At 37.8% G+C, this 72,089-nt stretch overlaps 1 protein-coding gene across 1 annotated transcript; it reads right to left on the bottom strand.

Annotated features, from left to right (window-relative positions):
- Window positions 1–34,183: 34,183 nt before the first annotated feature.
- Window positions 34,184–71,644, bottom strand: SLC13A1 (solute carrier family 13 member 1; the record flags this gene model as incomplete). Its single annotated transcript, XM_081330330.1, has 15 exons — window positions 34,184–34,327; window positions 36,831–36,968; window positions 38,217–38,378; window positions 40,545–40,654; window positions 41,355–41,458; window positions 42,654–42,755; window positions 42,867–42,965; window positions 43,725–43,844; window positions 50,302–50,465; window positions 52,425–52,473; window positions 52,565–52,616; window positions 52,713–52,900; window positions 65,181–65,317; window positions 66,628–66,756; window positions 71,546–71,644. 15 exons carry the CDS (start codon window positions 71,642–71,644, stop codon window positions 34,184–34,186), a joined length of 1,797 nt encoding a protein of 598 aa, XP_081186456.1.
- Window positions 71,645–72,089: the final 445 nt, after the last annotated feature.

The raw sequence follows: 72,089 nt of genomic DNA, 5'->3' as shown, positions 1-72,089 counted from the left end.
ATTAGCAATATTTCAATAAAGTATTTCATCTGCCTAATAAATAATTTAGCACTTAAAAATGCTTGTTCAAATAATAAAAAAACTAAAGTGGTGCTTAAAACCTATAATATTTTATTATCAGGCATAACTCCTACAGAAACTATTCCAGAAACAGAGCATCTCCATACAAAAATATTTTTCAAAGATGGAAAAGAATCCTTTGGTATTTTCATTAAAGATGTACTGAATCTCTTAAAGCACAGACAGGTTAATATATCTGCAAGGCAGAAGTGTTTTTTATGTATTCAATAGATATGACTGGCATGTTTGGTTGGTCAGTAAAGGAATTTGCAATGAAATCATTTGCATACGTGATCTTATATGATTCCAATTCTTCAACTGGTTCAATTGTTTGATTCAGAGTAAATTGGGAACTAATTCAAAGTGCAGGGAGTTTGCTTCATTGCAATAACAGAAGCAAACATATGCAAACATGATGGCTTTTTTCCTTTCTTTGAAGAAAAAAACACTTATCAGTCACCAAAAATATAATATGAGCAGAAAAGCAAGATTTAGGATTTATTTTGTACTGTATATTCCTATTGTCTTTTTTAAATAGCATGTCTTCTGCCTTTTTACCAAAACTGTAGTGCTGGAATAAACAAGCAACAGCTTTAGCACTGCTTGATAGCCATAAGGAAGGGAAGGAAAAAAAGAAAAGAAAATAATGCTGAAATATGTGGATATGCACCCCACTGTTTGCCTGCGATATGTTTCATCTCAGAAATCATGCTAGTTAGGATGTAATTGGTACAAAAGAAAGATGTAATCTATTACTTTTTCGTTGTTGCTTTTTCTAATTTGGATGACATTGTCTGAATGATATTTTAGAAACAGTAACATTGGGACATGGACAGGCATGTCTTTCTGAAGATTTGCTAGCTGTTAAAACCCTTTTTTTCTGGAAATCATCACCTATTGGTGATGAGTTAGTATAGCTGTATAGCTGGTTCAGCTCTTTTCTAAAAAATGAATTAATCAGTAGTTCTGATAAAGAGCAATATGTAGCTTTTTTAAAAAAAGCAACATACTCTTTGGGACAGCAGATCATCTTATTTGTCTCTTGAGAAACCTATATGTGGGTGAAGAAGCAACAGTGAGAATTGGACATGGAACCACTGATTGGTTCAAAATTGGGAAATGAGTCCGGCAAGGTTGTACACTCTTGCCCTGCCTATTTAACTTATATCATCATGAGAAAGGCAGGGCTAGATGAATCAAAAGTTGGAATTAAGATTGCCGGGAGAAATATCAACAATCTAAGATATGCAGATGATACCACTCTAATGGCAGAAAGTGAAGAGGAACTAAAGAGCCTCTTGTTGTGGGTGAAGAAGGAGAGTGCAAAAGTTGGCTTGACATTTAACATTAAGAAAACCAAGATCATGGCATCCGGCCCTCTCAATTCCTGGCAAATAGATGGGGAAGAAATGGAGGTAGTGACAGATTTTATTTTCCTGGGCTCCAAGATCACTGCAGATGGGGACTGTAGCCAAGAAATTAAAAGATGTTTGCTCCTGGGAGGAAAGCCATGGCAAATCTAGCAAGCACACTAAAAAGCATAGACATCACCCTGCCAACAAAAGTGCGTATAGTGTAGGCTATGGTCTTCCCAGTTGCAATGTATGGCAGTGAAAGTTGGACCATAAGAAAGGCTGATCACCAAAGAACTGAGGCCTTTGAACTATGGTGCTGGAGAAGACTCCTGCGAGTCCCTTGGACTGCAAGGCGATCAAACCGGCCAGTCCTAGAGGAGATCAATCCTGACTGCTCTTTAGAAGGCCAGATCCTGAAGTTGAAACTCATACTTTGGCCACCTAATGAGAAGGGAGGACTCACTGGAGAAGAGCCTAATGCTAGGAAAGATTGAGGGCAATAGAAGAAGGGGACGACAGAGAATGAGGTGGCTGGATGGAGTCACTGAAGCAGTAGGCATGAGCTTAAATGGACTCCAGAAGATGGTAGAGGACAGGAAGGCCTGGAGGAACGTTGTCCATAGGGTCGCAATTGGTCAGACACGACTTCGCAACTAACAACAACAACAACTTCTTTGCACATAGACTGGGGTAGACTGAGGAGAAAGAATTCCTGTGTGAATCTTGGACAGCCAGTTACTGTTGAACTAGTTACTAGACAAACCAACAGTCTATCAGTTGTGGTCCTCTAAATAACATTAATGTTAATGTTTTGTACAGATATTTTGGTACAGTGAAATTTTTCTTGAATGTCACAGTATAAACAAATCAAGTTGAGTTTCATAGAAGTTTATAGGCCAAGAATTTTTAAAAAAATTAAGGCAGGGTAAACATCTTTTAATAATTGATGTTAAGATTCCTATTTATTGCTGATATGACTTCTCCAGAGACCAGTACTGGTAGTTGGAGATTCTGGAAGTAGTAGTTCAGCAACATTGAAGAACCACAGATTTCATATCATGAGATTGGGAGATCAAATCATGGAGTACTTCATGCAGATATTCTATTTCCTGGTCACCAACATGGTATTCACCTATTTCACAGACCTACTAATGTTTATTGCTTACATTCATTATTAAAAAATAAAGAGAAGCTATCATGCTGCTAAGTGAAGCACCCCCCTCAAGAACAGCCTGTATTTTCAGCAATACCTCTGGGCTTCACATAAATCTAACTGTCATTCTTAGGGGAAGAAATGGTGAGGAGCTGCAGACCATTGCTTGTTTTGCTTTCCAATACAGGAATGTTTTATGACATTCATAGCACCAATCCATGGCAATCATTTTGTGAGACTATCTAAAGCACATTCTCACATTCCAAATGTGCCTACAGGCCCCAAAAGTTTGGTATTTGCTCAATTGTATAAGCAAAACCCTAGATGAATTGCACCAAATCTATGTTTTCTTCTACATAATTAGGTATGCTGCTTAAAATGTAATTGTAGAACTTATTCTAAATGCAGTAGATTTTATACAGATAGCCTAAATTAAAACTATTTTTTTTCTTGGATGGTATCCAATAACAAAAGCAAATAAACATTTTCTCAAAATATATTTGAAAAACTGGCCAGTGAATAGAAAATATAAACAATAGAATTAATACTGTGCCCTTTTATTTTAAATGAATTATTTATGCTGAATAATTGACCACCTACTAAGGCAAGGTAGACTTGTACAATGCATTTGTATCAATACAGAAATATCTTTCAAACATCAAGGATACACACACACACACACACACACCAACACACACACACCTTCTGGCAATTAACAATGAGTCCTTTTTAAATTCTAGAAATGGAAAAAAACCCTCCCATTTTGTCTGTGGGGAATCCAAAAATATCTTTATGCAGAACATGTGAATCTCTACAAAGTCACAGAAATCTAAAGTTCACATGGATTAACATTATATTGGCAAATATGGATGTTAGGAATCCTTGTATCCTAAACCATAGGCCACGTTTTTGAAAAAGGAGGGGAAAATAATACTTTGCAATGTTCACACAAATTATAAACTACTGGTAAAGCACCCAGAAGTAGATTGTTATATTGATGGAGGTCTGAATCTCTCAAGCTAATAAGCATGTCATTTTTAATCCCACACAAAATCCTTTCAAATTGCTAAGAGTGTATAGATGATTCAGATAAATTCTAAACAGATTCTAGCAACTTTATAATGCCACTTGAAGCAAAATGGGATTCTTCCAAAAAAGCTAATTGGTGCCATTGTGAGTGATTAGAAGATGAAAGAAAAGCAAATACTTGCAGAGACTGTTAAATTCCTCCAAAGAACTTGGGAGATGGAAAGAGAGGTGAATTTCCTCTTGACTATTCTGATGTCCAACCAAGAGAGTTTCTTTTTGGCAACTTTTGTTTTTATTTCTATTAATTAGTGCTTTCAGTAAGAAGAAGGAAGTATTTATCAAAGGTGCTACATAGGGCTTGCTTTCTATATATGCAAAGCTACTACAATTTATTGTGTGAGGTAAATCTGTTCATTTGGCTAACAATGGCACAACAAACAGGAATTTAGTGCAAGTCTGTGAACAATTCTGTACAGCAGTTTAAGTTGCTGTTCTTCCATGTGATTCCAAGTTGTTTCTTCAATTGACTTCAGAAATTCCAATCCAGATTTCAGTGGATTGTCAATAGAACTAGGTTAGGACTCAGGAGAGACTAAGCTTCCATAAGATCTTATTGGTTGTTCACTTCCTTTTGGCCCTTCCCATCTGCACAATAAAGGCAAGCCTAGGGATTGTTCCTACTTGGACAGCAAAGGTGACTGGAGTGCATAACACCAGACATGTCACTAGAAGGCAAAATCATGAAACTGTGTCTCAATTAATTTGGCCATGCCATATGAGGGAATTCATTGTAGAAAGCAATTATCTTTGGAAGAGTTAGCAATAAAGGGAAACCAGGCTGCCAAAGAACATAGTGACTGGACAATATCAAAGCTGACACAAGCCAGAGCACAGAACAACTCAAAGAAATAATGCAAGGTTGGAAGACGTAGAGAGACCTGGCCCATAGAATTACCAAGAGTTGGAATGACTGGATATCATCATCATCATCATCATCATCATCATCATCAGTACTTTTTTTGTAAAAGAAAAAGGTGCCGGAACTCACACATGTCACATAACCTGCCTTGCCTACCCTACAAGGTTCCATCCAAAAAAGGTGCCGGAACTCCGTTCTGAGCGTTCTATGAGAAAAAAAGCCCTGATCATCATCATCATCATCATCATCATCGATTGTTCCATTCTCACTAGTCCTAAAACCTTTCCTTTGCTTTCCCAGAAGTTTCCCATGCCACTTCCTTTGACACTAACAGAGTCTCTTTTTTTCTCTCCTTCAGATTTACTCATTGCTCTGATCCTATAATATAAAACAACATGGCAAAAGTTGTTCTTTTATGCTTACATTTCAGTTCCATAGAAACCAAATATCAACAATCTTATGATGCAACTTAAGGATGTTTTAAAAATAAATGGAAAAGAACTTGTTAAAGACTGTATGATAAAATGGGCTCAGAATATTCAAGAAGTTATTACAATGGACACGTGGGAAAAGATCTGGGTGAGGAACGTAAAATTTACGCAAGCCCAAAACCTAAGAGAGAACTTTTATAAAATGTTTTATAGATGGCATTGAGATCCTAAAAAGCTTGCAAGTATGTATCCGAACTATCAACCTAAATGTTGGAGATGTGGTGGCGAAGATGCAACGTATTTTCATATATGGTAGACCTGCAAAAAGGTTAAGGCTTTTTGGATAAAAATTTGGTGGAATATGCAGAAGATCTTCAAGCAAAGGATAAAGTTTTGTCCGCAATTGTTTTTATTGGGCATAATTACAGATGCTACTGTTGTGGACATTAAGTTGATGTTGAATTTAATCACAGCAGCAAGACTCTTAATAGGTCAATATTGGAAAAAGGAGGAACTGCCGACTATAGAAGAATGGACTCTAAAGGTTTCTGACCTGGCGGAAATGGCAAAGATTTTGGCTTATTTGAAAGATCATTCGCAAGAACGTTATATTATGGAGTGGAAAAAGTGGATTGATTATATCCAGAACAAATATGGGACTAAAAAGTTTCACCTAGCATTTGAATAAGTTTTCTTTTCTTTTTTCCCCTTTTTTATGTAATATTAGTATTGCTTGTAGTCATTTCATATGAGCTAGAGTGTGATAGACTTAATAGTTTATTGTTGTTAGCATATGGATGTTTATGATTGTTCTTTGTTTTTATACCTTGTACTTAGCTCTGGGAAGTTGGGGGGGAGGGGGGAATGGGGGGGAGGGATAGGGAGGGTTAGGTAGGGGTGGGTGGAGGGAGGGGGGATTGTTAAAGATAAAATGAATTGTAAAACTTTTCAATAAAAAAAATAAAAAAATAAATGGAAAAGAAACTTTAGACAACTGTGGGGAGGAGTGGGAAAGCAGGGTGTGTGTGCTTCAGCTAGTTTGTGCAGAAACAGTAAGGATGCCTTCTTGGATGCTGTTAGGGTCTAGTGAACATATATATTTTTAGTTGAAGACAGGTAACCAGCTTCATTGGTTCAAGCGCAGGAAAATTAAAAACAGCAATTGCTGGCTAGCAAAAAATATAGGAACCACACAACACAACTGGCTGCTGGAAGAAACGGTGTGCCTGCATTGCAGCCAATCAGAACTCAGGTCACTGCTAGAATTGAATAAAGCACTGGAGATTGCCCTCTCTGAAGGGTTTAAGATGATTAGTCTCAGAAAATAGCAGTTTTGAACTGAAGCTGAAAGGTGCATTTTCAGTGGTTTGGGGTGGGAAAAGGACAACATCATCTATTCCAACACTGTTCAGTAACTTGTATTGGCAATGGACCAAGCAGAAAGTGTGAATCTTCTCTGTTATTATGACAACAGAGGATGTGTGGGAATAACCTGAGAGATAATAAAGATCATAGGATGCTTATCCTAGCTTTTGTTCAATATGGCACACTCCAGATATGCTGGAGTTAAAAATGTATTTTATATTTTCAAAAATGGGAACTGGTGGCAACAATATTTCTTTCCAATGACCCTTTGGGGTCTGAGAAACCCTCAAAGACATTTCACACTACTGTTATAAACCAAGATATATGACTGCCAGCAACTCCCACATTCTACTACAATTGTAAAGACTTGTTCTCTGTACTCTCCCTTTTCTTGCTTTAATTATTCTCTCTTACCTAAACCAGTGATAGTATTTCCAAATTCAAGGCAACTTGAAATAATCACACATGACTTTTACCATCGTATGCATGAAAAGACAAATATAACTAATTTTCTAACTGGTTCTAATTCTGAGATCATGTCCTGTTCCAGCCTATGACCGGCCCTGTTGGAATGTCAGGGACAACCCCTTTCTATAAACAATAGGATGGAACTAATCCAACCAAATTTATTTGCAAAAGCTACAGTAAACGAAAAAGTTCAAACAAAAGTTAAACAAATACAGACCAAGACTTTATCAGAAACTCTTCAAACGGTTGCCTTCAGCAACCAGCACCTCCCACACATTCCCCTTTTAAACAGCAGTCTCAAGCCGTGGCTTCTCATTGCCTTCTCTTGAGTTGCCTCATTGCTTTCTTTTGCTCAGTTCTGCTAGATTGCCTCCTGCTCCTAGTGTCCCTGAACAGAGCCAGCTGTGGATCATCTTCTTCCAAACTTTCATGCTCACACAGCTGGGTCTGAGGAGGAACAAGATGGGAGGGACCTGGCTGAGAGTTCTGTGGTGCATCAGAACCTTCCTCTGACCCCAAAGGCTCTCCAAACCCCTCCTCCTCCTCCTCTTCAGAATTGTCCGACTCAGCTGCCGAAACCACAGGCTGACGCTGAATCATAACAGATCACTTCTAATCTCAGAGACCTTTCATGTAATTTAAGGTAAAAGGTAAGGTAAAGGTTCCCTCGCACATGCATACTAGTCATTTCCGACTCTAGGGGCCGGTGCTCATCTCCGTTTCAAAGCCGAAAAGCCAGCGCTTGTCCGAGGACTTCTCCGTGGTCATGTGGACGGCATGACTAGACACCAAAGGCACACGGAACGCTGTTACCTTCCCACCGTATTTTTCTACTTGCATTTTTACATGCTTTCGAACTGCTAGGTTGGCAGAAGCTGGGACAAGTAACAAGCTACGCGGCACTCGGGATTTGACCCGCCAAACTGCTGACCTTCTGATCAACAAGTTTAGCATCCTAACCCACTGAGCCACCATGTCCCTTTCATGTAATTTAGGAGTCTCGAAATCTCAGGATTTGGTGATCAAGATTCTCCACTACACATTCTGAAAACATGGAGACAAAGTGAGGGCAGTTGTCTCATTTTCCTGAAACTTTGGTAGCCAGCCATTGGTTTCTATGTGCCTGAAGATAACCTAATTGCAGATTTTAGTTGGTTCAGCATAAAATGCAGACATGTCAAACTTGTGACGTCACATGACATCACGCAACGTATCAGGACATTTTTGCCATTGCCGGCAATGGGGTGCGTGTGGCTTACAGATGACTCGTCCGGCCCGTGGGCCGGCAGTTTGACACCCCTGATCTAGAGTATGCATTTCTTTTTCTGTCCAGCATGACTAACATTTGTAAAGTATCCTGGCACTAGAAAGAATCTGATGTGATTTTGGGTACCCACAGTAAATCATGTCTGAAGAATCTTAGAAAAGAACCAAAATCTGGAGGATTAAATTTATGTAAACAAAGGCTTCATGCTGTTAAATAAAGTTTGTTTGTTCCACAAGGCAGCTCCTGTGGAGTTATGTTAGCATTCCCAGTAGAAAAGAGTGCATCGCACCAAAAAATAACCCAAATGTGAAGAACTAAAGGGAAAGAAACATAAAATGGCCCAGTTAAATCCTCTAGAGGAGTTGATCCTTAAAGAGAAGGGAACACAAGTAGGTGGAAACAAATATTTCAGAGACATAATATTTCAAGTGCAATAGCTAATAATATAGTTAGTTAAGAACAGTTTCTGCTTATCAGAGTTTCATTTTATGGCAAGCAAAGTAAGAGCAATAATGATTTGTGTGTGTGTGTGTGTGTGTGTGTGTGTGTAAAATTTTCAGTGCCTTGGGTTATTTATAAAAAAATAATAAAGGCATGATAAATAAAACACTGCACAGGGCACCCCTTAGGGTGTCCATTATTTGCATATCAATAATAAAGAATCCGTGATCTCAGATAACAGAGCGCCAAGCTCTTTCTTACATGAAAAGTGTTTTCAGCATTTTGACAATAGTTTGGTAAAGGGAATTCTGCTGAGATACATTCAGCATAAAAAACTCCTAAGACCAAATCCTTAACCCTTGACTTCTCAGGACCCTTACAAGTTTTAAGTGTTCTTCCACAGGGCTTCATAAAACAAACACAACAAAAACTTTAATTTCATCCCTACAAAAGAAAAAGTAAGAATAACGCAAGTGGCCAAGTTCAAATATAGCATTAAGCTGTGATCTCTTTAAACATTTGGTGATTAAGTCAGCATGAGGTATGACTCTAAGAACATGGACTCTTCTTTTTTTAAAGGATCACAGGAGGGACTAAAAGATATTTCCACTGCCCTCCAAATCAATATTTAGAACCATTTTCAGAATAAAAGAAAACTACAAATTAGTATTGCATATTTAAACCAAGCAGAAAGATTTCATCTGTCTTCTTGAAATAAAGAATATGCCACAGAAATACTTACTATGGAAACAAATCAATCTTTACAGGAAGCATCTTCGTAAGCTTTTCTACCATCAAGATGGTGACAGTGTGTACAGTGGTGGGATTCAGCCAGTTTGCACCACTTCAGCAGAACCGGTAGCTATTTTTTTGTTGCCCAGGCCCAGAACGGACCTCTGGAAGCAGCATCCACACAGAGAAGCAGTTGTTCACATATTTGAATCCCACCACTGAGTATATATCAGTTTTCTATCCCAATCTAAAGATGAATGCCTGTAGAGCTGTGTCCTATTTTGTGCAGATCTACAGCCAGGGCAGATGTCAAGTAAAATAGATATGAGTGAATATGAGACAGCAGTAAACACTCAAAAACAACCAGAATCAAGGTCTGGGTGTTGCTAACAAAGAATTAAGGGAGACTGATATGCATTTCAAACTTATTAGTTTTCATCAGTCAGCCATAACCCAGCCATAACCTTCTGAGATTCGAACCTGGGCTGATTACACATTAGGCAGTTGTTTTCACCTCTAAGCCACAGGATCTCTCTCGCTCTGTTAGCTGAGAAGCAAGGGGAGATATATGTCAAATGCTTGTTAAATATTTTTAGATTACCTTGCTAGGCCCCAAACATGGGACAAATCTTTTATTTCCTGTGTCAGCCTATCCTGAAGGCCATCAACAGGCAGTAGTCACACCGGTGACAGCTCATATTTGTGTAAATTTTAAATTGCTAACAAAGAATTAAGGGAGACTGGTATGCATTTCAAACTTATTAGTTTTCATCAGTCAGCCATACCCTTCTGAGATTCGAACCTGAATTTTCCTAAAAATTCAGAGACCAAGGATTTTAATATTCAAGATTTCCAATAAAATATTTGATGGAGTGGATTAAAGAGAACTAACAAATGTTTTAGGGAAGGTTGGATTACTTGCAATTCTGGTTGGGAATTCAAGATATTGTACATATACAGGATTTCTAATCAGAGAAGGAATTATTTAAAATAACAAAGTTAATAATAAAAGTAAAACTCAGTTTCAAGGAAATGACAAGAGTCTCTTAACAATGGCTGGGTATTGGAAGTTTGGGAAGAAAAGCTATTTTGACCCTGTTATTTTTAAACCCTCGTAACCTACAATTGAACCATCTGTGAAATATCTGACAAGCCATGGTAGTACATACTCCTCCCCCTCCCAAACTGAAATATTAATTCTATTGAGATGTTATTGATGCTCCATTTTTTTGCAATATTTCCAAAATATAAAGGTCAATTAAATAGGTGGTGAAGAAAAACAAACCTTTGCTAACTTTCCAGTGCCCTGCTCTGCTGCCCCAGTGGTGGTGGTGGCGGTGTGTTCCAGTTACAAACACAAGAAGTGTAGGCCAAGAGTTTATATTCCCAGCAGGATAACTGAAGGCATTAAGGTTGTCCTAGTTGAAGCAAGCAGGCATCTATTCTTGGCAACAGCAAAATAGGACAATACTGGAGTTGGATGATCCCTTTACTGACCCCAGTCAAGGCATAATTGCACACTGGGTGGAAGAATGTAATGGTAAACACTCCTATTTTTCACCAAGAAGCCACATAGATAGATGGTGTGAACCAATAGATGATATACTGCCAGATGATGGACCCCTTATGTCAGATACTACTGAAAAAGACTGAGGATCTTTTCAAATACTAATGGTGTTTATGACAAAGCTAGATTAAACTCTTCAGGATGCCTAGTTGCTGATGTTACTATACAGAAAAAGGAAACCTAAAGCTGCCAAGGCAGAAATATATGGGAACTTGGAACACATGAAGCACAAATATGGAAAAGTTCAATGTAATAAAAAATGAATCAATTACACAATGACATCTTAGGCAACAACAAATTGAAATGAAGTGAAAGTGGACACTTTCAAGTTAGAAGGTCATGCTGTTACTATTCAGACATGAAAAAGAAAGAAGGAATGCCCTTGCTTTTATAATCAGGAAGGATTCAGCAAAAATAATATTGGTTACAATGCAGACAATACCTGAATAGTATCAACTGGATTTTGGGGATAATCCTTTGATACGGCATTCATGTTCCAACCACTGATGCAGAAGATGAGAGGTTGATGAATTTATAGCCAAGTTCAATCTGAAATCAACAAAACATCAAAACAAGATGTGATATTTGTGATTGGTGCTTGGAAACAATAATGAGGAAAATGCAGTTGGACTGTGTGGCTTAGGAAACAGAAATGAAGCAGGAAAACAACTTATATTCTGTCACTCTAATGATTTATAGTTTTTAAACAACCACAATGGTGACTATATACATGGATATCACCTAATGGAGTTCACAGAAATCAAACTTTATATTTCGTGCTACAAGGATGTGGGGGAGGTTAGTTACAGCTAGCAAAAACTGACTATGTAACAGATCATGTACTGCTCAAATGCAAGTTCCACATTAAGCGAGAGTAGAAGAAGAAAGCCAATGAATTTACACAATGTGATCTTAGAGATATACTCACCATTTAGAAAAGTTTCAGGAATACTTTTGAAGTCTTGAACCTCATAGATTGGGAACCAGAAGAAGAATGGAATGAACTCAGAAAAGTTATTAAGGCTGAATGGGAAGAGACTGCCAAAGACCAAGAAACTGAAGGAAGCAAACTGAATATTACAAGACACAGTGGAAATTCCCAAGAAAAGAACAGAAGCCGAACCTAAGAAAGAAAAGGATCTCAGAAGAAATATAATAAATGATTTTAGGGAGCTGTGAGAAGAGAAAGAGTATTACAACAAAATCTGTAAAGTCATTGAAGATGGAAACAGATACTGAAAAACAAGAAAAGTCTTCCAAACGTTTTCTGAAGAAAGTTCTAACCTTGAATTGACGCCAATGGATAGATATTAACCAATTTGAAGAAGAGTGAAAAAGAAATGTAAACAATCAATTGAAATCTTGTATTGACAACATCTGACTTCACATTGTCTTTTTTGTGTGTGGTGGGGCTCATGTAAAGATCCTGCTGTCTTAAGAAGCCCATAATGCTGGGAAAGGTGGAAAGAAGAATAAGACCACATTCAGTGATGAATGGATTGAGTTACAATTGCAAATGGAAGCTCTGAAAAGCCAGGCCAGGGACAAATCAATATTAAAGATTCATATTTCCGCCGTGATCTGAAAACTTACCTATTTGAACAAGCCGGCCTGGTCTAATGGGTTTGGGGTATTTTATTTAGTATTTTTAATTATTTATTGCAATGGGTTAGTTCTATTTAATCTTATTTTTAACTTTTGTATATTGTATTTTTATTGTATTTTTATTGCCCTGTACACCACCCTGAGTCCTTCGGGAGAAGGGCAGTATAGAAATTAAATAAAATAAATAAATAAATATTTGCCTTCTCTCAGTCTGTTTTTCTTGTAAATCTTGGTGATCTCTGCCTTTTATTGTAATAGGTCAAAGAAATCACACAGATTGAAATAATCAGCTCCTAAAGCAAAATGGTATGAAACACGGTATTAAATCTGTGATATAATTTGGCCTCGTGTCTTGGAAAAATGAAGAGATAGGCACTTCTGACTAGAAATGAGTGCAAGGACTACAAGTTGCAACACAGTGTAAACAATGGCCAAATGATTGTAGATGCTAAGATAGATATGGGCATCCAGTTTTTCTTTAAAATTTCTGTTCATGCTCAGATTGACAATATAGGGAAACAAGACACTTGTTTTATTTTAACCATAAAAATATTTTTGAAATAAAAAACTGAGTAATACTTCAAGTTGTAGTACTTCATTTCTTGTTCAATCATAAAATCACCTAACCGATTGAGACACTGAAGGGTATTTAGCAAAGAGGAGTCCTGCTCCAGAAAACTCTTTCATCAAGGTAAAATGCAAGTTGTTGAAACAAAGCATAAGGCAAATTGCATTTCAGGACCACAATGAGCCCATATTTAGTTGAATTACACATTTATTTATTTGATTTGATTATATATATCCAGATTTATTATTTTTACAAATAACTCAAGGCAGTGAACATATCCATATCCTTTGTCTTCCTAGTTTCCTCACAACAACAATCCTGTGAGTTGAGTTGCACTGAGAGAGAATGACTGGCCTAAGGTCACCCAGCTAGCTTTCATGGCTAAGGTGGAACTTGAACTCTTAGTCTCTTGCTTTCTAGCTTGGTGCCTTAACCACTAGACCAAACTGGTTCTCTTTTCCATTGTACTGAACTGAGTAAAAAGTTAGGTATGCCATGAAATGCATTTGGTTCTACATTGTAACTCTAGGCTTGTGAATTTAACTAGTATAAATTATTAAAATTAAATTAAAAATCCAATTATACAAATAAAAATATTTTGACTTTTTTTCTAAAACTTTTTTATTACTGTAGTGGAGTCCATCTCTGTGATCCAAATAGACCTAAGATATTGCTCTTTGGTTCCAAAAATTGATCTAGAAAAGAACTGATTTTTTTTCCTTGACCATTCTTTTCAATTGCATTGGTTTAATTTATGCATTCTGAACTCACTTATCTCCTTAGTTGCAAAGCTGCTAAGAGAAATGCTTAGGAATTATCACAATGCATCTAGGATGCTCATTTTTAAAAAATCACATCAGATTATTTTGCTTTTAATCCATAAAGTATTTTTAGTTCATGACCTTTGAGACTCATGTGCCCAGATATAGATGAATGTAGGTGCATGAATTGTTTTGCTCACATCCTGGTGTTATGTCTGATCACATCATCCATGGTGGGAACAACAGCCAATTGTGCCATTTCTAAAGAAGGGGGTTATTTTTGCCATACTTCTGAGATATGCTATTTCTATGATTAATAACAGCTGGGAAAAGCTAGGTATGAATCAGCCCCCTCTCTGTGTCCTGTTGTTTGGCTATGTGAAAAAGAAAAAAGATTCATTACAGCAAAGGAGAAAAATGTATTTTTCAGAAACATTTCTAGGAATGATTTACAAACATCTTAGAGCTGGCCTGTTGGATAGGCAATAACTTAAGTCAGAACTGTCTGAAGTTAATATTGGTTAAGAATGCTTTGGCAGAGAAAGGGAAAGGGGCCTAGTGTGACTTTGGACATGATGATGTACAACTCTTGTCAAACTGAACCATCATGAACACTAGCATAGGATGATGGGTGCTGTAGTCAAGCAGTCCTTGGTATAGAATTGGGATAGGCTCCCTTCATTTTTTACAGATGTGCCAATGATCAGTCACTGTAATAAGCAGGCATAAGAACTGGCATTCAAGCACTGTCATTCATGCATTTTCTTTTTTTTTTATATCCCAGTTGTCCTTCAAGCAATTTGAGGACATAGTTGTAACATTTCACAACTATACTCATGAAACAACTGTGGGGAATAAGCTAGGCTAAACGTAACCTATTAATAAACTATTCATTGCTTAAATCTGGCTTACTGAAGGAAGGGCAACTTAACTCAAAAGCTGTACTAAGCATTTTGAGTGGGATGGATGGGCTGCAAGTTGGAAGAACCATTATCATATATATGGGCAAAAGTAGATTGTTTTTGCTGGGTGGGGGATAGCTGATTTTGTCTTTTTAACTGTGAGGTGTGTGTCTTAGAACTTATTTTTTCCTCTGTTCTCCACCTGAAAGGGCTGGAAATTGTGCTGTAAATTTTTGTCAATCCTGGGGAGAATTATAGATCATAAAAATGGAATTTGAGTGATAGGAGGCTGCCCATTATAGCTTAGTGAATAAGCCACAATTGACTTAAATTCAGAAAACACATTAAGTCATATACTAGAGTTTATAAACTATAATATTTGGTTCTGTACAAATGCTAAACCCAAACAAACCACATAGTGATTTTGAATATCATACTCACTGATCTCCAGGCCTGGATTGATCACTCATATTAAGCCATGGTATGGTTCATTTGATTTTGGCATAGCCTGTATTGGATGAACTCAACCAAACTGTAGTTTATAGAATGTGGCAAACAGTTCATTACTTCACCTGATGAGTAAGTTTTGTTTCCAAACAGAATGTGAATGAGATGCTCTTATGACCAGCCAAATGTTAGGCTACAGTTTGGCCCACAGATGCTGCATGAGGCTGATCATCAATAATCCTTCAAATGTGTTAACTTATGAAAAACATCAAGTATACTGTATGTATTCAGTCTTAATTCTCAGAATTTATTTTGAGGCACCACCAGAACCAAACAATCATAAATATCATTTCAGATCCAAGTATCAATTTGGCATCTGAGTATAGTTCCCCTTTCTCATATATTGGTAGCTATTATTGGCCTTGCCTTCATTTATAGCAGGCATGTCAAATTTCTGGCCCACGGGCCAGATGCATCACACCGAAACCGCGCCCACCCCATTGCCGGCAATGGGGAAAAAGTCACAATACGTTGCACAGCATCACGTGACATTGCGAGTTTGACATACCTGATTTGTAGCAACAAATTCCTATAGGTCTATGTGGTGAGCATGCTGATTCTATAATTAAAATTGCATGCTACAAAGCCAACTGTCAGCGGAAGCTGAATTCCCTCCTACAGTTGCATTATGTCAGTTCATGGAAATTTATTTATTTATTTAGAAAAGGAAATGTCACTGCTTTCTCAGAAATAAAAGGTAGAATTCTAAGATATGTTGCATGATAGACTACATCAGGGAAAGATGGCATGGTGAAAAAGGGCACATTTTATATCTGACAAGAACTGAAGTCTGAGGCATAGAAAAAACAATGCAGACCAGGTGAGGACCTTCCCAAAGTTAGAAAAAGCTAATTAGAAGGTCCATATGTTTGGTGGAGTCCTATCAGGGAAAGAAACTATCCTTTTATCAATAAAATCAGCCACAAAGCACTAAGGAGATATTACTTCATAAGTCATCTGATCTGATTCGCAAGGGTAGAATATATAGACAGTTCTGGAAATTTATTTAACAGCAAAGAATATGATAGTATGTAGCTCAGCAAAGCTGACTTTTTGTCAGGAAGTAAAAAAAGAGAAATTTGTTATATGGAACATTACTTGCAGGTATTGGTTACATGTATGTAACAGCGTTCCGTGCGCCTTTGGCGTCTAGTCATGCCGGCCACATGACCACGGAGACGTCCTCGGACAAGCGCTGGCTCCTCGGCTTTGAAACGGAGATGAGCATCGGCCCCTAGAGTCGGAAACGACTAGCACGCATGTGCGGGGGAACCTTTACCTTTACCTTTATATGTAAGTTCTATTAATAGAAAAATAATGCACATAATATGTGAAAATCCATTAATTAGAACCTAAGCAAAAAAAAGAGAAGCAAGATGGGTTGATTGTGCTTCATCCTTAAGTATTATATGAGAGCTGTTTTGTCTCTTTTTTGCTGGTGGTTGGCTAATTTCACACGTAGATAGAAAAAGCAGTTCACAGCATACCAGTAGTTGTCAACCATGGGAATTGGCAGATATACACAGTGTTTCTATATCTCTATGGCTGACACTTCTGAAGCTACAACTAGGTTGCTATTATTATTGGATTATATCAGCAGTTCTACTTCCTCACTGTTTAAAAAAGTAATGTAATTTATTTTAATTTAATACTAAATAAATAGTGTTTAAAATACTATTTTCCCTTTAATTTGGTATTTTCAAATTGCAAAAATTGGGCATGAGGGACTTAATAAAAACTGAATTCTTCCAGAATGATTTTGATCATTGGTGAGGTCTAAAAAGCCAAAATTAAAACCTTCTTGGTTAATGTTTTGAGTAGAGGCATTCATTTTTTTTAAAAAAATGTTTGTCTCTTCTTTACAACATATTTCAAACCTTTGAGGAAAACAAAATAGATCTTAGCAATAATTCCTGAATGGTTAATAGTTTTATAGATTCTAGAATCAGAAATAAAATCTGATTTCTATCATCCCTACATTGTACTGTCAGTGTTTCTGGCCCTACTAAAAAGAAAATAAGTGATTTTAAAATATGTTTTGATTAGAGATTGATATACCCCAAATGAAGCCAATTTTGTTTCAGATATATGTATGACTAAATACAGTACAGAATTCTTCAACTACAGAATTGATCCATAATTCTGTAGTTTAGTCCCATTTATTTACTTTAAATGCACTCAATGGATCAAATATGCTAGAAATCGTATCTCAATATATGGATAAAAATAGAAAGGATGAAAGGATGAAAGAGATTGCTATGCAATTAGGATGGACCAGCATATAGATATTTATGAACAGAAAAAGGGACCACGTATTATATAATCTAATTGTGGGCTATTGCTATAATATAATGCAAGCCATAGGATAGGATTGCAATATGCAAGCGTATTATAATTATCAAGGACTCTAAAAAGTACCATTGTATTCTGTAGTTCGAACATTTAAGGTTTCAAGTTGATACTATGAAATCAGCATTACATCAGAGGATAAAGCAAAGGTAGAAACAAACCTAATACAATCAAATTTGGCATCATTCAAAATGTATCAAATTATATGGGAAGCATCCTATTTCTGTTTTCAACTGTCTAATTTATAAGCTGTAAAAGCTGGAGCATTATACAGCTATGGGGCTCAGGAAAACTGAAATATGGAGGCAGCAATCTACCAATATTAGGAAAAGCAGCCACCAAATTTGTCCTGTCTTTTTTCACTTTTTAATATAAATTTTCTTGATTGAGGAAAACCAATTCATCCAGAAGATAGCAGCAACTTTGTTTTTTAAAGTCATTTGATTTATAGGTCTGTAGTAAGGCCCTCTTGTTTTGAGGTACCTCCCAGTCAAAAGTTTTAATGCAAGATAAATCAACAATGATATTCAATGTATGTAATTACAGATTGGGTGTAGTGATTAAGGCATCAAGCTAGAAACTGGGTCACCTTGAGTTCCTCTCTTGCCTTAGACGCAAAGCCAACTGGGTGGCCTTGGGCCAGTCACTTGCTCAATCCTATGAAGAAAGCAATGGCAAACCACTTCTAAAATCCTGGCCAAAAATGCAGTGATATATCAGGGCAGATGCCAAGAGTCAAGACTGACTCAGAGGCACCAAAATAAATGAATAAAAATCCAGATTTAACTCCTGCCATCTGTCTCTCTCCCTTTGCCAAGTTAAGGGTCCTGATGGGAGCACAAATTATTACTGGAATATTGGAAAATAACACTGATATATAAGATTGGGAGAATCCCAGGATCCATTGCACAGTAGTGAGAGAAAGTGATGAGCCAAGCTTTTTCCAACCTCTTTATCATTTCCCCACTTGATTTCTTTCATAGTTTTTTTTAAAAAAATAGTAAATCAAATATTTATATACTGTCTTTCATAGCTGAATATGAAGAGGTTGCAAATCTGAAGGGAACACTCAAAAATTAGCTGATGGATTGAGGCACCCAGCTCACTATTGTTGCAGCCTTATGCATGTCCCACTGTGTTTAATAGTTCTTACTCCTCAGTCAGTACATTTAAAAATGCTATCAATGTAGTAATCAATTATTATCCCGCTTAGCACAGCTTTTTCCCCTATTTAATTAATTTTATTTTTTTTAATTTTAATTCCATTTATATCCCGCCCTTCTCCGAAGACTCAGGGCGGCTTACAAGCTTAGCAGTAGCCTTCATTCTATGTTATATGCCTGCTTATTAGGGCTTTCACACACACACCCCAAGCGGCATTATTACAAAGTCAGCTTAATTGCCCCCAACAATCTGGGTCCTCATCTTACCTACCTTGGAAGGATGGAAGGCTGAGTCAACCTTGAGCCTGGTGGGATGCGAACCTGCACTAATTGCAGGCAGCTGGTGTTACTTAAGGAGGCATTAGCCCACTGCTCCACCAAGGCTCTTAGTTCTAAGAAGTAGAAATGCATTCTTTCCTTCTGTGGTAAAGTATGACCCGTCCAACATATTTATATATTTTTAAAAAAAACAAACATGTTTTTTAAAATAAATCTAATTTCCTAAACTTGCTATGATTTTTCCCCTTTAAATATAGTTAGTGCCATTTTTAGTCTCTTCAATACCTACTTCAGAAGAGATTGCATTAGATAGATGGGGTTGCAGGGACAAGGGTCAGTATCTGATCAAATGTGGAGAAAGAAAATCTGTATTTGCTTGAATGCAAGTCAAACTTTCCAAATTAACTGAAACCTTGCTTTATAATGTATCTGCTTATATTTAAACTAAGAAGGGTACAAGCCTCCTGGAGGAAATCTTGATAAATGCAACTTAGAGTGGGCAAGACTATAAATGTACATTGAAATTAGGACCTATATTAATACGTTGGATTTAATAATCATATGGATGAGAGAAGAGGACAGACAATAACCTGGGAATGAGGGAGGGGTCCCTTTTGATGGCCATGTATACTAGTTGAGAGAAATAGTTATATAAAAGAATAATAAAATTTGAAATCATGCAGAAAAAAAATACAGTATTTCCTTACATATTTCACAGGACTTTCTCTTGACTACAAGATCAAGAATAGAATGTTGCTTCGAATAGTCCTATATAGTCCTGATATACCCCTTTCCATCCCTGAATACATACTATGCTGTTGTTCCTGGGAGGTCAGTTGGGTGGCTTCCTGAGCATTCAGACGGGAGAATCTATGAGCTAAATGGACATGGATTTAATTCCAAATATAGATAGTCCTCGACTTACAACACAATCTTGGGTGAAAGTGACCATGTCATAACTGGAATTTAATAAAATGCAAACACTAGCAACAGAAAACAACCCAACCAGTGTCTTAAGCTTCTTTGGCTGCACAAAGATCTCTCTGACAAACTGAAAAACAAAAAGGACAAATACAAAACATGGAAAGAGGGTTACATAACTAAGACAACCAGAACATGCAAAGATAAAGTCAGGAAAGCAAAGGCTCAGAACGAACAAAGACTTGCAACAGAAATCAAGGATAATAAAAAAAAGTTTCTTCCAATATATTTACTGTTAGATACTGGTTTTGTTGCCTGATTGATGAGACGAGGCGAGTGAGTTCAGCAAAGATCATTGTTTATTTGGTTGCAGGAACTGAACTGAGAAACAGGGCTACGAATGCAGGAATTTATACCCTGGCCTCTAGTTGGCAGCCAATAGGTTTAAAGCAACCTATTGCCGCCCTAGAGGCAGCCAATGGTGGTGTTGTCTGAGGAGCTGGGAGCTGTTAGCCAGCTTCCCTGCTTAAGCAACCTTCCAGCAAAAACAGTCCAACCTACCAAAACCAGTGCCATAAAAAACAGAATAGAAACGCAAGTTAAGATAGGCAAGAAAGTGGTAAGTGAGCACCTGTCCAGCCTAGATGAGTTCAAATCACCAGGACCAGATGGATTAGACCTCAAAGTTCTCAAGGAACTGGCAGACGTGATCTCAGAACCACTGAACTATATTTTTCAAAGATCTTGGAGCACTGGGGGACTACCAGAGGACTGGAAGACAGCTGGTGTAGTTCCCATCTTCAAAAAAGGGAAAAAAATAGATCCAGGAAACTACAGACCTATCAGCCTGACCTCAATACCTGGGAAGATTCTGGAAAAGATAATCAAACAACAAATCAGCGAACACCTTGATGCAAACAAAGTCATCACTAAAAGTCAATATGGGTTTCTCAAAAACAGATTATGCCAGACAAATCTTATTGCATTCTTTGACCAAGTGACAACATTAGTGGACCAGAGGAATGCTGTAGATATAATTTACTTGGACTTCAGTAAGGCATTTGATAAAGTAGATCACAACCTACTACTTGATAAGATAGAAAAATGTGGGTTAGTAGCATCACCACCAGGTGGATTCGTACCTGGCTGACAGGCCGTACTCAGCATGTGGTCCTCAGTGGAACCCCATCTACATGGAAGGAAGTGTGTAGTGGGGTGCCTCAGGGCTCTGTTCTGGGCCCAGTGCTCTTCGACATCTTCATCAACGATTTGGATGAGAGGATAGATGGGGAACTCATCAAATTTGCAGACGACACCAAGCTGGCAGGAATAGCCAATACTCCAGAAGATATACTTAAAATACAGGAGGATCTGGACAGACTCAAATACTGGGTGCTATCTAACAAAATGAAATTCAATGGTGAAAAAAGTAAGGTTCTATACTTAGGCAGGAAAAATCAAATGCACAGGTATAGTATAGGTGGTATCTTGCTCAATAGTAGTAACTGTGAGAGGGATCTCAGAGTCCTAGTGGACAATCACTTAAATATGAGCCAGCAGTGTGCTGCAGCTGCCAAAAAAGCCAACACAGTGCTAGGCTGCATTAACAGAGGGATAGAATCAAGATCACGTGAAGTACTAATACCACTTTACAATGCCTTGGTAAGGCCACACCTGGAATACTGCATCCAATTTTGGTCACCACGATGTAAAAAAGATGTTGAGACTCTAGAAAGGGTACAGAGAAGGGGAACAAAGATGATTAGGGGACTGGAGGCTAAAACATATAGGGAACGGTTGCTGGAATTGGGTATGTGTAGTTTAACGAAGAGAAGAGTGAGGGGTGACATGATAGCAGTGTTCCAATATCTCAGTGGCTGCCACAAAGAAGAGGGAGTCAAGCTATTCTCCAAAACACCTGAAAGCAGGACAAGAAGCAATGGATGGAAACTAGTCAAGGAGAGAAGCAACCTAGAACTAAGGAGAAACTTCCTGACAGTTAGAACAATTAAACAGTGGAACAACCCGCCTCCAGAAGTGGTGAATGCTCCAACACTGGAAGTTTTTAAGAGGAGACTGGACAGCCATTTGCCTGAAATGTTGTTTTTTTTTATTGAAAAGTTTTTCAATACAGTTTATCTTTAACAATCCCTCCCCCCCACCCCCCACCCAACCCTTCCTAGCCCTCCCTAACCCTCCCCCTCCCCTTCCCCCCTCCCCCCTCCCCGACTTCCCAGAGCTAAATACAAGGTATAAAGGTAAAAACAATCATAAACAACCATATGCTAACAACAATAAACTATTAAGTCTATCGCACTCTAGCTCATATGAAATGACTACAAGCAATACTAATATCACATAAAGAAAAGAAAAAAGAAAAAAACTTATTCAAATGCTAAATGAAACTTTTTAGTCCCATATTTGTTCTGGAGATTTCCCTGAAATGTTATAGGGTTTCGTCCCTGAGCAGGGGGTTGGACTAGATGACCTCCAAGGTCCCTTCCAACTTATTATTATTATTATTATTATTATTATTATTATTATTATTATTATTATTATTATTATTATTATTATTATTATTATTATTATTATTATTATTATTATTATTATTATTATCCCCACGTGATATACTTAAGTCAAACAAAGCCCAATACATTACACCCCTCCTCCCTAGAATGTACACACATTATAACAACAAAGGAATGATTACAGCAATTACAAGTTTTACAAAGATACAGCAATAGTATGCACGTACACATTATCGCACTTGCTAATACAGAGGCTCTCCTGTCTAGCAGTAATTCAATGACACATACAACATTAAAGCTCAGTTATTTTGAAACAAAATCTTGTAGATACGCAGGAGGCTTGAGAACCCTCATGAAATGCCTGGGAGAGCCAGGCACTCCCCGGTCTACCAGCTTGCCCACCAGGCTGGGTAGACCAGGGTCCATAAGTTCAAGCGAGTCTGGCTGACTCGGAATTCTCTGGCTGGCCATTTTGGGTTGGCCCACCCCAGAGTCCAATTGTTCTGCAGAGTTAGCACAGTGGCTGTAGTGTTCTGGTTGGCTTTCTCTGTCAGGGGCCCCATGTTGCACTCCTGGGCCTTGCCCCCCCTACGACCACCTCCCCGTTGCTCTGACTACTTGGGACCTCAGTGCATATGGATTGGTCAGCCTGGCTTCCGGTTTGCAGTCCGTGGATGGGACCTGGGACAAAGTCCTCGCTTTGTGGCCGTTCTGGAAAACGCTTTCTAAGCTGATCAATATGGCGATGAATGACTCACCCGCCCTCTAGGCCCACTTCGTATGAGAGAGGGCCCGACATTTTGGTGATTTTCCCTGGCACCCACAAGTTCCCATGCCCATAGTTCCGGGCCCACACCCTGTCGCCCACTTGCAGCCCCCTTGGGGGTTTTGGGCTAGAGGCCTCAGCTGCCACCTGGCCTGGGTGCAACCTGTCCAGTTTCATGATTAGTCGCCTCCCCTAGCACAGCTCTGCTGGGCTTTTGCCCATCGCTGTGCACTATGTGGAAAGTTGGCAGAGCAAAAAGTTGGCCAGTCTGTGGTGCCAGTCCCCAGTCACTATGTGTTTCAATGACTCTTTCGTGGTGCGCACCTTTCGTTCGGTTTGACCATTACTAGATGGGTAAAGTGGAGCCGATGTTGCATGCCTAATGAGGTTTCCTCTCAGGAAAGCCTGAAATTCTGCCGCAGTAAATTGGGACCCGTTATCGGACACTACGACGTCCGGTAGCCCGTGCGTTGCAAAGAGTTTCCTAAGCACCTGGATGGTCCTAGCAGTAGTCATATTTGCGATTGGTATAACTTCCAGCCATTTAGAGTGGCTGTCGACTACTATAAGAAAGAGCTGTCCCTGAAAGGGCCCTGCAAAGTCTATGTGAATCCTCGACCAGGGTGTGTGTGTCTCCTCCCACCTGTGGACGGGAGCGTGCGGCATTTCAGGCCTAGACTGCTGGCATGTGTAACACCCATGTACTTGAGCCTCAGTGGTTTTATCTAATCCTGGCCACCATAAATAGCTTCTTGCCAAAGCTTTTATGCGAACAATACCCGCATGACCTTCATGAAGTGATTGCAATACCCTGTCCCTTAATGAGGTGGGAACAATGACCCTGTTCCCCCAAAGAATATAACCCTTATGAGCTGAGAGCTCATGTCTCCTTGTGAAGTAGCTCTGGAACTCAGGACCTTGGCTTTTCTCTAGCCACCCCGTGTGGACCCAAGAAAGCACTCTGCTTAGGGTCTTGTCTGCTGCCGTTTCTGCAGCTATCTCCCCCGTGTGGAGGGGAAACTCCGACAAGTCCTGAATGGACAAAACGTGGGCTGCTGGGGTCGGATCTGGCTCGATTTGAGGCAGTGGAAGCCTGCTCAGGCCATCTGCATGGCCCATATTCTTGCCAGGTTTGTGAATTAGCTTAAAGCTGTAAGCCGATAAAAAAATGGACCATCTTAGCATTCTAGGGGATGAGATGTGGGGTGTCTGTCTGTCTGTAGTGAATAACCTCAATAGCGGTTTATGGACTGTGAAGACCGTGAAGTCCCTGCTGTATAAGTAATTGTGGAATTTTTTTACTCCAGCTACTATGGCCAATGCCTCCTTGTCAATTTGTGCATAATTACGCTCTGCAGAGGACAGTGTCCTGGAATAAAAAGCAATCGGAACTTGAGTTCCATCACTCTCCAAGTGACTTAGGACAGCCCCCACCCCGTATGGGGATGCATCACACGCTAGGCATACAGGCATTGATTCCTTGAAATGAATGATAATTGAACTAACAGATAGTAGAGACTTCAATTCCTGAAAACTTCTTTCGTGAACACTAATCCACTTCCACGCAGTATTTTTGTCCAAGAGCCGGTGTAACGGCTCTGCCACTGTGGCCTTGTTAGGAAGGAATGCATGGTAAAAATTTAGGAGGCGTAGGAATGCCTGAAGCTCTCCCTTCATTTTGGGGCTGGGTGCCATCTGAATGGCCTTCACTTTTGACTCAGGTCGATGCCATTAGCAGCTATACGGAAACCCAAGAACTCAGTTGAAGGGAGTCCAATGCTACACTTATTCTTTTTAAGCTTGAGGCCTGCTTTCTGCAGCCTTTGAAGGACAGCTCTGAGCCTCCTTGCTAACAACTCAGTGGACTCACTGGCGATAAGCACATCATCAAAATAGGGGTAAACCCCCAGAATGCCCTTGAGCATCCGCTCCATAACGCCTTGAAAAATGCCAGGGGATACGCTGACCCCAAATTGCAGGCATTTTACTTTAAACGCTCCCCTGTGGGTTACAATTGTCTGTGCCATGGCTGTGCCCTCGTCAACAGGAAGCTGTTGGTAGGCCTGAGCCAAATCTATTTTTGCAAAAATTGTACCACCTTGCAAGGACGCCAGGATGTGGCTTACTACTGGTACTGGGTATGCATGCTGTTTGAGTGCACAATTAATTGTGCATTTGTAATTGGCACAGATTTGGACCTCCCCATTGGCTTTTAGTGGCGTTACGATTGGGGTCTCCCATTCACCCCCATCTACTGGCTGCAGTACTCCCTGTTCTACAAGTTTATCTAACTCAGCGTCTATTTTGTGTTTAAGAGCAAATGGTACCCTATGAGGTTTAATCCTGACCGGCACTACAGTAGGATCTAGTTCAAATGTTATTGGCAGGCCCGTATACATCCCCAGAGCTGAGCGAAACACATCTGCGAATTCTTTGCTAGACTCACGACTTGTGTCTGGTTGATTCTGATTACTTGGATGCCTAGTGCATCAAACCAGTCGAGCCCAATCAGGCTTGTTCGCTGACCCCCTACTACGACAACGTCCAGGTGCCCAGAAAACCCCTTAAATTTAACAGCTAGTGTGGCCTCACCCTTGACTGTGACTCTAGCATTCTGGAAGTCAGTTAGTATAATGTCAGATGGCCTCAGCTTGGCCCATCTCTTGCTGCGATTGCAGACTAAATTAAATGTCTCAAGTGAAATAATGGAAACAGCTGAGTCCGTGTCCAGCTCCCTCTTGCAAGGGACCCCTTGTAGTTCCACCTGAAGTCTAAACTTTGGCTTAATAGGGCGGCGAGCTCCCATGCAGCAAATGCTTCTGTGGCTGGAGCAAAACCCTACGCTATACTGGCCCGGGGCCCCGGTATCTCCTAATCGGAATGTCCGACTGGCAATTCGAATGCTGGTCCCTCTGGCGACCTCTGCAGATGGACGCAATGTGGCTGGTCTTCCCACAGGCCAGGCATGTGGCTGTCCAGAACCTACAGTCTATGCATGGTGGCGGCCGCCACACCCTGGGCACCTAAGGAACGGATCTGCCTTGTAAGTCGCTCCTTGTTGCTTGTCGCTGTGTCGCTGTGACGCTGTTGGTTGTTGTGTCTTTGTAGCTTGTCAACTTCTGTGTTGTCTTTGGGGTCTTCCACATGTTCAGCATCCTCGTGGTGGATGGCTTCCTCAGGCTGTGCTGTTTTGGCAGGCCTCATGGCTCGTACGGCCCCGCTGGTGGCTTTGTCTGCCATGATCTCTTTCAGCACATCTGGGAACATCAGAGTCTCTTTGGCGAAGAGTTTTTGCTGTAACTCTCGATTCTGGAGACAGCACCGGTTATTTTTCAGGGAATCATGGAGCATACACTCAAGGGTATTCAGGGCGTCTGCCCTTATTTTGATGATGTTCTTATTGCAGGGGAATCCCCAGAAGTGTTGGCCAGTAGGCTCAGGGCTGTTTTGCAGAGGCTTCGTGAAGCAGGCCTCAAATAAAAAAAGAACAAGTATAGTATTGGGGTTTCTTCAACAGAATTCCTGGGTTTCTGAATTGCTGCTAACAGCATTCACGCACTGATTCTAAAGTGAAGGCCATCAAAATGGCTCCTAGGCCCAAATCAAAAGGAGAGCTACAAGCATTCTTGGGTCTCCTAAACGTCTATCACACATTTCTACCTCATAAGGCTGCAATAGCAGAGCCCCTCCACAGGCTTCTTGATAAGAAAGCTCCATGGAAATGGACTAACTTACATGAAAAAAGTTTCCAGGAATTAAAAGCACTATTGTCAGAAAAGTCCACTGTAACTCATTACATAGAGTCTAAACCTGTATGTCTTGCATGCGATGCTTCTCCCTATGGGGTGGGGGCAGTTTTAAGTCACACAGAAAAAAATGGGAAACAGGTTCCTATAGCATTTTACTCAAGGACATTGTCTTCTGCTGAGTGCAACTATGCTCAGATTGACAAAGAGGCCCTAGCCATCGTTGCTGGAATAAAAAAATTCCATGACTATTTATATGGCAGGGATTTTACAGTCTACACTGACCACAAACCTCTGTTGGGACTTTTTACAATGGACAAACAACCCCCCCCCCCACATACTATCTCCAAGAATGTTGAGATGGTCTATTTTCCTATCTGCATACAATTTTAAATTAATTCACAAACCGGGCAAGGAAATGGGCCATGCTGATGGCATCAGCAGACTACCACTGCCACTAATAGATCCAGATCCGGCTCCTGCTGCTAGAATATTGTCCATACAGGACATACCTGATTTTCCCCTCCATGCAGGGGACATTGATGCTGAAACTGCCACAGATAAAATACTTAGTAGAGTGTTGTCATGGGTATACACGGGCTGGTTGGAAAAAAGTCCAGGCTCGGAATTTCAAAGCTATTTTGTCAGGAGGCATGAGTTATCTGCACATAAAGGGTGCATTTTATGGGGAAACAGAGTCATAACTCCCACTTCCCTAAGAGACAGGGTTTTACAATCATTACATGAAGGCCATCCAGGCATTGTCAGAATGAAAGCTTTAGCTAGAAGCTACCTCTTGTGGCCTGGCCTTGATAAGGACATTGAGGCTCAAGTCCATGGTTGTTATACATGCCAGCAATCTAGGCCTAAAATGCCACAGGCTCCAGTTCACAGGTGGAAGGAAATGCACACTCCCTGGTGTAGGGTTCATATAGACTACACTGGGCCCTTTCAGGGACAGCTCTTCCTGATAGTAGTGGATAGCCACTCCAAATGGCTGGAAGTAATTCCAGTTCCTAACATGACTACTGCTAGGTCCATCCAGGTGCTGAGAAAACTTTTTGCCACACATGGGTTGCCAGATGTCTTAATGCCCAATTCACTGCTGCTGAATTTCAGGCCTTTCTTAGAGCTAATCTCATCAGACATGCAACATCTGCGCCTTTTCATCCATCTTCTAATGGTCAAGCTGCACGCATGGTGAGGACAATGAAGGGAGCACTCAAGTGCATTGTTACAGGTGACTGGCATCGCAGATTGGCAGATTTTCTACTCTGCCAGCATTCTACGCCCTGCACTGCTACAGGCAAAAGTCCTGCAGAACTACATTGGGGGAGGCATTTGATCACTAAACTGGACAGGTTGCATCCAGATAGAGTGGCAGCAGAAGCCTCTCGACCAAAACCCCTGAGGGGGCTGCACATGGGCGATTGGGTTTGGGCCAGGAACTATGGTCATGGGAATCTGTGGGTTCCTGGTCAAATCACCAAGGCATCCGGATTCCTATCTTATGAAGTGGGGTTGGAGGGAGGGCGAGTTGTCAGACGACACATTGATCAGCTCAGGAAACGGTTTCCAGAATGGCCACTAAGTGAGGACTGCATCATAAGTCCCTCCCAAGGTCCTCAAACTTGCGGCCAAGCCAGCCCTCACATGGACTACCAGGACTTTTCCTTCTTAACTGAGGTGGAACCAGAGGGAGAACTGGGGAGCTCTGGAGTGCAACAAGGATCCCCTGAAGGAGCAAACCAACCGAACTTCAGCAACCGCTGTGCCTACTCTGCTGAACAGTCTGACTCTGGGGTGGGCCAACCTGGAGAGGCCAGCCAGAGTGCATTGAATCCCCTTGAGTCAGGAGCACAAAGGGAGACAAGTCTACCCAGCCCACTGGGTAAGCTGGTAGACCACAAGTGATGGGAACTCCGAGACGTTCCTCTAGGGCACACAAGCCTCCTTCATATCTTGCAGATTACGTTGTAAAATAAAGAGCTATATATTGTTGTAAATCCTGTTGCCACTAGATTACAGAAACTAGTGCTATGATGTAACTGTCTAATAGTGCAAATTGTGAAGCCTGTTAATTGAGATGTTGTTTAATCTCATTGTAACCTACATTGTTTTTTTATTATTTTTATTATTATTATTATCACTTTTACTTTAGTGTGTTGGATAATGAATCTTGACAATTGTTGAGACTAATTGGTGTTATTATGGTCTGATCTAAGAGGGGTACTGGGCTCTTTTGAAATACCCCGTGGTTTGCTGGAGCAGCTAACGGCTCTCCAGCATCCCAGACGACAAGTCTCCTGTGCTGCAATTGGCTATCTCCAGGTGGCAATGGTTGATTCAAATCTATTGGCTGCCGCCTAGGGGCTAGACTATATATTGTGGCTAGTTGCAGGCATTTCCCCAGTACAGTTCCAGCATGAAATAAACAATGAGTTACCCTGTACTCTGTTCAGCGTCTTCATTCCTGCGCCAAAGAACCCGCTATTTAACACCTTCATTAATTAAATCCAAGGAAATTTACTTGCTAAATACCTTAGTTTTGCATACTGTGTTTAATTGAAAGCTACTATCACTGCCAATAAAGATAGAGATTTGAACTTCTGAATTAGCCAGTCTTCCCATATTATCTCAAGACACTTGAGAAATACTATTACCTCTACCTTGGGTCTCAGAGTTTATGGCAGCACAAAGCAGGAGCTGCTATACAAAACCTGATATTTTCCTAAGGACATTGTAATTGGCAAACATTTTTGTCTTTTTTATTCTTTGGTTAGGATATTTAGAAATAATGTGCCAGTCCCTCTGTTAGACTTCAGCAGCTAGGAGGTGGGCAAAGTAAACTCATTAATCTATTTAAATATTAAAACTTTTTGAGCCAATTTTCTCCATTGTTTGTGAGCAGGTTGTGTTAATTCTGTAGCTTATAATTTATGAATTTAGAGTACAAGTTTACCTTTTTTAAAGAAACAAATCCATGAATTGGTGAAAGAGGAGTAGCTATTCCCCTCTAAGCAACAAAATGAATCAGGCATAAATTGGCTGTGTGGATGTCACCTTTTATTTAAATTCCTTTTAGACTCACTCCTAACCATATGTATGTGTACATTCAAGAGAACAGAAGTTATGACTAAGACCATAAATCTTCCTCACAACCAACAATAAATTAAAACCAAACATCTCCAGGGTATTTAAAATTGCATCTCTGCACTTAATACTCCAATCACCTGTAAGAAATATGCTCAAAAGGAATGGAGGTGTGAAATCTAGCAGAATTTATTCTCCAGGCTTTACAATAGATTAATTTTTGTTATTAGAATTGCTGCTCAAGTATGTTTGCTGACCTTTCTCTTTTTGGGCCACAATGCTGCATATCAATACCACTTTATTGGCTTCCAGATTAAATTATAATATTACAGAACAAAGGGACTGGATCTCGTAATTTAATGGAGTCCTCTATTTATACAATATAAATATTTATTCCACATGGGCGAGGGATAAAAATTAAAAAGGGTCCTACAGACTTAAGTTAAGCCCCATTTTCTGCTGGGTTGAGTCAGAGGCCAAGGGAAATATCAAGTACCTCATTTGTGGACATATACATATATACCTCTACTCTTTCAGAACATCTTACTCTTCAATATATTGGCACGATAGAAGTCACCAATTTAGTCAGGTAGTAAATCTAAATAAGAGTTCTAATGTGCAAACAAATCTTAGATTTTTGAATGTGACATTTTCACAAACTGCTTAAAAGGTGCCTGGATAGACATTCTTCTTATTAAAATATAAGTAGTGAGAAAACTGTTCTACACATTTCCAAGTAAGTATGTGGGTTGCAGACACTTCAGTCTATCTGTCAAAACTTGTTTATTTCACATTCTGATCACTAGGATTGCTTGTTGAGATAATGATGGCTCAGAGTGTGTTGGATAAGAAAGCAAAGGTACTTTTTCAAGAGGCAACTGGACTTTCTTGTCTTCCTTTGAAGACGTTTCACTTCTCATCCAAGAAACTTCTGGATGGTGGGAAATGGAATAGAAGGATTTATATTCTTTACAGACAGCTGGTCATCTGCATTCTTTTAGAGAGTCATTGAGGCCACTTGGAGGTTATCTATGTCCTCAGGGTCACCTACTGTAAGTAGGGCAAATGGGTGTGGAGCCTTCTTGGAACTGTGTTGTAGACAGGAGATAGATGACGTCGTATTCCTCTGTTGAAAGAGGGCTGTTCAATTTTAACATAGATGGCCTCTTTGACATCTCTTTCAAATTAAAATGTGGACTTTGCTGTCCTCAAAAGAGTGGCCTGGGATTCTGGAAAGTGTTTGCTATTTCAGTGTATTCAGATACTTCAGAGAACAAATGTTTTATTAAACTGTAATTGCCCGTCTTATGGTATGTTAGGTTTTATTTTCTATTATTATTTATTTATTATTTATAAATTATAAATTAATAAATAAAATAAATTCATCCATCAGTTTTTGTTTTATAATAATATTAATTCCTACATTTCATTTGTTTACATATCTTAAATTAGCCTTGAGACCATTAGTAATCATTGCTTGTGTAGCAGTAACCACAGTATTCAGATTCCTGCTTCCGAAGAAGTAACATTAATGTATACATAATGATGGATAATTTTTCTTGGTTTAAAATTGTGATTTTTTTTTTATTTTTAAAAAGTTTTGGGCCTCCAAGACATACATTGGGTATGATGATAATTAAATAAAATCATTGAAGAAAGCTTGGTCAGAAATATCTCCCAGCCTTTGCTCTTTTTTATTTATGAAAGAAAACATGTGCATTAACTCCACTGGCATGTCACACTTTTTTTGAATTCTGTATAAAAAGTGAAACACAGTCAGTTCATTACTGAATGTGGATTATGCAATGAGGGACAAGTACCATCCCCTTTGTGTTGGAAGCATCCTTCAAGGTACTTCCTCATTGAAAGGATTAGCTAGTGACATCACTGTTACCTAGGGCACATCCATGGGGGTTTCTTTCATGTCCTGGTCAAGGAGATAGGGTGAATGACTGGAGCTCACCTCGTCACACCCCAGCACTCGGGTCTCGAATGTGGACTTGCTAACCTCCAACCCAGAGACCTAATGACATGAGCCACCACACTTCAAGGGACAGATTGAGGGTATAGATTTTATGCAATCCAGAACTGTATAAGATCCTCGTGCTATGGATTGATAAAAGAAAGTATCTTAACTCATTTTCCATCTGCTTCAATACTCGAACTGCTCATCTTATTGAAATACAGCATTTTGGATTCTTCTACCGTAATTTTTTTGTCTTGTGGTTCTTTTTAGGAAATCTAACACTTTCAATATCTAGTAATTTCCATTTTCTATGCCTCTACTTATTATCTTAATATGAGTGAAAAAGGGAACAATCTGATCAAATTTGGAGTTATGGCTGGGTTACATGTGAGATATTTGGCTGAATAGGGAAAACAGAAAATGAGAAAAATATGCATACAATAGGAGAACATATTCTCATACATTGAAGAAATTTCCTGAAGTAAACATGTAAGCTCATGGTACAGCCACCTGAATCCTAAACTGGTCAGAACCAGTTCCCTTTCTGCAAAAAATTTCAAGCTGGACCATTTCAGTTTTGAAACCTTTGCATATTTCTAAACATGTTTACTTTTGGTGAGTGGTGATGAGCTGCTGAGGTTGAGAACTGTTGTTCTGTGTAAATAAGTTTATATTTTATAATTAGTTATACTATTTATGTTTGTAACATAAACAAATTAATATTATATGATGCTCTTGTGAGGTAATTGCACAGAATATTTTATTTACAGTGTTTAACATTGGTGATACATAAATATTCAACAGCACATTTAGTTTAAAAGAAATATGTTTTAGTACAAAAGCACAAAATAAATACATTAAAAAATGTTGTTCCATCTTCTTTTAAAGGAATGTTTAGCATGTACCCAGACTAAGAAATAGAATAATGCAATATAATTTTCTTTAACATTTATAAAGATACTATTTGACATTATCATATTTCTATAAAGTTTTTTTAAAAAAAACCTACCATTAATTTTGGTAGGAGTCACATATAACTAGTTTTTTAACCAAAATTACAATCAGTGGGCAATAAAGTATTATAATTCTTCCATGATTATCTGTTTTCATTAAAATGGACCTACACAGTACAATTGGAATATAAGACAATAAGGATAATTGTGACTGGCTAGTAATTGGATGGAAAGTTTACAAGAGACCCTAGAGCAATAGGCTGGTAAAAAAAAATCCCAAGTTTCTAGAAAAAGATAATGGGAAACACTTTTTGTGCTATTGCCAAGAAAGCTGCATGGACATGTCCATGTAGTAATAAGAAATCACGACTGACTGAGGATGAGTTTTATTAATGCAAAAGATGTTTACATTTTATTTCAAAAATAAAGCAGTAAGAATTTGCTGGGATGTATTTTTCATCATCAGTTTAGTGAAATTTTCTAATCTTTATTAAATTATGGAATTTCATCCTCAGAATAAATGTTTATATATATATAAACGGTGCTCATCTCCATTTCAAAGCTGAAGAGCCAGCGTTTGTCCAAGGACATCTCCGTGGTCATGTGGCCGGCATGACTAGATGCCAAAGGTGCACGGGACTCTGTTACCTTCCCACCGTAGTGGTCCCTATTTTTCTACTTGCATTTTTACGTGCTTTTGAACTGCTAGGTTGGCAGAAGCTGGGACGAGTAACAGGTGCTCACTCTGTTACGCAGCACTCAGGATTCGACCCACCAAACTGCCAACCATCTGGTCGACAAGCTCAGTGTGATAAAGTATTAGCATCTTGGAAGAAGATGGGACTGGGGGACTTACTAATAAATTAAAAACATCTGGTTCCTAGCGTCTACAGCCTGTTTCTCATACATTAATCTGTCTATCTGTCTGTCCATGTATAATTCTTCTACTGTTATTCTAACAATCATACTATTTTATTTTATGGCCCCAAAACAGGGACAAATTATCATTCATAATGAATGTGCATAATGTACAAATGCCATTTTCTAACTCTGGCAAGTACAGTCTTAACAGGAAGAACTGAATGATCATTTGTACAGATTTACTTTCTGTTGCATTATTCAGGTTGTAACATTCTTGCTTTGTGGATTTCCAGCCAGCTGAATCAGTACTCAGGACAAGAAACCACGAAGCACAACTTATCCTAGATCATAGCTGTAGTGTGCCATACAGATCTATCAACTAGCACCATCGTTGGGAGAAAGAAGGAAAACAATCTGCTCTTCTTCCTTTAATGTACACTAATATTAGTAGCAGAAGGAAAGGGTGCCCAAGCTGGATATGTATGGAGTTTAAACAGTGGCTGTGCCCATGTCATAATGGCGAGCATCACAACAGCAACTCCAATGATGTTTATACCCAGTCCAGCTTTAACCTAAAGAAGGAATATGTACATATATATATTAAACAAATGAAAAGTTAACAGAAAGACCAACTTTTCTAGAACAAATTTGCAAAAATTAAGTGATATAATAATGATTAAAAACTATTATGTATGCATGGATAGCACTAAATTTGAAATAGAATAGTCAAAAGAATATTGCTCACTATTTCCTCAGACTAATTTCTAAACACTTGTTTTCTCATTTTTAGATTTCATTGCTGGAAGGTATGATGTGGATGACCAGATGAAAACTGAAGTGGTATATTTTAATAGTTTGACTTGAACTAAAGTCTTTAGTAAATAGGCTCTTTTGGCCAGAGAAGTTTGTTGCCTGTACATTGATAATACTGCATTTCAGACCTTTGAATGAGCACCACTGGGCTTCCCATAGAGGCAGGATAAGGGGAGGAAGGATGGAGCACTATGGATTTTGCAATGTATACTGTGTGATTGTATAGAAATAAAATGATTCTAACAAACTGTCGCAATGTTCCAACCCACTGAACCTCTCCAGAAAAATCCCTTGGTTTGTCTTTTCAAATATTGCTGAAAAATTCCTGTTGATCCACATAGTCTGATTGAAAGTATCATTGTAAACAACCAAACCTATTTCAGTTTTTTTCTGTAAACTTGAAACCACACTAAGTAGTTCCAGAAGATTAGATTTTTCCCAAGTAACATCTATAGATAGTTGTTCTTCTTTAGAAAGGAATATTTGCAACTGGGTAGAAATTATCAAAAATCTGAGTCTCCAGGGCAGCAACTTTCCAAGAGAGGTCACAGTGCAATCTCTTTAAAAGTCTGTCTCCAAATATTATACATGAAGAGTCTTCAACTCATTCATGTAACTCCCACCTACTAGAGCTTACCAGACATCATAAGTAGTGGTCTAGAGAACAGCAGAATTACCTCATTCTTATAAATGCTTTGTCCACTTCCCCAGACTTCAAAAGCTAAATCGCAGACTATGACAAGTTCTGCACAACCTATGTTGTCGAGCTTGCAGCAGATGGAAAGGACTTCATATTCAAACTTTGTCATAAATCTGTTATAATGTGTTACTGAAGAGAAGCTGAGTCTGTTCCCTGAACTAAGTCTGAGCAACCTACCTGTTACTACAAAAGTTCTGTTATGTGCTTCATGGCTGATCTAAGGACGATGATAATGATGATTTGTTGCATTCCAAAAAACTGGGCAGATTGCAACATCAAATATAAAATTTAAAACAATTAAAAACCTATCACACAGCATAGCAGCCTGGAAAAAAGAACCATAACAGTACACACATCTGAGAGGGGCTCCACTAGCACATTAAACCCAGGTCTAGGAAGAAAAGCCAGGTCTAAAGAGCCCTTGGAACCCTAAGAGGATGGATGGCATATGCATCTCTGGGGATAGGTGTTCCAGAAGGTAATGGCTGCAAAACAGAAGGCACACTTCTTTGGTTCCTTAAGATTACAACATTTAATTGAGGGGACCTGGAGCACAACCACTCTGCCTGAATATACTGGGCAGGCAGAAATTATCAGAGGCAGGTGGTCTCACAGATAATATATGAAGGGCTTTCTAGGTGGCAACTTTAATTGCAGCTGGAAGCCAACTGATAGCTAGTTCGGTTCATGTACTAGTAATATTAAAAGGTAAAGGTTCCCCCGCACATGCGTGCTAGTCGTTTCCAATTCTAGGGGCCGGTGCTCATCTCCGTTTCAAAGCCGAAGAGCCAGCGCTTGTCCGAGGACGTCTCCGTGGTCATGTGGCCGGCATGACTAGATGCCAAAGGCGCACGGAACGCTGTTACCTTCCCACCGTAGTGGTCCCTATTTTTCTACTTGCATTTTTACGTGCTTTTGAACTGCTAGGTTGGCAGAAGCTGGGACGAGTAACAGGCGCTCACTCTGTTATGCGGCACTCGGGATTCGACCTGCCAAACTGCCGACCTTCCGATCGACAAGCTCAGCATCCTAACCCACTGAGCCACTGCATCCCTTCTAGTAATATTACAGAGGAGTAATAAGAACTGTCTGTTATGGCACAGCCCACTTCAGTTTGGGCCAGCTATAGCTTCTGGATGGGCAGCTCACCTATCGATACATTGCAATAATTTACCACAGTCAATTGCATCAAAGGCTGCTAACAGATGACATAGCACAAGGATGAGGCACCACTACATCCAATCTCTGTCAAAGGTCATAGACAATGAAAACTTAACTGAAACTGTCCAGGTAATCTTTGTCCTCTAAGATCCTCTGTAGCTGCCATCTAACCACCTTTTCCACAACCTTCCTCACAATATTGGAATATTGGAAACTGGATGATAATTGTGAAGGATATGGGGGGCAGTGATGGCCTCTTGAGAATTAAAGTTTCTTTGATGCCATCACCATCAATACATATAATAGATACCATTATACTTTCTCATGTATTCTCATTATTGTTAACAATGATAACATTTGAAAAAAGTTCACAAATTATTCTTTTCTTACTGTTAACTTACCATATCAATAACTTTCAGGTGACCATAAGAAAACACAATCGCATTGGGTGGATTTGCTACTGGTAGCAAAAATGCAAATGATGTACAGAGGGTTGTTGGTATCAAGATATAAAGAGGGTTTACTTGGATGGCTTCAGCCTATTAGACAAAGAGATGCCAAGAGAAATTCAAGATTATTGGTTAATATTTGCTCACTTGAAGGACACATTTGATCTGAAATTGGAGTCTTATAAATGTATTGAACTACAATTCCTATTATCTTCAAAATGAACCTGCTAGTGAGGATGATGCAAATTGTAATCCAGCACATCTGGAAAGCACAGGAAAGATTAAAATCCAAGGAATAATATTACTACTGTAATTATTAAATGAAAATTTAAACGATACATCCCACTTAAAATAGATCATTACCAAATCTTTACAACCATTGTTGCTTATATTGTTTATATTAATCTTCCACATGGAGGATTGTGATTTGGAATGTAAAATCTATAAATGATCTCATAACTTCTTACTTTTTTCTGTATTTTGTATAATATTGCTCAACCTAAAAGGGAATCTTATGTGTTTCTAGCTATGAAGACTGATAATTCTCTACAGTTCCAACTAAAGATTCCTTAATCAAAACATCCATGATAGGCCTACAATTTTGTGATATGTATTAGCTATTTGCATAATATAGAATGCTTTCATATTCTGATATAAGTACATTCTCTATTACAAATATGAAGTAATTTAATCATAACTATAAGAAGAATGCATTTACAGTAAACTCTGGTTGATCTTAGCTGACCTCAAAAACTAAGCACAGTCAGAGCTACTTCATAATTGGATGGATAATAACGCGAAAATCTCAGGGCTATTGACTGTCACAGGAATTAGAGAACTGTAGATATATTATGACAAAAGTACATAAAGATACTGAGGACAGAAAAATCTCTAGATGTAGAAAATTGTACACCACCCAGATTCACTGTGAGTTGAGCAGCCATATAAATTTGTTTAATAAATAAATATAATGTATGAATAATGAATAATGTAAATACTCTTTTAAGATGTGACCTTAATGAATCCCTAAATATCATAAAAGCAAAAACATCAAGCTTCAATTATGCCTTTGCTAAGGTGTGAAATAAATAAACATTGATTACTTTTCTTTCCGAACTTATTATAGCCCACAAAACAAAGAAAAATCCTATTATGAATTATTCACAATACTTTACTCTTGTAGTCTTGAATTAAGTAATCTTATATACCTAAGCATTCTCTGTTTCTCCATTTACTGCCATTAATTCATATTGAAAAACCTCTGTTTTAAATCCAACCACATAGTGATCTTTAACTACTATTAGATCAGCTGTTTCAAACCTAAATCAGATTACTTACCAAGGGGGCCAAGATAGGCAAAAATATAGTGATTGTAGCAGGATTGCTGGCTACTTCAGTTACTGTGGTCACGATCAAAGATGAAATGAGAATTATTAGCCATATGGGTAGTGATCCTAATGGGGTTAATTTGTTTCCAATCCAAGTTGAGAGTTTTGAGTCCTGTGAAAAACAATAATTGCTTAGTCATCCATAAATTTAATTAAACAATTTGTGTAAATGTAATATTAACCAAATAACTTCTTAATCCAAAAGATCAATATGGAAATGGAATGGAGATGAGACCCATTCATGCAATATAATTTGCTTTTCCTTCTAGCAAAATATATTTATACCACATAGAATGCTCAGCCTGAATGAGTTGATATATTTTAGTCACATTTGTATAGATAATCACAGATGCTTAGATGCCAGGTCTGACACGTTGCATCCATATCTGTTTTATTTCAGAGATACTTGATGTGTGTGGATGGTCCTTTAATATGTTGATGAGTGTGAAAATGCTCAAGTGAATATTAGGTTGAGCCAGGTTTTACCAATAGTAAAATACTAATTGGAGGATTATAGTACAATCCTAATAATATACTCGTATCATTGGGAAAATATTCAACGTAGGTATGTTTTGGGTCATCTCTTAGCTTCAAGGAACAACTTAGGTATTTTTAACCTTAGTCATGTATAGTGTAAATGGGCCCACATGAAGAATAAAATTATCTGTATGTTCCAGCATTAATGTATACTTAGAATAGATCTAGTTTAAACAATTATCTGACAATTGCACACAGCTAATCTCTCTATCTAAATGTTAGAGCATTTCTTTTCTGTCATGGTAGTGTGAACCAGCATTCCTCATTGAGATTTGAATGATTTTGATTTTTAAATGAAGAAATAATATAATTAGAACATAAGTGTGACATTCAATTGAGAAGAAATTATTTTAATTCATCAGTAGTATCAGAACTTGTTTATCATTGGATTGAGATTACAATTTTGGTGTATCAGAACAGATATTAACATCCAATGATAATAGCACCATGATTATAGACTGTACCATAAAACTATGGTATGTTTTATTTCTGTATTTATGTTGGCACATAAACCATGGTCTACAAATTCAAGATACCACACCACAATCAAATTTTTGCTAATTTGATTTCTATTCAAAAACTAATATCATGTAACTTTTCATTAAAAACCTAGTGCATAATAGACACCAACATATTTCTGAAACGGTGAAGCTGAGCAAATGAACAACCTTTTCTGCCACATTGGTTTGGTGTATTGTGCAGATGTAGTCAGTATATTACATAGACATATTTTTGTATCTTTCACAGCAGCAGAAAAACTTGTATAGATCTGTTACATTAAAGAACAGTGACTTTCTTACTATATTAGTATATAGATATAGAGCCGAGGTCCCCATCCTTTTGTGCACCAGGGACTGGTACCATGGAGAAATATTTTTCCATGGACCAGAGGGGTTGTGGCTTTGAATACTGCCTGCATCCCGAGGATAGAGCCTTGCTTGTTTGGTGTGGCCTGCTTGCTGGCATGCTACAGATCGGTACGAGTCCATGGACCGGGGGTTGGGGACCCTTAATATAGAGTATACAATTAGTATACCATATTAGGGACTGTCTGATTTAGTGACCATTTGCAGTTATGATGATGTTAAAAGCATAAGTTTGTAAGCAATCCTTGCAATTACAACCTTCACATGACTACAGACAAAGGAAAGCTTAAAAGATTGTAAGTGCAGTTATAGTTTTATTTAGCAACTGCTTTGTTTAACGATCAAGTTGATTATCCGAGTTGTGATCACTAAACGAGGTCTAGCCTCCATATAAGGAAAAAATATGCTTATTTGAGGAACCTCACTGAAAGTTTTGCCTACACTGATTGCAAAAACACATCAAGCAACCAAATAAATTCCAGTACTGTATTTTATGAAACTGGGTGACTGCACAACATATCCAGACTTTTAATGACTGAAACTGGAAAATTCTGCAATATATTACCAATAGGATATTCTCATGGGAGACTGGAGGTCAAAGTGCAGGCCACAAGATATATACTAAGCACGAAGAACAGATAGCCTTTTTGAGGAAACAGCTTCTGCATATTTTTCTTTAGACAGCTGAGATGATTCTTGCAGATTTCAATAAATTTAGTGTGCCTAAATGCAAACAATTCAGGGATAACATTTTGCCGTTAGATAAGTGACAGCAATAAACCAAATCACTGAAAGATCACTGTCATTCTTTGCATTTCCCTTGTATGGAACTACCTATACCTTATAAACTGAAGAAATGGTAAAAACTGCATTACCTCACAGCCATCAGCCAGCGCAAACCCACCGCCAACAAGAATGGCAATTTCCCAAGGCATGCATGCTTGAAATTCCTTCCAAGATATCAGTGGACTGTAATCAAAAACAACTGAAAAGGCAGAATTTTTTTTTATATTAGTAACTATAGAAAAACTTACTGCAGGCATCCTTTTATTATTCTTCCACTTGATTTTAAACATATTTTCACCCAGATACATCTTGAAAGTTCTGGTAAGGAGGTGGTGAAAAAAAGTCAAGGCAATGGGTCCAGTGGAGTATTTACAACCACCATTTTGATTTTTTTAAACATACCTTCATGTCCTTCTCTTCCCCCATCGGTGATTAGAATAACACATCATGTTCATATGATGATTATATTGCCTATAATCTACAATCTACATCTCTACCCAGGCTCTTGGCTCAACAAGAACAAGAAAATCTGTTGAGTAAACTTCAAATCTTGCACCAGAAAATATTATATAATTGTCTACAATGCCCAATGACTGGGTACAGTACATACATTTTACTAAGTATAAATTGGGTAGTAAGTTTCTTTACTTCAGAGATGTGTTTTTTCTGATCCACTGAACTTCCATTCTCTTGGAAGGGGAAATCTTATTAGAAATAAATCTCACAATTGATTTGTAGTATGCATATTTAAATAGCTGTATGTAAACATTGTAGGCCAGATGAATTTCAGAAGTATCCAGTATGTATGTATTTATGTGTGTATGTATGCATGCATATGGTTGCATAATTTTTCTAAATTAAGCAATTGCAGCAAAAATGGTTAAGGAAATATACTCAACTGTTTTTTCCATTTGAAGTTCTAGACAATCTTTTTGCAGGAATAATGAAGAAGAGGAGCCCAATTAGTAAAGCCACTGTTGAATCGGTAGCATAGCCTGGATATCTAAGGAAAGAGATATTTACTTAGAAAATAAATATTATAAATCTAGGAAAAGACTTATCTGACCAATCAGAGGCAAAAAAAGCAAATTCTTCAAATTCTTCACTGAAGATTAAGAAAATAACTAAATAGTTTCAGATGTAGCAGCAACAAGATGCCTCTGCTTTATTGAATTCTGAATTTTCTGTCATATCAGACAGCGATAAAAAAATCTCAGGGAATATGCAGAAGCTTTGAAAATGATAGCTGTAACATTCTCAAGGCCTTGACAACTCTCTTAGTAGTGCTATTTTATCATCACGAGAGCTCTAAAAACTGCCTTGCTTTCCTTTAGGTATCGTGGCATAAAATATGTAAAACATATTCATAGATAATAAGGTATTCTGCAGTGTCTATAAAGAAAAACTAATGGTAAACCTCACATGAACGATTCTGTATGGGATTCTTATAATTGCACATGTTGCCATGGAAATTTCCTGGAACTAAATGTAAATAATATTTGGGGAAAAAATTGGAAAGAAGATTTTATATATGCACACACATACAAAACTTCATATTTAGTAGCATATGTAAATCAGCCAAATGAACTCTTGGAATATTCACATGAAATTTCATGCCAGAATCAGAATATAATGGTTATTTAAAACAGCTAATAAGAAATCATAATTGTGGTGAAAATCTAACAGAGAAAAATAAAACCATAAGAAGGTATTATTATATTCCAGGTAAAGAAATGACTCTTACATAATGTTTATTTAATACCTTCAGCTTAAAAAAAAACAAAATATAGTGATTCTTCAAGTTCATCTAAACAAACTAGATAACCTACTCTAGATGCAAGGCTAAATGGATAAAAATGGATTAAATAGAGACAGACCCCAAAAGTGTCAGCTATCCAGATACCTACAGTACAATATTTTAGCATATATATAACTTGATTCATTCAATCATTTTTGGTAGTGCAATAGAAAGTTAGAATTTCACTTCCTCTGTTTCTAGTCAATAACAATCACAATCTTCTGTGATGCTTGTGGCCTTCTGAATACCAGGGGGAAATGTTTTTTTTTAAAGGCGTTGTCTCTTCTTCTACACATTCTAATAGATGTTTAAAGAAATATTTGGTACTACTATCTGGATTTTTCCATATATAAAATTATAAAACCTCCTAAAAATTGTGCAGCATGGCTTATTGACTTACTCTGGAAATAAAGCAGACCAGCCAGGGATGAATCCTGGATCTCTAGTAAACCATAACAGGGCCATCAGAAGGAACAGGACAAGAGTGACAACTTCAGGGTAGCTGAAACAAAAACATCATGTATTGACCATCACCCTTTGAACTGATTTGCTTTGATAGTATTGCAATATAGCATTTGTAATATTTCTTCTGTGTATTAGCCAAATGCATTACCTTATTGGGCCAAGTTTCATGTATTCTTCTTTGATTACTTGTGCTGAAGCTTGTTCTCTAGATGTCTTTGCTTTGCCACACTGGAACATTTCTTTAAAGCTGAAATGAAAAGTGAATAGAGATAGCTTGTTATAATACCTGTTCACCAGAAGATAGGTTCCACTTCTGATGACTGACTAAAGAACTTCTTGAGGACCAGGTTGGTCCAAAAGAAAGGCTGGCTTCCTTTCTTTGAAAGATCTCATGGGCAGTCCAACATACTGTATTGTGTAAGATCCAAAGAAAGAGAATGCCACAATGTCCTGTGCAATAACTGACCTGCCTGGGAGAGCAACATGAATAATGGACCAATGCCCTCTATCCTAGCAAAGCAGCAAGGCAGCTATTAGATCACTGGGCAGGATGTTTTCCATTTATAGTACATAGCTCCAATACTTTCCTATGATTCCTTGTTTGACGTAACATACTGTCTGACTGCGCTGTCACACTCTTCCTAATGGTAGGGCTAGTGCTAATTTCTGCTTTGCATTATAAAGTGATTTGCTTTAATTTCCCATTTGCATTTCAAGAAAATATAATCCACAATATTTTTTCTTGTATCCTCAAGCTATTTGCCTTCACTGAAGCATATTATATCCACTACATACAGAATTGTAACCCAGCAAAAAGATACATAAGAAAAACAATATTTCACTAACTTTTCTATATCTTCATTTTTCTTCTTCCTCTATTGTTTTCTTATATTTATTTTTGTACATATGCTCCTTGGGGACAGAGACGTGTTATTTCTACTCATTGTAAACACATCCTTACACAAGATGATATTACTTTGGACTCTTCTCCCATAACAGTACTTACTTGAAACCCAGAAAAAGCCACAGAAGCCAAACCCAGGACAGTATTAAAATAATAATAGTGATTGGGATGCAAAGAATAAACCAGGATCCAAAATTGATGCATTGGCAACCGGGATATCGTCTGAAAAAATAAAAATATAAATGAAATTTGAGTTGATTTTGAATATGAACAGAAAAATGTTTCTTAAATCAAGATCCATGATAGCTACACAGATAATAAACCTTAAGAGAAAATCTATCCAACTTTCATCTTAATAGATGGCTACCCTCCAGGAAGTAAAAATGGAATATTCACTATCACCAATTTAGATTCTTGCAACAATTGGCCTGATCCATGGTGGAAGTATTTTAGAATGCCCCAGTCACTAAAGCAGAGATGACTTCTTTTAAAATTATCTTCTATCAGCTAATTAAAATTCTTTTAGATAACACTTTATATGAAGATGGTGTTTTATCTGTTATCAACATACTTTGTAGTGGATATGATACTTTGTTAAAAATGTTTTTACAGTAATCATTGTTAGCTGTGTTGACCAATATATATGAAAGGAAAAATGGAAGAAAAGACCTCTCAATAGAAATCCATCATCTTCAAGCCTCGTAGTTCCAAATATCGAATTACATGGACCTTGGTGAGCAAACATGGGTTTGTTAAAAACAGACCATGCCAAACTAATCTTATTTCATTCTTTGACAAAGGGACTAAATTAGTAGACCAGTGAGATGCTGTCGACATACTATACTTAGACTTCAGCAAGGCATTCAACAAAGTAGAACACAACCTACTTCTTGGTAAGCTAGAAAAATTTGGGATAGAGAGAATCACCACCAGATGGATTTGTAACTGGTTTATAAACCATACTGAATGAGTTGTCCTTAATAGTACAACATCTACATGGTGGGAATTAAGCAGTGGGGTGCCACAGGGTTCCGTCTTAATCCCAGTACTCTTCAATATCTTCATAAATGACTTACATGAGGGAATAGAAGGGGAACTCATCAACTTTGCAGATGACACAAAGCTGGCAGGAATAGCCAACACACCAGAAGACAAGCACAACATAAAATTTAATGTGGAGAAAAGCAAGGTTTTACACTTAGGCAGCAAAAACCAAAGGTACAGGTACAGATTAGGTGAAATCTGGCTCAAATACAGTAACTGTGAGAGGGACCTTGGAGTCCTAGTGGACAATTGCAGCAGCAGCCAAAAAAGCTAATACAATTCTTGGTTGTATAAAAAGAGGCATAGAATGAAAAATCATGTGAAGTATTAGTACCATGTGAAGTATTATAAAGCCTTAGTAAGACCACATCTGGAATACTGCATCCAGTTTTGGTCACCACACTATAAAAAAGATGTTGAGATGCTGAAAAAGTGCAAAGAAGAGCAACTAAGATGATTAAAGGGCTGGAGACTAAAACATACTGTATGAAGGATTTGGGTTTGGCTAGTCCAGAGAAAAGAAAGACTAGGGGTGACATGATAGCAGTATTCTGCTATTTGAGAAGTTGCCGCAAAGAAGAGGGGGTCAACTTATTTACCACAGCACCTGTAGGCAGGACAAGAAACAATGGAAACTGACCAAAGAGAGAAGTAACCTAGAACTAAGGAGAAACTTCCTAACAGTGAGGACATTTAACCAATGGAGCAGCTTGCCTTCAGAAGTTGTAGGTGCATCATCAATGGAGGTTTTTAAGAAGAGACTGGACAATCACTTGTCTGAAATGGTATAGGGTCTCCGGCTTGAGCAGAGGGTTGGATTAGAAGACCTGCAAAGTCCCTTCCAGTTCTATTCTGATTGACTGAAGTAGTCAGAGGTTTAATATCTTATTCATGGTAACTTCTCTTGTATCATATTATCTTCTCATCACAGTAATGCCCCTGAACTCCAACAATCAGTAGCTTAACAAATGCAGATATACATTTTGTTTCATCATCTGAAAAGTTTTAGATGATTTTTTATTAAACTCTTCTTGGAACAAAAGATTCAGTCCTGATCTGAGAGATATAAATTAAGAAAGGTAATACCTTTTTATTGTATTAGCTGTTTTATTGAAACTTTACAGATAGTCTTTGACTTACAACAGTTCATTTAATGACCATTGGAAGTTACAACAGCACTGAAAATATTGACTTTGTCACACTTACAGCCGTTGCAGCATCCCCATGGTTGCATGATCAAAATTTAGATGCTTGACAACTGATATTTACGAGGGTTGCCGTGTCCCTGGGTCATGTGATCACCTTTTGTGACCTTCTGACAAACAAAGTCAATGGAGAAGCCAGATTCACTTAATAACTGTTTTACTAACTTAATAACTGCAGTGATTCACTTAATAATTGTGGCAAGAAAAGTCATAAAATAGGACAAAATTCACTTAATAAATATTTAACTTAGCAACAGAAATTTTGGGCTAAATTCTGGTCGTAAGTCGAGGACTAGCTATATGTTGTTTCCTTGAGATGGTTAAACAAATTAATCTTATCTGATATGGCAGAACACTCTGGCTAGCCAAGGTGAACCCTTTCAGGAAATGAGGTGATGAATTCAATTGCAATAGAAAAGGTCAAGTGCATACTAGATGAGAACTAGAGTGATAGAGTGATTAAAGGTGCTAGACTTGAAGTAGGGGTGTCAAACTGGTGGCCTGTGGGCCAGATGCGTCATGTGCAGGCCATGCCCACCCCAGCTCCACAAAGGCAAAAAATGTCATGATAGATCGTGTTACATCAAAATACATCACATGACACGATCGAGTTTGACACCTGTGCCCTATACCATTCCATAGAAATGGCTGTCCAATCTCTTCTTAAAAGCCTCCAGCACCCACAACTTCTGAAGGCAAGTCATTCCAGACTTCCTATTTTGTCCCTGATAGAAAGAGCTATATGCACATAGTTTATTATGTCAGGATTCTAGCATGGAATTATATGGAAATATGGCTAGTCTGAAGTGAATATACATCTCAAAATATATATTCTTAAAATGTAAGAAACAGGCCTAAATAGAAAAGGTCCAAGCTCAGCTGCCTAACCAATGCAAACCCTTCCAATGGAAGTCTCTGATTACATCATCATTATTGCCTACTTGAACAAACTACTTGCTCAGCTAACTTTTCACTAATAAATTCCCAGGCTAAAAAGAGTCTATCTTTGCCCTTAGGGACTTGGACTATTAGTGATATGAAAGAGAATTGGAGTTGTTCTTTTGAACAACTCCCTCCCTTTTTAGCATTCTTTCATGGTGATTGTCATGCACTGTCATTTTAATTAAGGAACAAGCTACTGATGTATAGCTGCAATGACAAAATTGCTCTATCAGGATTTAAGATGATCTGTCTGCAACAGAGTTTTTATTATCTTTTTTTTATTATCTTAACAATGTTCTTAGGAGTTTAGGTTATGTAAGTTTCAACAGTAATAATATAAGTTCCACTTAGGTATGATATAGTTTTGCTTCTCCCTCCCTCTCCACAACCCCCTTACAATAAGAACAGCAAAACTATATCATACCTAAGTGGAACTCAGAAGACCAGCTGTATCATGAGCTCTATAAAGCCTGAGGATATTAATGCAGTTTAGTAATAATATTTCTTTATCCTGGGCATTCATTTTCCTTCTGCTGAGCAGCTGCTCAATTCATTACTTTCTACATGCCTTCTTTGCTCACCTACTTCCAATTCCATAGCTCTCCATCTTCTGCCTTTGCCCTGAATGAATTTTCCTTAGAACTTCCTGTTTACTCAAACTATTTATTAGAGCCTGCTCTATAGGTTGTGTATTTGATTGCAACCCCAAGAATGTACACGCATCTTAAATTATGAGTTGAGAAAGCAGTAGCTGCTTGAATTCATTTTTCTGCCCTTCCCTGCCTCCAACAAGGCAAATCTGGGCTCCTAATTATTATAGACTCAAAGAGAAAAGAACAGGCAAAAGAAATAGATGAAAAGGAAGGGATTTATTCATTAGTTCCTTGTGTCCCTCCCCATTTTTTGAACTTTCTTTTTAAAGCAAGAGTTGGAAGACCAAGACATTTGGAAAAATCAGGCCAGAAAAAGCAGCCAGTTATTTAATAGCCTTTATGAACCAATTAATATGATCAAGCATATGTCTCCAATTGGAAACATCTAATGGAACTTTGCTTTTATATATGATAATGGCACTGAGAATTTTATATGCTCTAAAGTGGAAGACTTACAAAAACCTGCAAGGGAGGATGGATGGTGATGCTGATGGTTGGTAGAGATGGCAAAATTGACAGCCTTGATGAAAGAAAAAAGTAATTTCTATTTGGAAACCATTATTGGACTTTTTGCAAGAAGCTGAAAGAAGTGAAAAGCTGATTTTGGGACTTGATGATTGGTGTTATATGGGATTATCAAAATAATGTAGATAAATGTTAACCAGAGTAAGAGTTTGATGTGTTCTTATCTCTATATCTGTACCAAAGAAAGTCAGAAGTCCTTTTTTTCAATTTTTCTCATTTTTTTTCTTCTTTTTCTGTATTTTTATTCCTTTCTGAGCTGAATGTCTATGGAGATTCTTAGTCATCCAGGTCATGGTTGTCCCAAAGGTGCTTTTTCAAAAAGGCAACTGGACTTTGTCTCAAAGGTGTTTTTTCAAACTGGACTGTGTTTCCCTGAGGAAGACATTTCGCTTCTCATCCAAGAAGCTTCATTGGTTCTAGCAGGATGGTGGGGGTGATGGAAGGATTAGCACTCTCTCAAATGACCAGATGACTGCAAGGAATATAAATCCTTCCATTCCCCACCACTTAGTCAGAACTGAAGATGCTTCTTGGATGAGAAGTGAAACATCTTCTCATCCAAAGCAAAGTCCTATTGCCTTTTGAAAAAGTACCTTTGGGACAATCTTTTCTGAGCTCTTTTCCTTTTCTAATTTTTGTTGTTGTTGTTGTTGTTTATCTTTTAACATTACATTTTTTGGGAAAATTTATCTGTCTGTATATATGTCCCCAATAAAACAGTAGTATTGTAAACAGCTATAACAATTATCCTAGAGCCCCCACAAAGCCAATGTCATAATACTATATCATATATTAATACGTTTTTGCAGCTCTCCCTAGGTAGTATATGCAACCCAAGTCCTATTTTTGTTGGGAATTAATTTGAATGGAAAATGCACATACCACTCCCAGTTATCAAGACAAACTCACACAAGGAATTAGAGGGGAATACGGATTTTGCTATGGTCCCTTGCTTTCTATTCAACAAGATTTTAAAATGTTTGTGTCTTGGCTTATTTGATCATAAGCTTTTCTTTTATTGTTTTGAAGTTCCTATGATATATTCTTTTATGTACAGTTTGGTTTGCAGTGATGCAACTTTGAATGAATTACAAGTGGCAGACAGACAATATTCCTGGCAACTGGAAATCATTTTAGCAGATTAGAAATCCTTGGGATGTAGAGTGAAACTGGCAGAATGTTCATGATTGTTATCCATATCTAAGGAAAAATATTGCAGTTTATGTTCTCTCTCTCTCTCTCTCTCTCTCTCTCTCTCTCTCTCTCTCTCTCTCTGTGTGTGTGTGTGTGTGTGTGTGTGTGTGTGTGTGTGTGTGTGTGTGTGTGTTCAAGTTATTCACCACAAAGCTTTACCTGTGAATGACATTTCATGGGGCCAAAATCATTTAGGATATATTTTTGAAACAGCTCCAGTATTTTCAAATGTATTAATAAAAAATGGGGAGGAGGCGGGAAGGAATAGTAGCCAATTTGACAATAATTATTTCAGCCAAGATTACAGATTTATTATTCTGTCATTCTGATCTGTGTAATGCCCTTTATATCTACTGTATTACACTGTGTTTTTATGAATGTCATAAAATTTACCATGGCTGCTAGTCCTGCTGGCAATATTTTATCTCCTATTTGTATAGAGTGTAAACTTAGCAGTTAAACATTTGAAGAATTGGGAGAAAATTATGGAGGTGTGCTCTTAATATGAAATGAAGGTGAGCATTCCTGCCCACAGGTATCATAAGGAGTACAGAAATTATGCCTTGAGTACTTAGAAATGAATAATGATTGTGGTTTATACAAACAGTAATTAATTTTACCATAATTGGTTAAAAAAGGTGATGTGATACAGGCAGGTATTTGACAAGAGCAGGGTGAAGCAAATTACTTAAATGGATAATTATTCTATAGGGATGTATATGATCTGACACGAAGGTCTTTTGAATTAGCTAATTACAATGTGGTAAGCTTTGTGTATGACTAGGGATGTGAAGAATGAGAAGGATTAAGAAAGGGCATTTTTCAATAAAAACAGCTTTGGACACATGAAAAGCTCCAAATTTGAATACAGGGCTCAAGCCTTTTGTCTGGTTAGCAGGGATACATCAGTGAAGAAAACTCTTATTCTGACTTCTTCCCAATAGAACAAGGGTTTTATGATGTAGGATCTCTCATTAGCATTGACATCCAAATGAAGAAAGGTTATATTATTAGAAAGCACTGCACTGACACAACACAAATTAACTTAAGTGGATAGAAGAGCAGAATTTTAAATATTTAAATTTTGGAACAAAACAGTTTAATTAATTTTCTTACGTATTGAATTGTTCTGCAAATATTAAGTTCGTTGACGTCCCAGTGATGGTAGTCAATCCTCCAATGGTGGATGAATAGGCAACACACAAGCACATGAGTTTACATATCATATGGTCTTTTTTGTTCCGGTATTGTCTTTCAGTCTGGCTCAGTTCTGAATTCTGCTTAAGTAGAAATCAAATAAATACAATCAACAATTTTCATATTAGCCTATTAAAACCAGCCTTCCCTAGTTAAATTATTTTTTCCCTGAAAATTCTTCAGAGTTTAGGAAGATCCAGAATAAAGTAACTCTTCCACTTTCCCTAATTCCTTTTTCAATAAGGAGGGGGGGAAAAGGATAGCTGAGGAACATGCAAAAATCAAATCCTATTCCTAAGATTCTAGTTTTCCTTATTACATTTAAGCTATTCATTGTCAATATAAACTCTGAAAAATGGTAAGTTAGCCAAGAATAAAGAACAATGCATGTCTGATGATACTCAAATGTCTATAGTAGCTTTCACTACAAGCACATAAGTTTCATTTTCAAATAATAAGTTAATAATTCACAACTTGCCCAATAATTTGAATCTCAGTATATTAACAGCCAGATGAAATGGCCAAACTAGAATAGAAATGCCTCTGTTTCTTTTGAAAGTCACAGAAGATTCATTTTAATAATACAGTATTGCCAGATGTCCACTGTCTCCAAACTGATTGATTAAATTATTTCCATATGTTTAAAGAAAAAAAAGACAATTCAAATCAAACAAGTTAAAGCATAACTAGAGGAAATTTGTGGCACATTTGCCAATTTAATCAATACATCTGTCAAAATAGAAATTTCAGCTAGAAACAGAATAAATAGAAATTTTAAAGAATTAAACATGGAAATTAGGATAGAGTAAGTTTCGTACCCATCTCAAATCCAAATGAATTTAAAAAGAAATATATTGAATTATCAACAGTGAGACACTGGTAAAGCAGGCACAGCAGTGCCTGCATTTTCTGTGTCGCATGAGAAAAGCACATCTTCCTTCCCCTGTCCTGACCAGTTTCTGCAGAAGGATGATTGAGAGCATCCTGTCATACAGCATTACAGTCTGGTTTGGAAGCATCACTGTTTCAGACAGAAAGGCAGTGCAGAGAGTGGGGAGGATGGCAGAATAGATTATTGGCAGTTCCCTCCCTTCCATCCAGGACATAGCATATAAGCATTGCTTGTGTAGGGTCTGCAATATTGCTTACTACTAATAATTATATAATATTATTCAATTGACTATATGTGAGGTGCACAATAAATGTACATGTTGTAATTTTCCATTTTTGCTTAAAGAATAGGCATGTAGAGGCACTTAGATAAGGTATTTTAGGAAAGGAGATGTAGTAAGCTGGAGGAATAGAGAAGCACTATATACACTGATTCAAAGCATACTTTTAGAATAAGTGCACACTATTGTAGAATAGCATATAATTTATGAATAACATACTATTCAATTTATATAAGGTTTACTCCTTATAAAAACTGCCTAGAGTCAGTATTCTAAACTATAAATATGAACCAAAGTGCAGCTATGTTTAACTGAAGCATGCACTTGTTACATACCTAGCTTCCAGATGAGAAGCAGGCATTCTTATAGATAAACAAGGGAAGATATACGGTAAATCCTTTTTAATTGCAATTATCCAGTTTAGATTGACAGGCTCACCTTGTAGATAAGCTACACGCTGAGTTAGCAGGATGTTAGAAATCATGCCACAGACAAGGAAGGGGAGATAAGACAGGAACAAAAGGGGCTTTTGATCTAATAATTGGAGAGTCTGGTTGCTAGGCAGTTGGAAATCATGTGACTAATTCAGACCTATCAACTGGGTTTGAAAAGGAAGGATGTGGCATAATTCTATGGGGCAGTATATAAAAGTCTATGCTGAAATTGATTCAAGTGTGGTGTCTGGAATTAGCAATTACCAAGAGAACTACCAGCCTTTGCAAACGCTTCAATAGAACTTGTTTTGTTTTCTAACACCATTGGAGTTCAATTTTTATTCCTCATACTATATAACTGAAAGCATAACATGTTAATCTGACTGTCATAGATATTCTAATCTTTAAAACAAGGGGGATAAATTATTTTAAATACCTTTTCATTTTCAATGTCACACACAGCATGAGCAGTACCATTGCTATATCTGGAAAGAAATATTTGCAGTAGTAATTATTTTAATGCTAATAAAAAAGGTAAATCATATAAATATTTTGCTCTTTTTCTATATATATTACCCTTCAGCTTTAGTGGATTTCCAGTCAACTGTTTCACACTCACTAATATTTTCTGTGAAAACAAAAACAAAAAATCCAAATGAAGTTTTTTTCCCCCCTCAGGTGATCTTTCTCCAAGTGAGGTTAAAATTGGGTTGAAGTTACTTACCTTCAAGTTCCAAGGCAGGATTAGTGGTTCCATTTGCACATGTCGTATCCATTGCATCCACTTCGGCTTCTGCACTAATGATTTGCTGAGCCACTGCCTCTACAATTGGCATTACCATAGCAGCTGTAGAAGTGTTGCTAAGCCACATTGACAGAAATGCACAGCTGATCATAAAACCAAGGGTGAGCCTGAAATAATAGCAAAAGGTCCATCTACGTCTGCTATTAACATTAAACTTAATATAAAGTAATTATAATAAGACTATTAAAAATAATGTGAGTTAGCACCTCCTGACCTACTAAAGTTTCTAATTCCTTTCTCTATGTAGCTGTAGTATGAACTAATTAACTTAGCACTCTGGCCAGTCAAGCAGAATTGGACTCTAAGAAGATAACAGTAGAATATCATCTTTAACTCATCTATCTCACTTTTGTTTACACTAACTGCCAGTGGTTCTCCAATGGTTGAAGCAAGGATTTTCCCAGCTATGGTTGGATTTCCACAATCCAACCATGGACTTTCAGACCCAACCATGGACTTTTGACACAAGCTGCAACCCTTCCTTTACCTATACAGTTCAGGATATGGACCTTCAGATGATCTATAGAAGTATCCACAAGACTGCATGCATGTCTCAGAGCAGCACTGTTACAATGCAATTATCCCATCTCTTTTTATATGTGCATCATTGAAAGGGACAGAATGTTGCCATGATGTAACAATGCTAGTTTCTTCATTTTGATGAAAACATTAGATCCTATGTATGCCTCTACTAAGGAATAAGAGAAAATGTACAAATTGAATTGCCAACATATTCAGTTTTCAAACTTTGATGGATTTTTTTTCTCAAGTGTTCTATGAAATTTTCCCACAATAATGGAAACAACACTTTTTACATCATGTCTACATAATATATGTATTTCCATTTACTACATTTTCAAAGATGTCAACATTAAAATAACTTAGAACCAATTTGCATTTGTAACAGAACTTGTTGATCTCAGTAAAATCATTTAACCATGGGAGTAAAGGAAAGCAAGCATGATGAAATACCATCACTTTCGGGCGCGGGGGGAAGAAAGATGAAAAAAAGTATTAAAAAATACTGCCCAATAAATTCAAATCACATGACTTTTTCAAGTTATGTGAGTTTTCTCGGAGAAAGACAACCAAAGCAACTTTGAATAATATATGCCATAGCTGAATGAACAGATGCATTTAGGGCATTGAACTGAATCAAGGTGACTCTGAATCTATTTGAAGATTATTGGTTTTTTCCACACTGAATAGGTGAATAGATTTGATTCAGCTAAGAGTTCATGAATGTACAATGTTCTAAATTTATACCATAATGTAAAAACTAACACTAGTCTACATTCTGGTAAAGGCAAGATTTACAAACAATAGATTCACTAAATGGGATTCCACTTTTAATTATTTTTTGTTATAAAAATGTATTTGAAACCTAACAGGTGCACAATTGACTTCAGTAATGATTTTTAGTACACTAGACTAGAGTTGCATCATTAATGTTTATGATGTTTGAAATGCACAAATGGGTGGAGTATTACTGAAATACCCTAAATTACTGCAATTTTCCATATTTCAAATTAATTAATATTGACTTTCAAGATCCCTAGATTTTCCATATTAGGCCATTTCTTAACATTATTTTTCTGGTACGTCAAAACAGACAGATTTGTATAAAGGTATCACTTTTCTATTTGGAAACAAGGCAGGAGTAGAAATTAAATCTTGGGCTTGGAAACACAAGGAAACAACAGCCAATCACCACCCATCAACACAGCAATCAACCAATAGGAAGGCACCACATAAATGTGATGCATAGAATAGTCCAACGCACACATTCTGGTAGAGAGAGGTTCCCTGAGGATGGGCTCCAGAATGAGTCCAAAAGCTCCAAAAACTAAATCTCTGGTCCTGGTGAATGATCCAGATTGGATCTTGCAACTTTATCCTGGGACAGGTATATTTGCCTTCATTAGTGTGAAATCAACTCATTCCATATGTACAATTGGGAATTGCTTCATCATAATGTGATGGTTGTGCTGTATGTTTCTACTAGTTTTTGGGGGGTTTTTTGGAATCTTGCTTTGTATTTTATCGGATTTCAAGAATGCGTATGGAGATGGGACAAAAATGTGGGATGATCACTTCAACCCCATGATCAAAGCTCTGTATATGTAAAAAAGGGAGTAAAACTTTTTGATAGTGCAGTTATAACATGACAGCTTGACTTTTTTAAAAAAACACACAGAGAGAGAGACACACAGGAAATGATCCCATTCATTTTTGTGGAGACTCTTTGGTACCTAATGGCTGTGGTCTCTGCCTTAGTTTCTTGCATCCCAGTCCAACTAATTCTTTTCTACAAAGATTCTCCAAGAATGATATGTAATCTTCTAGTTAGATTGCCAGGGCCTTCCAATAAGCTTTCACTGCCAACTCCTAAAGTTTCTTTTTGAACTGAGAAATTATATCCTTGGAACACCTGCTCAATTACTCACACAGCAGAGTTGCTGACAGTACTGTATCTTTGTTTGATATAGGAAACAGTCTAGCATAAGAATTTTCAGCAATGTGCCAAAATAGAAATGCATCAAATCATACTCTACATAGAACAGCAGCCACTGACTTGCCTTTTCATTGGGATAACCTTGATCAATTTTGTGCAATTGCTCCCATAATACAATGCAAATGAAAGGCAATTCTGGGACAAATTCAATTTGTGATATTGCCCTATTTTTAATACAATTAATGATTATCATGTATAAATACATCACGTTTTAATTTACACCAAACAGCACTAGTCTAGGTAATTGTGAAAGACTGTAAAGATCTTTGAAATCTGTGAGGATAAAAATTATTTCAATCATTGTAAAGAGTAATGCAGAAAGGGTAGACTTATTTAAACTTATGAAAAATGGCTTAAAAATGGCTTTAACAGTTTTTGCTAAAGTGTCTGTAACATGTTAGGAAAACACTTCCATAAGTCCACGTTATCAAAAAAAGAAAGAAATCCCTATACTGTTACCAGTCAGGGTGTACTCATAGGGTGTACTATCTTGCTACAGTAAGATAAAACAAATTTCTCTCCAAATCTTATGTTAACAATGCAGCAGCAGCAACTTTTTCTTCATTTTTGTTTGCAGAGCTATCTCAAATGATCTCCTATCATGCAGTAAGAACAGCCAGATCATCCTAGGCAATCAATTTCATGAAGTTGAACTGACTCAAGCTGTAAGTATTGTGAAGTCAACTGAACCAAAGCCGTTTACCAAAGTACTTCTGACATCTATTGATCTTCTTCCCCAACTTCTCTACATCTGATGGTTACGCTGGAGTATTCTCTTAATAAGGGAAACCTAATGGAAACCTTCATACCATAGGTTCTGCAAACTCATCAAAGAGTATGTAACTTTTTGAACCGAGCATGGCCTGTGAATGGATAAGGATCACTATCAGCACATGTTCTTAAAAGTAACTAAAGCTAATAGGCTTATTTTGTTCTTTCTTCCAGCCCACTAGTTAAAAGACTTGGGTGTTGTACATCATCAATAACCCACAATGATTCAGTTCTAACAACAAAATAAAACATATTGTATAAAGCAAGGAAAGAAGCAACCAAAAACGAAGGAGAAATTTCCCAACGGTGAGAACAATTAACCAGGCTTGCCTTCAGCAGTTATGGGTGCCCCATCTCTGTAAGTTTTTAAGAAAAGACTGGACAGCCACTTGTCTGAAATGGTATAGGGTCCCCTGCTCAAGCAGGGGATTGGACAAGGTCCCTTCCGACTCTGTCATTCTATGTTATTATTTTTTTAAAAAAAATTGTCCCAGCCCCTTTACATCATAGCCCTGGAATATGATTCAGAGATGTATTTAAATCTCACACCTACAAAGACTGGGCACTCCTTACATAAATAGAAAGTTTGGTACACAGAAGGTTTTACAGCTTCAACTGAACATACACACATACACATACACACTTCTCTAATATGTTCATGTACTAACATAAGCTTTTTATTTTAAGCATGCAAAACCAAAATAATCCTAAACGAGCCGGGTAAAATAATTCATGGGTTATTTTATAAATAATAATTATTTATAAATTATATAAATTATATTAAAATTAATTTCTGGAAATAGCCAGTAGCTTTCTTTTTCTGTTTTTGACCATATAGCTCTATCCTATATTTTAAACTACTAATCATTAGTTGAGGATGGGCTTTCAATTATGACAAATCACTGTTCATACAGTTAGGTGTTTTTTTAAAGATAAAGTATAAAATACATCAATTATGTTATATGTTTATAAACAACTTTCATGGTTTTGTTTTTGTTTTTTGCTTTATGAAACAACAGTGCTATAGCACACATTTTAAACAACCAATTGGTTAAGTATGGTTCTCAATTACAGCAAATTGCTGTTAACTCATTGTTAGGTGATTAAGTATCTTTTCAGCATCTCTGCGACAACCACCAAATATTTCCTAGAGACTTTGCAGGAAGCCTATAACTACTACCAACTGCTACCCACTGATTTCATAACAAAGTTCTGCATTTTATGATTTTGTGAAAATTCCAACAGTAAGAAACATATTTGCTTCCTGAGAGCTGCAACTGGCTTTCTGATTAATACAGGTGCCATTCCTCTGGTAGCTGATAAAATAATAGATCTCTTTGTTCTTCCACTGTATGGGCACTAAGTTATTAGGCCATGCTTAAATGATGGATAATATCGGTTTATTATGCCTGCTATTTTTTAAAAAAATGGGTTATAACTACTGTTGCAAAAGATTGCGGATGAGGATGAATTATGCATGTAATTATAAAAATGCAAATGAAAGTTTGTCTTCTTCCAATCCTTGCTTTTGATCTTTCCTTGATCTAGATCCTGTTAAATCAATATAATTAAATTTATTTTAATTATTTTATTCAATTTTGATGCCGCCCAACTCAAACTGACTCTGAGTGGCTGACTACAATAAGATAACAACAAACCCAGAAAATTAACCATAACGAGTACAAAAATCACTACAAGAGAATCAGAAGATGGCAATCCAACCATGAAGCAAACATCACAAAGGAGCCCAATCCACTGTAACCCAAGGGCAGGGTAAATATTATCATCAAAAGGGGAAATCGCCAGGGCTCGTTGCCTTGGAAGAGTGAGGAAGATTCTCAGGCATGACTCACACCCTGGACGGTATCTCTTTACTCTCCTACCATCCGGTAGGAGATATAGGAATATAGCCAGCCGTACCAACAGGCTGAAAAATAGCTTTTACCCGTGGGCTGTTAGGCTTTTAAATGGGACATAATCTTATGCAGAATTGACTTGGGAGGCCGGTGTGTGGTGTAGTTGGTTCACATAGTGTAGTGGGATGGAGGGTTTGTTGTCACTGTGTATTGGGGGGAGAGAGCACGGGGGAGGCTCAGCTAATCTCAATGTACACATGTTGTACTTTGACAATAAAGGTTTATTATATTAAATGTATGTATCTCTTGGGGGATCTCATTCCAGAAGGCAAGTGCCACTACAGGGGTAGAGTTCTTCCTAAATTGCAAAAATTAATCCCACTCTGCTGGATTGTACTGGATGGGCAGAAACCATGGCAGTTTTAATACAGTATATGGATAATGCATATAAATATATTAAATACATTATTACTCTGTATTATATGCACCTGCTAATTGCCTTGTCACTCAAAAGGCTAATATTTTTTTTTGGAAGGCAAGAATGGACAATGTGGCATTTTCCTCCTGTCACAAATATAAAATGCATTTTTCTGCTGCAATTTTGAAATATTCTTTTTTTCTCCTTATATCCTTATATCCTCCAGAATTCTCCTGCCCATTTTTATTTATTGCCTACTTTAGAGAGGGAGGAAAATGCCCCACAAATGAATCAAGAATTTGCTTTACCAGTAGTGCTATAACCAGTCAAAGGTTATATTGTTGTTGTTGTTAGTTGCGAAGTCGTGTCCGACCCATCGCGACCCTATGGTTAAATAGTGATACCTTATAAATAGTAGATTGTTAGGGGGCAGGATAGCTCACTGGTTAAAGACACTGAGCTTATCACCTAGAACACTGGTAGCCTGAGTTCAAGACCCTGAATGCCACACAAAGGGGTGAGCTTCCCTTACTTGCCTCTGCTCCTGTCTGCCTAGCAGTTTGAAAGCAAGCAAGTAAAAGCAAGTAAATAAATAGGTACCACTTCGGTGGGAAGGTAACTGTGTTCTGTGCACCTTTGGCATATAGGCATGCTGGCCACATGATCACAGAAGTGTCTTCAGACAATGCTAGCTCCCTTGGTTAAGAAACGGAGAAGCCTAGAAAGGGGAAACCTTTATTTTTACCTTTATTAGGTTGTTAGTTTGAAATCTGGTAAAAATGTATAGTATATATATATGTGTGTGTTTTTTTAATTAGTATCTCTTTTTCCTGGGGGAATCTACTTTTCCCCTGGGCTTTTCCACTGGAAAAAGAGAGAAGAAAAGTTGTGAAACAACAGTCAGCAGAGATAACTACTGTGTGAATTAGAGCAACTAGTGGTCCATCTGATAGGGGAACTTTCTATGATTGTCTCAGTTAAAGCATGGGAATATATTGCTTTTACAGGAAAGGCAATCTCAAAGTATATTCTACACTGAGCATGTAGTCCTTGACTTACAACAGTTTGTTTAGTGACCATTTTAAGTTACAACAGCACTGAAAAATGTGACGACCATTTTTCACACTTGTGACTGTTGCACCATCCCCATGGTCAGGTGATAAAAATTCAGACCCTTGGCAACTGATACATATTTATGATGGATGCAGTGTCCTGGGATCATGTGATTACCTGATGAGCAAAGTCAACGGGGAAAGCCAGATTCACTTAACAACTGTGTTGCTAATTTAACAACTGCAGTGATTCACTTAACAACTGTGTCAAGAAACAACATAAAATGAGGAAAAAAATCACTATCTCACTTAGCAACATAAATTTTGGGTTCAGTTGTGGTTGGAAGTAGAGGACTACCTGTATTTCACTGAACTTTTTAATGAGCCCATATAGGAAGGATGGAGAAAGCAACCCCTATCTCTTTCAAGAGCCTCCCCAACACAACAGAAAGATTTTTTCTTTTTGTATTGAAGTAGGAAATAAATGAGGTGTTCAATTTTGCTCGTGACAAGCAAATCAACAATTTAAAAATAGAAGCACCCCAAATGTCCTCTAAACCCACGTGCTTATATATCCTCATCGACTCTGTGGCTCTCTCATTAGTCTGTTAACTCCAAAGGGTGCACAGCCCTCGACCCCCAAAAGGTCACTTGTTTCTGCCATACAACAAACAATTCTTTAATCATAAATACTATCAAGCAGCTGGCTTTCTTTGGTAACATCTTAGTTCACCAAGTATCTAAATCATTTTTTTATTAATCTATACACACATACACATGAACACATACATCAGTTCACAAGCACACTTCACTGAATATCTGACTGATACAAAGAGCAATAGAACACAATTTCTTGAAAACAGTACATGTTGCTACTTTTTCCTCTAAATCATAAAGTCTTTGTAATAAGACCAGCCACCAGGGAAGAAACCACATGCATGATCTCCCTTTACAAATTTGTAGAGGCGCTGAATTGGAGAAAATCTGGGGTAGCTGGATTTCACAACTAGATGGGCAGGAGCTGAAAGTTGGAAAAAGTGTTTGAAACATAATTTCAAACATTTTAGTATTCCTTATGAAATGAAAAGTTGATTTGTAGGCAGCAATATTTTTGCATTTGTGAAACTGTATCTCCAGGTTGAAACTATCAAAATCAAATGCAGTGTACGTATATGTATATGTATACACACACACACACACACACATATGTGTGTGTGTGTTTGTGTGTGTGTGTGTGTGTGTATACATATACATATACGTATACTGCACTTGATTTTGATAGTTTCAACAGTGTTCAAGATGAATATGTCTGACACTCCTACATGCTATTTACAATGCCTTACTTTTCCAAATATGAAAAACTGACATTTTTGCTATCAACATACCGTATTTTCTGGCGTATAAGACTACTGGGCGTATAAGACGACCCCCGACTTTTGAGAAGATTTTCAAGATTTTCCGTCTTATACGCCGAAAAATGCTTACATGCCAGTTGCCAAGTGTCCGACACAAGCCCGATTCAGACCCGTCTGATGCAGATGGTGCAAAGCCCTGCCGGTTGCTGCCCGACGCCAGACGGCTCCGCCGGTGCTGCCTCCGCCGGTGCCGCCTCAAGAGGAAAGGGTGTGAGGTGCCTGCCACAGCTCCCCGAGCACTCCTTAGCAGCCGGGGAGCGCGCGTGTGTGCAGGACTGCCCTGCCGGCTCCCGCCCGACACCAGACGGCTCCGCCGATACCGCCTCAAGAGGGAAGGGCATGAGGCACCTGCCATGGCTCCCCGAGGACTCCTTAGCAGCCGGGGAGCACGCGCGTGCGCAGGACTGCCCTGCCGGCTCCCGCCCGACGCCAGCCTGCCCTGCTTCCTCCACAGTGAGAGGGGAGGGTGTGCCTTCCCAGGCTCGTCGACTTGCAGCCAAGCCGGAGCCGGAAGGGGCTTTTCCTTCCACCCACCCTTTGGAATAAACGCAAGAGCTCCTGGGGTCTGGCGTTTGCAAGGGGGAGGGGAAGGGGCTTAGAGGCTCTTGGGGGTGGGAAGGGAGAGTCACGTTGGAGGGGGGACTGGACTATGGAGGCTTGAAGTTGCTTTGCAAGAACGGGGGCGCTCGATTGATTTATGTACTATTTTCTGGCGTATAAGAGGACTGGGCATATAAGACGACCCCCCAACCTTTGAGAAGATTTTCATGTGTTAAAAAGTCATCTTATACACCAGAAAATACGGTAGTTAAATAATTTAGGTTTCGACCCTACAACATTAACACTATCCATAGGTTTTACTTTATGAATGAATGAACCTTTATTATCAAAGTACAACATGTGTACAGTGAGATTGGCTGAGCCTCCCTTTGTGCCCCCCCCACAACTCACAGTGACAACAAACCCACCATCTTGTTACACCATGTGAGCTAATTGCACAACACACCGGCCTCACAAGTCAATCATACATAGAGTTATTTCCCATTCAGGGGCCTGACAGCCCATGGATAGAAGCTGTTATTCAGCCTGTTGGTACGAGTGTTTCTACACAAACTCTTTGCTTATAACAAGCGCTATCCAGCAGCTTTAAATAAATTACTTAAACATTTTATTTCTATCAAGTGAAGGTCAATTCCATTCATTATCCAGACTTTTTAATAAACAAAAAATGAATAATGAAGGTAGAAACAATATAACTTCAAAAATAACTTCATTATAGCAAAACCAGAATTCTATCCAATCTAATAAAAACCCTATTATTCAAACTACTTTAATCAGTGATGTTCATCGCATTTTAATTTCCAGTTCTTTCATAAATACTTTCTGCCACTTTCTCCATTTCTATTATATATGAACATTGATTCTGTCATTCACAAACTATAGTGAACAGTGTCTAACCCAGGGGTCGGCAACCTGAAAAAGGAAAAGAGCCACTGGGAACCGGTTCCATCACACACACAAAAAAGTGGGAGCCGCGTGCGTGCGTCCATGCACGCGCATGCACAAAAAACGGTTTGCGCATGCGCAAAACATTTTTTCTTGCGCATGCGCAGACGCGCACGGTTGCCATTTTTTTTAATGTATGATGGAACGGGCTGCGGCAGCTTTCCTAACAAGCGGTGCCACTGCCCGTTCCAAGAGGTGCGTGCGCACCTCTCTGAACGAGTGGAGGTGCGCGCGCACCTCTCCAAACCTTTGGAGAGGTGCACGTGCACCTCCGCGCGAACGGGCAGCGGCACCGCTTGTTGGGAAAGTAAAACTTTCTTTTAAAACTTCTGTTAAAGTTGATAAAGCTTATTCATTAATATTAAAGAACACCACTAAAGGCAATAGTTCTCCATTAAACAACCCACTGTGAAAGCACAACAGCAATTTCCTGCCAAAAGCTTGAGTCCGCTGACAAATTTACAACTGATGACAACATCATTGCATAATAAAAACTCTGCCCAACCTAGCAAATTAATTTAATTTAATTGAGTTAAATTAAAATATTATCTGAAGTCAAATCTATATTCTATTACTTTTACAGAAAAGTGTGTAAAATATTCTTTTATCAAAATGCTGACTTGAGAAAATGTAATGCATACAAGCATGAAGATACCAAGATTGAGAAGGAGAAGAGTGGTTGCGGGACTGAACAATTCAAAGGCACAAGTCAGTTCTGATGAATATGCCATCTCTTGTGGAAGGAATTTCAAATATGTTTAATTCCAAAAACCATACTATAAGCATCAGAAAGATCAATTTATTTAGCTTCCCTCTGGGAAAATCCATTACAGATTATAAGGAAAGATGCATGGGGCAGCTGTAGCTTATTAACTTTCTAATGTTTCCTTGGTGTAACTTCCCAGACCAAACTAAATGGAAAATTATAATAAATTTAAACTTTGTGACTTGTTCACTCACTCGTGTGATTGGAGAAGATGTGTGAGGCTCTAAATGCAGCATTAAATTGTCATTACTTTTGTGTGTACATCTGTGTGTGCAGCAACCAAGCAAGTCTATGTTTAATAAAAAAAACATTGCTTGCTCTCAATTACTCTCATGTTTGAAATATACTCTGCATATTTTACATTATATACTCACATTACTGCAAAGGATCGTTGTACATGTGACATGACACTTAAAATACTTGGGTCTCAGGAAACCAATTACAGTATTATAGTCTAAATGTGTAATTTACATAACTAACTACTGAAACTACTGAAATGTATCCCCATGTGAATATCTATAGAACTATGGCTTAAATTTCTCTGAGAAGATAGGTATAAAAGATGTACTTTTAGTCTATTTCAGTGTTTCTCAATCTTAACCACTTTAAGACAGGTGGACTTCTACTCCAGCTTTACCACCAGCTTATCAAGTGTATAGGAGATGAGGGCTTGGTAGCACAAGGAAACGACAGCCAGTGACTTAATAGCCAGGCATCAACATCCCAATCAAATACTAAAAAGCCATACACCAGGCACCATATAAATACCACACAGAGAATAGCCCAAAGCACACAATCTGCCTGAGGATAGGCTCTAGCATGAATCCAGCTTGGAAGACTAAACCTCTGGTTCTGGCGACCGACCCAGATTGGATCCTGAAACATTATCCTGCCACATTACATATATCTGCCTTTATCCCTGAATTTCCCTGCCACCCAACTTAACATGGCTAAGGTTGAGAAATACTGGTCTATTCTATATTGGCATGAGGTTTCCTAGCTATCTCTCATACAAATACTATTCAAGGCTAACCCTACTTAGCTTTCTAAATTGCCATAAATGGCTAGATATTGCTACCTTTGGATCCATCCCATGGTGTCCAGCAGGAATGTCCACATGTGCAAAATATCAAGGTGGCTGCGGTTCAAGGTCCACTTTTTTTTTTTGCAAGTATTGTATGTGTCTAGGTTTTCTGGTAGGAATGCATTAGCACATCTACCGGCTCTTACCGTGGCTTCCTGTTCACCCACATTGAACATTAGGAGGAGAAATGCTTCTGCTTTAGATAACATTGCTAATTTGCAATCAAAGAGATAAGTGACAGCTTACTGCTTCCCCATCACAGCAGCCACTGGCAATTCAGACTCATGGAGCCTGCTGTGCTTACAAACTCCTTTTTGACTTGCTGATGGGATTGACAAGGGACAGTAGGGGCCATCTGACTCCTTGAGAGCAACAAAAAAGAGCACAGCATGGGTTTAATTTCTTCTTTGTAAGAACAGTCAGCAAATTGGGGGAAAGACAAAATATTCCTCTGAGTCTGAAATTGCTGCTGGAACTACCTAAACTATAAATTGAATAATAGCGATGCAGTGTATGAAAGATCTCGTGGGTTGCCTAATCTCAGCCATTAAGGAGGATGAGTCAGAGTTGTTCACTAGTTCGTCTGCTATTTTGTTCCAAGCCATCCACCATTATCGTCAATAACAGAAGCATTTCATGTGCGCCTTGTCTTCTCGCCCCAATGATACATATAATTAAATTTCAGTAAAAGGCTGGTTGTAGCAAATTTCTTTAGCAGCCAAATAGAGCAGTAATCCTGGCATGTAAACAGGCAATGCCTTGCAGCTCAACTTGCCCCATTCTTTCTGTAATGGTGAAGCTGTACTAAAACAGCACCTGTTGAATTTCTTTCCAGTGTGTGGTTGCTAATGGACAATAAAATGTCAAGAAAAGAGGAGGCAACTGAGTTGCAAAGCAGAGTCATTTCTGAGCCAAATGGCATTTCAATGGCACCCTCACGGGTGTGCACACACAAATGCATACACACACACACACACACACACATACACTTGCATGCTACATACCATGCAGGGTTAACACCCACCAGCATCACCATTTTCAGAGCAATTCTTTTGTGCAAATTCCATTTTTCAATTGATGTTGCCAGGCAAATTATACCAGTCAAGAGCAGATGAAAATCTCTAAAATAAGCAGATGCCACCTAAAAAATCAAAATGTGTCTCATTAGCTAAGTGCATGCTTTTAAATTTTTGATATTCAATACACAAAACATGACTCCAGAAGTTGGTAGAGGACAGGAAGGCCTGGAGGAACATTGTCCATAGGGTCGCGATGGGTCGGACACGACTTTGCAGGTAACAACAACAACAACACAAAACACATCGGCTCCTCTGGAATAAAAACAGTTTTTAAAACAAAAAAATATGAAGCAGTTTCAGAGGAAAAAAAATGATGCAGGCTAGTGGCAACAGTGCCCATCATCTGATGGAAGTATGAGATAAATAAAATAAACTGAGCTAATGAGAATTAGGGAATTGTAAGATAAATTTAGATTATGAATGTAGGAAGTCATTTTCATTCACTTCTTAGTATCTTAGTTGTCTAAGTGATCTCAGTCTCATTCTATGACTCAGTTCATGAAAAGTGATTTTGTTTTTAGCATCATAAGCAAGTGCCATCATAGTGCAACCTGCTCAGTCATCTTTCAGTGTTCCTGCAGTTTTCCTGGCTAGTTTTTTAGAATTGGTTTGTCACTGCCTTGAGAGAGACCATGTGGCTCAAGGTCACCCAGCAGTTTCATGCCTAAAGTGGGATTAGAACTCACAGTTTGGTGGTTTTTAGCCTGGTATTAATAACCATTGTACCAGACCAGCTCTATTCTTAAATTTCTGCATCACAATCATCTCTAATGCAGAAATAAATGCAAGTCAGGATGATTTCAAGATGTGCTCTAAGTCAGAGGTCTCCAACTTTTGGGGCACCAGGAACTGGTTATGTGGGAAGAGGTTTTTCCACAGACTGAAGGGGATGTGGTGTTGTGTGCTGCCTGCATCCCGCGGATCGGGCTTTGCTTTGCGGTGCTTGGGGATTGACGACCTCTGCTGTAAGTGAACTCAAGGCATTTTACTAGGATTATTTAATTGGTTCCACAAATAGCAACTAGATTGCAGCAAAGAATTAGAGTTGTGTATCTTTGTTGGCCCTAGTGGTGGTCTTGATTATTGCAGCTTAATTCTTATACCCCTCCTTTTAGCATTTGGCACATTATAAACCAGGCATATCAAACTGCCAGCCTGCGGACCAGATGCATCATACTGAAACCGCGCCCACCCCATTGCTGGCAATGAGAAAAAAGTCACGATACGTCGCGTAACGTCACATGATGTCGCGAGTTTGACATGCCTGTTATAAACCAACATCTGATCAAAGAGAGTACATGCATTGTAATCTTTGAAATATAAATTTGCTGAAGTAACAGTAGAGAAAAAGAAACAAACAGAAGAGATATACCTTTTTTGAAGACAATATTCCAAACAGTGGAAACATTAAAGCAGGAATTAATGCGGAAACAGCCAGAGGCAAAGCTTCTGTAAGCCAGAAGATACCAACCACAAACAATGTGTATGCACATTCTGCTTCCTAGAAAAAAAATAATTTAAAACAAATTAGATTTATATTAGACAATAATTGTAGTCAAATGACAAAATCCAAAGAACCAAAGAGAAAAATGCAATTCCAAATATATAGTTGTACACCAAAGTTTAGACACCTGGTCAAATTGCAGGTTTCAATGAATCCTTCAGTAAACAAAAGCTGACCAACCTCAACATACAAAAGTTAACCATGATAACCTTCTACCAATTTGAATCCATACGGAAGTTTCGTGTTATCATACTGAAAGGGAATACCATTTATTTGGACTAAAATCAAGTGATTTCATGGCAACACTATTCTGCTGGCAGAAATGCACTCATCTGGGCAGTTAGTTTGATAACTATATAGAAGTGATTTTAAAAAGTATTGTGCTAATCGCAGTTTTCAATCTGTAGGCCAATTGTCCTTGTTTTGCTTTCAAATATACTGTATAAGATTTGTATTCTGGGGATGTGCCTCCATGGAGTTATTTCTTTTGCTTAAGCTTTGTCCTCAAAATAAACAAACAAAAATAAATGCCCTAGGACCCAAGCCTTTTTGAAGACATTCTCATATACTTCCCATCTGCATATTTGGACTGAGATTTGCCATATAAGATTGGTGATCCGGATATGAATAAAACAAGTCTCCTAAATGGGATTAAGTATATGTTTCTTCATGTTTGTTGTTTCTTCTAAAAACCTCGGGGGGGGGGGGGGAATCCATAAGACAGTCTCCAAGGATCTATGTGATATATATGTCACAGGGACCCTAAGATCCACTCTTAATGATGGAACATTTTTGTCTGCCTTTCCACATCCTTAGTCCTCTGCAACAGATTGTGTCCCAGAGTGGAGATTAAAAACAGGAAACCACTACTTGTTACCAGCTTTCAGTAAAATTGTAAAGAAATCTTCAAGAAACCAAACCAAAGAAAAATCTATACATATTAAAGCTTTTGCAGCCAGTTTTTTCCCCCTCTACCACATGAAGGATGCCTTAAACTATTCTTGTGCTCGTATGTTAGAGAAGAAAGATTAGCCGGAAAGATTAGTCATTTCAATAACAGATTGAGCATAGTTTCTTCTCTTTGCCTGAAACTAAATTATCCATCTCTTAGGCACAGCTACATTTCAATAAGATGATAAACAAGAGAAATTTATTCTTCTATATTTTATTGTTGAAAAGGCAGTAATAAAATCTCATTTTTATAACACTTCTATTTTTACAGAATTATATTCTAAAAAGAAAATACAACAATAAATATAATCACTATGGATCTAGACTGTGCAGTGGGAGGCTACCTGTCTACATATTTAGCACATATTTCCCAAACAATGATTAATTTCTTAAGATGCCATCCAAAATTTTACTGCATAGTTTTAACTACTTATGATTTAGGATTACTAAGAATCAGAGCTCTGGTACCAAACTTTAACATACTTAAAAGTTGCAAAGGATTGATTTTTAGATAATTTTAGAAAGACCAGTGTCAAATCATACTGAGAGATGACTATTACAGCTACGTACATGGATACGGAAACTTTCAACTGAGATGGGGATATATGCATTTAAATTGAAAATTTTCAAATGTAAATGTAGGGCTACTAGTTCTGGGATTTAAAAAATCTGGATGGCCCCTAGATAGTAGAAGTTATCAAACTTTATTTTTCCTGCCAGGAATTTTTCAGCTTACATCTGGCAAATTTATGAACACTTATTTAAGTTTGCATGTTTGAATTAATACATTAAACATAACTGTTTTTGCATTTTGTATGGCATAAGCATTTAGAATGCTAACTCACCTAAATGAAAAGTTTAGTCAAAAAAACATAAATTTGTAAAAATAATGTAATAATTCTCACATTGGTCAAAGATATTTGTAAATATTATGTATGTTAGAGACATAATACATATACAAACATGGATGCTTAAAGAAATAGGCATCAAAATACATGAATATTTTTACTGCAAACTTTTTAAAAAATTCAAAGGAAATACCGGTAATCTGAACTTGATGAAGCTATACAAGCTGAAAAACTAAGAAAAATTAAGGATGATAGCTCCTAGGTCACAACTCAATATGTCATAAGATTCTTTACTGCTATGTGTACCATTCATAGTACCATATCACATTTCCCATGTTTCATAACTTAACATACACAACTATATTATGGCTATATAAATGATATCACCTTCCATAAATATACAACGACTCTGCTTCACACACACCAGTTTCATATATCAGCATAGGTTTCTCTGTCAGATATACTGCTCTATGTATCCATCACATCCATCTATATAGATAGTCCTTAACTTATAACAATTAGTTTAGTGGCCATTCAAAGTTACAACAGCACTGAAGAAAGTGATTTATGACCGTTTTTCACACTTACAACCATTATAGCATCCCCAGGGTCAAAATTTCGGCACTTGGCATCTGTTTCATATTTATGACAGTTCCTGGGATCATGACCAGAACCTTTTGCAGCCTTCTGACAAGCACTCAATGGGGAAGCCAGATTCACTTAACAACCATGTTACTAACTTAACAGTTGCAGTTATTCACTTGACAACTGTGACAAGAAAGGTCATAAAATGGGGCAAAACTGTCTCACTTAGCAATAGAAATTTTAGGCTCAATTTTGATTGTAAATTGAGGACTACCTGTATATCCAAACAGACATCTATATGCCTAAAGGATTGTGCATTGGATATACTGTTATGGCTGCATGGCAAACCCATTTTATTATATAAAAGACACAAGAGAAAAGAACATTGCATGAATGTGATAGATTCACCTTTCCATCTTCAAAGTCTATTTTTATTTGTTCTCAGAATAACTTCTCTGAAAATTCTGTTATGACTAATTATGATGGGAAGAAAATCAGCATTAGGGGAGATTTATTTCCCTCCTTTAGCACTTAAAGGAACTGTGCAGTACTGTGAAAATATACTGTATAGACATAAAGTTGGAGGAAAGAGTATAGCTAATAAGACTGTGACAGTCATTGACCAGGATGAGAGTTGACAGCTGCTCAAAAATAAAGTTTCGTTGTAGAATTTCATGGAGTCAAAAATTCACTCATTAACATTATTAACATCTGACAAGTGCCTTGATTACATTGCTAGATAAAAAGCCACACTTGTCCAGTTAACAAGCTGCTGTTTTCTGCTTAGTTTAACCTTCTGTCACCAGAAGATGTTGCATACATATGCAACCTTTTTTCTAAATGCCTCGACTGCATTCTTGGCAACTGCATCCTCTGTTATTACCATGGTCCTCATGTATCAGCCACTGATGCACACAGAACATAGAGGGTATTGATTAATTAATATGGAAAGCATCTAATGCATTTAAAAAAGAACCCAATACCTGCCGAATTCCATCTACCAGCAGCCTCCATACAATGCCCCATAGATGTGACACTTCGTTTTGAAATCAAAACAAATGGAAGGCAGTTTAAAATATCAAAAAGAGGGAAAGGCTGCTGAGAAAACTCTCCAGAGAACAGGTATGTAGGAGAAGCATGAAGCAAATGCTGCTGTTTCAAAGGAAAATAAAAAATGGTCCAAGAAAGAACATTTGAAGCTTACATGTAACCCCAGGGAAGGTCATAGGGCCTATCTGATATTTTTTTTGTGTGAATATAAATATTACAAACTAGAATTTAACCAGCTCAGATTCATGAAAATGTCTTCTTTGGGAAAGAAGGGTTTGTATGGTATTCCTCTGCCATACTTTTAAATTTCTGCCTTCTTTGAATGTGGAAACTAGGAATCGGGGTTGGGGATACCCCTGGAATATATGATAGCAATTGTAAAAATGATTTTCATCTCTTTATTTCATTTTATTAAGACAGGATTAATGACATTCCTGCTGAATTTTATATTTTCAAAACCCTCTGTAAGTTTTTTCAGTCCTGTTGCCTTAGCTGTAGTTTGAAACTTCCTTAGATCTTAGTATTTTCTATCCACAACTTAAACATGTCACAACTAAACATGTTTTAGGTTTGTGACAAGGCTCACCCAGCACAGTAAGTCAAGGTTTACTTTAACCATGCTTTATTATTTAAACAAAAATTGAGTAGGTTTCTACAAAAACTTGAGTCACAAGCCATGATTTACAAACTATATTGGCTTCAAATACCAACATACTAAACCATAAAGATATAAGTAAGTTGAGTCATGCTTTGATGATGTAAGAAACCAATACACAGTGCCAACATCGGTTTTATTTCTTCCTGACTTCATTTCCCATCTCTTCTCAACTGTTTTACCATTCTGAAGAACTCAAAAGTTTACATGTTTTCTTTGTTGGCTTAAGAAAGATATTGCCCTTACATAGATTTTAGCATTTTTATCATTATTATTGTTGTTTTTAGAGCCTAGTGAATATCCAATGATGAGCACAAGGAACAAATGAGCAGTAAACCCAATTCATAGTCTCTAGGATTTTGTGAGGGGCTGTGATTTCAAAAGATATGAAATACTTTGATTGATGGCTTCTCGTTTTATCCTTCTTGGTTTATTCTTAATCACATTAAGAAAAATCAGAAAAAGAGGCTTGATCATTTTCATCTCACATACATTATAATGTTGTACAGAATTTCATTCTGAGATCAGTAGGGCATAAAATATTGCAAGTCAGTGATATAGCCAGGTAAAACAATTTAACATCAATATACAACCCAGCCTTTCCCAATCAATGCAACTCGGTATGCTGGCCACCTCAGGTGCAGTCAAGCATATCTAAACAGCTCCAAGCTGAAAAAGCTCTGCAGTTCTCACTTACTTTGGTCCTGATGATGAGAGGTAATGGAAGCAGGAGAAGGAGAGTAAAAATAATGAGAAAAAATCGGCGGTAGACCAAGAGTTCTCTGATTGTCTTCATTGTCCTGGGTTGGTGACTTAGCTTTTCTGTAGAAAAATAATAAAAAAGAGAATTGATTGAGCTTTAAATAGATGTATCTGATTAATATTTCTCTAAACTGTCACCTTTAGTCATTGCAACAGAGCTTTGGTCAAGCCAAGTTAAAAATAAATCTTGTTCTTTATTGTTATAGTGTTTACATTAACACATGAGATAAGACATACATTCTCCAGTGAAGACTCTGCATTTGTTCTAACATAAAACAGTTCCTAGCCATATGATTCTGATTTAATCAAGATTTTCTCTACATTAGAATGAGTCTGAGAAGCTTCTTCATTCAATACTTTAACCAACTTTGAAGAGTGACTGTTCTGATGCAGGGGTTTTACTTGCAGCAGTTTAAACCTAGCAATCCAATTATTCTAAGCATTTATTTTTGTGTTTACCACTGTTTTAATCTCAGCTT

The sequence above is a fragment of the Vipera berus genome (genome assembly GCF_964194415.1).
Source record: "Vipera berus genome assembly, chromosome: 6".
In the NCBI taxonomy this organism is placed as follows: Eukaryota; Metazoa; Chordata; class Lepidosauria; order Squamata; family Viperidae; genus Vipera; species Vipera berus.
Note: the sequence above shows the minus strand (reverse complement) of the source record. Positions and strands in the feature narration are given on the sequence as shown.